General features: G+C 39.9%; 1 protein-coding gene across 2 annotated transcripts; it reads right to left on the minus strand.

Annotated features, from left to right (window-relative positions):
- Positions 1-11186: 11186 nt before the first annotated feature.
- On the minus strand, positions 11187-51878 carry LOC128542784 (ephrin type-B receptor 3-like). 2 transcript variants are annotated; one of them, XM_053512817.1, is made up of 16 exons: positions 51124-51878; positions 29042-29106; positions 28135-28807; positions 24824-24979; positions 23737-24072; positions 21891-22015; positions 21548-21710; positions 21306-21414; positions 20113-20165; positions 19822-19944; positions 18277-18524; positions 17756-17971; positions 17517-17666; positions 17223-17416; positions 15107-15262; positions 11187-12343 (listed from the first exon to the last, which is right to left on the minus strand). In XM_053512817.1, exons 1-16 carry the CDS (start codon positions 51179-51181, stop codon positions 12235-12237), a joined length of 2934 nt encoding a protein of 977 aa, XP_053368792.1. In that variant the 5' UTR covers positions 51182-51878; the 3' UTR covers positions 11187-12234. The 2 variants fall into 2 exon arrangements, with proteins under 2 accessions (XP_053368792.1, XP_053368791.1); XM_053512816.1 differs by having other exon boundaries at positions 19822-19956.
- Positions 51879-62344: the final 10466 nt, after the last annotated feature.

Below are 62344 nucleotides of genomic sequence, written 5' to 3' on the forward strand. Positions count from 1 at the left end.
TCATTCATGAATGATTTGTTGTTTTTGGAACAAGTCACTCACGTGAAAGAATTAGTATCGGTCACTGCAATGCACTAAGTTATTTCTTTTTTTTTAACTAGCTTCCATCCTATTCATTAAATCAAATAGTGTCTGACTTTAGACTCAGCCTTAACATCTGATTATCATAATTAAATTTTATGTAGATTTTTAATTAATAAATTCTGTCATTTTCGCTACTGCATGTATCTCTAAAATAATTCTGTGTCCTTTGAGCCAGTGAATGTGAGTGATTATTTATTTATTTATTTATTTATTTATTTATGGAAGTCTTTGTGCAATAATGACAATCAGTAAATAGATTTGTGACTCAGACTTTTCTCTTGTTCAGTTAATCATTTGTGTATGGAGACACAATTTTTAGCTGATATTGTCTCTCTTGTTCAGAGAGTTGGTTCATTTATTTCTAATCATTCATCTACTACACCTATCCCGGGAAACTTCAGGCACTACGTGGGGTCCACCCAGAACAGGGTGCCAGTCCATCACAGGGCACACATGCACACACCACACACTCATTCACACATTACATGCAATTTGGAAACACCGGTTAGCCTAATCTGAATGTCTTTGGACTGTGGTGGAAACTGGAGAACCTGGAGGAAACCCACCAAACACAGAACTGAGGCAGGAATCAAACTCTAAGTCCTGGAGGTGCAAGACCACGATGCTTACCATTAAGCCACCATGCCACCATAAGTTGTTAAGTACAAAGATTATATCTGCTATTCAGCAAATCAGTGTGTTATACTCGGTGAACTGTCTGATCATAGCCAAGATTCAATAATTCAGTGATTTAGTGTTTGAATCAGTGAATAATTTTTCATGGTCTAGATTTCATCTCTTAAACAGTAAATCTGTGAAACCTTTGGTCATGACACAGATTCCCTCAGTTATTCAGCAAATTCAGCAAACTGATTAGTTTGAATCAGGGAATTGCTTTGTTGTGATTGGATTCTGTCTTGTTCAGTCTATCAGTGTTATTCAGTTTCTGAATTAATGAATCTTTAGGTCATGACCAACATGATGCGCTTAGAAGCAATTAATCTTTTTTTGCTATGTCTGAGATTCTCTCTCTCTCTCTCTCTCTCTCTATCTATCTATCTATCTATCTATCTATCTATCTATCTCTCTTTCTCATTCAGTGAATCTTTATCTCAGTAATTTCCTGAAATGACGGAGGGAAGCCTTTACTTCCCTGAGGGTTTGGTATAGTTTCCGCTCACTCTGTCTTTACACAGCTGTGTGCTAGCTAAATTATTAACATTACTTCCAGTAAAAAAAAAAAAAAAAAAAGATTTCAGCGTCCATTTTCACAGTTGCCTAGCAACGGAATCCCCTCCCCTTTGCCATTAACTATGATATCCAGGCGTGTCTTTGAGGTTTTTTTATGTTTCCGCTTAGGTTAATTATGTGCAAATTCAACACTTACATAAACCCGGTGGAAAGAGCCGCACACACACACACACACACACACACACACACACACACACACACACACACACACACACTGTGTGTAGACAGTGGGGCGTGTCCAGGTATTTTCCCTGTGCACTTCAAAGACAAACTTTACCCTTTGAAGTCAGGATTGTAAAAAAAAAAAAAAGGCTTTTAAGTAATTGTTAAACACTCTGCTCAGTGATAGAGGGGAGCAAGAAAGCTACAACTCAGCTTAAAATGTATTGACAAGATTACAGTTTTACACACCAAACATTTAGTCATCCTTCAAACACAAAATTTTTTAAATGAACTAGTAAATATGGAAATAGATGTGTAAAAGCAGAATAAATGAATAACGATAGAACAAGTGTGTAATAACATTTGTGTTTAATCATTAAGTTTCTATGATGAACACTGAATGCTACAGTATAACCTAACCCTGCCATGTCATGAACTGTCTGCTGTGTTTCTTGGGCTTCATGATGATGTTTGTTTGCTAATGTTCTCTATCAAACCTTTACGTGCTTCACAGAACAGATGTTTTTATACTGAGATTAATTTACACACAGGTGACTCTATTTTCTAATTAGGTGACTTCTGAAGGCAATAGATTCCACTGGATTTTACTCCTGGTATCAGAGTATATGAGTCTGAATATAAAATACTTTCTTAGATTTTTATTTATAAAAAAAATTAAAAAACATTTATTATTTTCTTTTCACTTCACATTATGTGCCACTTTATGGTTTGCCTATTACATATCCTAATAAAATATTTTTACTTTCGTGGTTGCAACATGACAAAAGTTCAATTGGTATAAATAATTTTACAAAGCACTGTGTGTGTGTGTGTATATAAATTTATATATTGTGGTAGTCCCTCCGTTCGAGTGTAGTTCATATGCTTAGTGTAATTTTGTAATAAGTTTGCTGTAATTACATTTAATATGATTAGTAACATTTTATTTATAACCTAACATCTAACTAACTGATTTTATATTGTTTAGCATTATAGCTAATATTCCAAATGTGTGTGCTGTAAAATGGTGTACCTTTGTAGGTGTGGATGTGGGCATGGCCTAGGCAAAACTCAAGCAAAAATTTGCAACAGGGGAAAAAAGTTGACCCACGTCGAAAAGACATTATTGGTTAACTCCGCAAATGAGAAAGGTTATATTTTCTATTAAAATGGAACAATTCTAAAATGAAGCTCAGCTTGTTTTTCTCTAATGAAGAGTCCTGTTTAATTATCACATTTCTGTGATAGAGCTGATGTTCATGTGAGAGGAACAAAGCCAAGTAAGTGTTTGTTTAATGCCTGGTATTTAGATGGAATAAATTGTAGGGTTGTAATATGATGTTGAACATTACAGCCTGTGTGTTTGGTAATTTACCTTTTTTGTTCTTTTTAAGTGCCTAAAAAAGTGAGCGAGTGAGTGAAAGATGGCAGCTTGCCTTTGGTCCTGTCTTTAATCTCGTTCTTGCTGAGGAAGGAATGCTCTAGTGGACCGTCGACATCTCATTAACTGTGTGTCGATATTTATCAGTCTTAATCAGAGCTGTGACAGCACACGCTGATTATTTTCAGGCTGAGAAAGCAAATCACGGCATCGGCGTCCTCCTCGCTGTCCTTGGCGGAGATTAAAAACCTGCCTACAGCACACGCCATCGAGACGAGCGTCGACTTTCACTCAGGAGAAACTCAAGAAAGATCAGTGCAAGGTGAAGTACAGGTGCTGCTACAGGACATAATTCTTAACTTTACATTTATTGCTTCACTCATACTGGATTTTTTTTTTATTTTTTAGAATGTATACAGATGAGCATGTTCTAGCAGTTTATTTTCTGATATTCTGATATACATAAAAACTGAGGCTGTACACCAAACGTCATTATAATGTTCAGTGTAATTTGTGTAAGATTATATTTAATCTATTTTTTTTCTTTCTAAAATGTTTACAGGCTAGCCAAGTCATGAACAAAATTATGTGACCTGAAACGACACGAGGCATGCACAGACCCAAATGCAAATGTATGGTTTTATTTAAATCTACAGAGCAAATATGACTAAAAGCAAATCCACAGTCCAAGTCAGAAAAATGAACAAAGGTTAGAGGATCTGCATTAGAGCAATGTATGCAAAATAAGAAAACGATTGAGCATGAGATCATAAAATCATAACACAATGAATATGTTCAAACAAACAGCAGACTTAGAATGAGTCGCTACAATAACAAGGAGAGAGTGTCTGAAGGTTTATGCTGATGTTTGTGTACAAGGTATGTGTTCTTGGTTCTCGCAAACAAGTATATAAGTCATGTGACGGATCATGTTGCAAAGTTTGTAGTGTTGGATGGTGGGAAATTGAACACTGCACTTGAGATACTGCACATTATGTCAAAGATTCTCCATGTCCTGTGATCTCTCCAGACAACTCTTATATCTCTTCTTCTGCCAGTGCACACAGCTTCATGTGCTTTTGTACTTTCCTTCTCTTCTCACATCACTAACCTGACTTACTCATGCAGTGTTTTCTGCAACATCCTCTCTATTGAGGCTACTCTGGTGCTTGTTCAGTCCTCCTTCATCCCGATACTGAACTGTTGCACCATTCTTCAGTGAGCAAGCAATCTATAGCATGATGCTACCATCAAAAAAAGAATTGAAGGCGTAATATCATATGTGCCTGATGAGTGTATGTGAGCTTCTAATCATTTATTCACAAAGAATCTCTTTAGAAGTCTTCAAGTTTGGCTTTAAAATTACAATACTACATCAAAAAATTGAGTGCCAGATCACTATCTGGCAATACAGGCAATACAGATGAGGACGAATCGTTTGATGTGCCGGATCCATCCACAGCATGTTTCTGTTGTAATGCTGTCACGTGCAGCATTCATGACATCAAGCAATGTCAATTGTTCCAGTGGCCTACGATCATGGACTTTCCACTTTCATGCTGACAAATATTTCTTAACTGGATTAGAAGAAAATAGAGAATATGGTGGTAGGAACTTGTTCAACATCCATGGGTAAGCACCAAACCGCGGCCTGATGACACTGGAGTGGGGAAATCTGACATTGTCGCACACAATTATATAGCTCGGCAAGCCATCTGTCACCACTTCTCTCTCACCCCTGATAATGGTGCCAAAAAAGTTAGCACATATTGGGCGTTGTATGGCCCAGCTTTTGAAATGTGTCTATGCATGCCGTTCACTGAAATTGCAGCACACATGGTAATGTTACAACCATGCTGGCCTGGCACATCCATTGCAGCTTGATGGCTTAGAATGTTTATTCCACATCTCCTCGTTTTTGTCAGATTGAACTCATTCATTAGTGTGAAGTCATTAATTCTACCAGGTGAAATATTCTCAGTAATGAACAGTTAAAAAGAAAACAGCTACAGCTGTGCCATCTACAATTACTATACATTTTAATTACGCATTAAAATGAAAAAAAAAAAAAAACATTAAACCACAAAATATATTCCCATATTATAACTATGCATATAGAGAAAATATATACTGTATACATGTAAATTACATACTGGTAATACAGCTTCTTCCCTCTTCTTCATATTAGTACCTTGTACCATGCTTTGTTGCTTTGTTACTTGATGCTTCTTCAGTAGTCTGGCTTTTATGCTGAGGCTGACAAGAGTTGATGTTATTGAAAATGCAGTTGTCCTCTAAATCTGCACTCTGAATCTCTCAGTGTCGGAAAGCATTTGCTATCACCATGTTGCACATTTATTGCTCTACTACAAATTTCACTAAAATATGTTTTCCTGCACTATATGTTACTGGCATGTGCAGTTCATATTGTAAATTCCTTACCGTATTAATTTCAAACATTTATTACTCCTCCTGACATTTATTGTATTATTGAATTTGGAACAGAATGAAGGATTGCACTGGCATATTGTATTTCATCCAGGTTGGTTCGATGTATTTGATTTGCACTGCCTCTTGCTATATTCTGCTATCTTCCTCTTCCTCATGCAGGCTGTTGCCCTCGTGTAATGTTTTCATGAGCAGGTTGCTCCATATTTACAAATGCAAGTAATTCTTCTGTGCTTAAGTTTTAGAAATGCGCTGGTAAAACTAATTATGAATGGCATTTATAATTCAACTTCACACCACATCATTGGTAAAGGTGAGACGCTACCCCTAAGGGAAGTTTCACCTGACAATCAATTTGTCAATTTAACAGATTTTTCGGTATATAGTCACTTTTTACTATCACTATTTTTACTTATAGTTACTGTTAAAATCTACATTGACATGGATTTTAAAAATGCAATTAACATAATGGGGTCTGAATATTTTCTGACATACCTGCACAAGTGGCATTTATATCAGTTAAGGACTTGACATGTTGACAATATGAACTAACGTGGTATTCTGAACAGTGGCGTAATTTATAAATGTTTTATTATCTATGAGTTTAACTGAGAGAAATCTAATCCATTTGGAGTGGTCGCTAAAACAGTTAAGCTCTGGGTTACTTGTCAAAGGGTCAGCGGTTCAAGTCCCAGAACTGCAAAGCTGCCACTGTTGAGCATTTGAGCAAGGCCCTTAACCTTGTCTGCTCCAGGGGCGCTGTAGCCTGGCTGACCCTCTTGTCTGACCCCAGCTTTCTACCTGGGATATGAAAAAAAGTACATGTGACAAGTATTAATTTTAATAATAAAATTAAGGACAAATACAGTTATAGCTCTGCAGACATTCACTATGCTTTGTATAATGACTGAATGATTTGTAAATCACCCTGGGTGTATGCAGACAACATAAAAAAACGTACTATTATATTATATTATATTATATTATATTATATTATATTATATTATATTATATTATATTATATTATATTATATTATATTATATTATATTATAAGAAAAACGTTGTAAGGTTAAGTATCTTACGCCTTGTTTACACTAGGTTGTAATTCTTTTGTCTTTAGCCAAATGCACTCCCTGTTCGGTAAACAAAGAGTGAATGACAGCAGAGAAATTAAAAAAGTAGATTGTGTGTAGGTGCATTACACACATTTCTAAGTCTTCAACAAACATAACTGCTCATAACATCACCTCTACTCAACATTTTGATTTCATTTATGGTGCAGGTTTAACTTTAGGCAAATACCTAACTGCCAAAGTGTCATTACATTCTGTCCAGCCAGTTTTACATGGAGGTGTGACAAATTCTGGCTGGACATACATACAGACAACAATTTCTGAGACTGGTTTCGAGTCGTTCAATGTATGAAAGAGATATAATTGAATAAGCGAGGTTTTACCAATGTACAGACAAAACTTTTATATAATACAATATGATATAATATAATATAATTATACAAATATAAATATTTTATATAATACAATTATATAAAAGTTTTGTCTGTACATTGGTCAGAACTCGCTCTTTCAATTATATCTTCTTCATACATTGAAAATTATATTATATAACTAGTATCTTTTAACTCATGGATTCATTTTCTGGTTTGTTAGAATTGTAACCAAGTATACATTGAGTTTGACCTCATCACACAGGGCCTCGGTACAGAGTAGCAAATAGCCAGCTAGTTTAAATAATGTTAGCTATCAAATGCTAATGAACCAATGATGTGTAAACTCATCTTAAAAGTATTTTACAACTATAAAACCTTCCCTATGGACAATTTAAAAATCACTTTTTCAAACAGCACAGTGAGCAAAACTGCTATTATTATCACTGCTATCATAGGCAGAAGTACACACTACCCTGGGATAAAGTGTGTTTTGTCTTTTTATTTTTTTGATGACTGCCATGGTGCTGAACCAGATACAACTGGACTGATGAAGAGAGATAGAGAGAGAGAGAGAGAGAGAGAGTGTGTGTGTGTACTGGCCACTAAGGGAAGTAAGAGGTTCACTTACTGTAGCACAAAGAGGGGCCAATCGGAATCATGAGCTCTCTTAAAAAGTCAATATCCAGGGTATTGTATGTGAATTGGCGGATTTAGGAAGCTTCAGTTAATTTGTGGGAGATGTCTGGAACTTCCAGTAGCAGTGGGATGTCTTTATATACTTATAAACATAAACAAGCATAGTTGTTTGGTACATGGTAAAACATGACTAACAAAACTCTTCAGCTTGCTGGATAGTGTGTTTCAGCTAGCATAACTGTCTAATACATTCCCTGGCAATATATACCGAACATTTTATTCATTTATGTTGTCTTGCAATGTATTTCTTTGCATGTGTATACTAGCAAACATGTTTGCTAAGCTAATTGGTGAAACTAATTATAACCTTTGGCATCTTTAGACCATTTTGACTAGCATTTCTACTCAAATATGACTAAAATTTGGCAAACACACTTTTAAGCTTCCGTTGCTATTGTTAGCATGCTAACATTTGATTAAAGTAGATTTAAGGGGGAAAATAAACGCATGTGTTACTGTACAGTCATTAGCATTAAAATCCATGCTGGTCAGTGTTCAGTCGCTTCACTGGGTCTCTGTCTGTGTGTGTGTGTATGTGTGTGTGTGTGTGTGTATATGTGTGTAAGCACTAATCCAGCAGCAGTTATGCAGCTGCACTCCAAATCCCAACAAAGGCTGGTTTGTTCTGAAGAGGACGTTTGGGACGGAGACGGTGAGGCAGAATATTCCAGGGGGTTTGGAATGAGATAATCCGCCTTTATGTAGGGGCAAAGCGGGGTGCACATTTACTCCCGGGGGATGGTATGTGTGTGTGTGTGTGTGTGTGTGTGTGTGTAAGTGTGAGTGACATCACATTTACAACCAGAAAGCAAATAGTACTGAAATCTTTATAAAACAATTTACACATACACTTCATGAAAAAGTATTCAGAAATTTAGAAAGACAGAAAGATGCAAAGATAAGTACAGAGAGACACATAGGAAGACATAACTAGAGGCAGACAGGCGGCATACTAAAGAGAGAGAGAGAGAGAGAGAGAGAGAGGGACAGAGACGGTAAGAGAGACAAGGAAACTTGCACCTAGGAAGAAATACAGACAGACGGAGACATGTACAAATGGAGGATAGACAAAAGAGAAACAAGGAGATATATAGCCAAAGAGAGAGAAAGAGAGAGAGAGAGAGAGAGAGAGAAAGAGAGAGAGAAAGATACTTAAGGACAGGTTGAAAGATATTTAGAGAGTGAGGCAGGCAGACAGACATGGTATTAGCCAGTGGAAAAGTAATTAGTTTTATGGCTATTTAAGTTTCCTGTTGGATCAAAGCACAAAACTGTAACACACACACACACACACACACACACACACACACACACACACACACACACACACACACACACACAGACAGCATTAGCATTAGCATTTTGGGCAGTGTGGAGGCTACACTGTGTCTGATGGCAGCTCCTGTCTTGCTGCACAGACGCACAGACCAATTAGCCAACTGCCAGGAGTGAGACAGGACAGGGTTAGAGCTAAAGATGAGGGGAACGGAGGAAAGAGAGAGAGAACAAGGGAGGAAGCAATGAGGGGATGAGGAGGGGTATCAGGGAGCAAGAGGAATAAGGGTCTTTTGGGAATGAAAGACAATGGAACAAATAGAAAGAGACAGCAAACAGGCTCAATTTCTTCTTTATCTCTTTCTGTGTCTCTCACGCTCTCAGTCTCACTTCCTATTTCTGAGTCTCGCACTGTCTCTCTTTTTTTCAACAACGTGTAAGAATTTCATACTCCTGGGACAAAAAATCTGCACTACGCTTAAATAAAGTAACAAAAGGAAAGAATCAGATCACTCCTTATAATCAATAGATGATGCGAATGTGGAAAACTATTTGCTGGATAGAATTATCAATAAATCATCAGTGTTTGTACATCCGTCATTCAATTATTTTTTCTGTATAGTACAGTATGAGTAAAACTGAAAATGATGCAGAATGAGATGTTTAATTTGTTGAATGTCCCCTTTAATATTTCCAGCAATCGTGTTCCATGTTAGCCAGGCCACTATTGAATATGGATCAGCCAATATTAATAATAATAATAATAATAATAATAATAATAATAAAACAGGGTAAAAGGCTGCTTTTACACTATGGCCTAAGGGATGGATCAGAGTACATTTGACCCAAGAGTGCCCCCACTGATTAGGGTCAGCTTGTTAAGGCGCTCTCCAGCATGGTACAGTGTACTTAGGCACTTAGATCAGGTTTTAAGCTTAACATAGCAGAATAAGGTAGTGGCCTGCTGTTCAGTGTGATGTCATACTCTGAATTGCATGGCTTTAGCTGATGAAGGAGAAGGGAAGGTGAGTTGCCTCCAAAACATACTCTCCTTCTTCTTTGAGTTTATCGGTTAAACACAAACCAATAAGGTCTACACTGACACCTGCTGTATTGGAGAGTGTTAATGTGAAATCTGGCCAGCCGCGGGTGGTTAGGGAGGGCCGATAATGCTCAGGCAGGGTAAGATGTAATTGCACCTAATGTGAAAACAGCTTAAACCATATGAAAAAAGTTAATAGCTTACAAAATCCGAAAATCAAACACATAAACACCATAATCACCAATGTGGACATGTCCCAAACCACCCACTGTTCACTACACCCAAGAAATGAGTGCAGATTCAGCTTCTCCTTAATCTCTGTCTTTTCATCACACACACACACACACACACACACACACACACACACACACACACACACACACACACAAGCCACACACACACCTAATCTTCTGAAGCTTCACCAAATACAGAGAAAACAGTGCATGAACACACACACACACACACACACACACACACACACACACACAGAGAGAGAGAGAGAGAGAGAGAGAGAAAAATCCTTTTTAATTGGATGAAACAGACAGAGAGAGCGAGAGCAAGAGGGGAAAGACAGAATAAGATGCATAAACAAACAGAAAGGCAGACAGAAAGAGATGCAGTAAGACAGAGGAAGAAACAGAACCAGAAAGACAGACAGAAAAAGAGACTGAGATGGAGACTTTGAAAAAATATTTTTTTTCTCTCAAAGTCTCCATCTCTGTCTCTTTTTTTGTCTGTAAAGGGAGGATGAAAAACAGAGAAGAGAGGAAGAAAATCAAAAAGTGAGCAAGAGAGAGAGAGAGAGAGAGAGAGCGAGAGAGAGAGAGAGAGGATGAAAACCAGCGAGAGAGATGTGGGATTTTCAATACATTAAATTTAAAATGAAGCCATTATTTTATATATATTTTTAGATATACTTTATCTTAAAACCAAAACACACAGACACTTTCCTTTAATTTCATGTACTTTTTACCTTATTTTTTTGTTACAAAACATGGACAGGCTGTTTAGAACAACAACATTACAGGGTTTTTTCTAAATTAATATGAGATGAGAGCGTTATGGGGCTCGATGTCTCCTTTTTTTTCATATTTTCTTTTTGGTGATCTATCCTCGGTCGGTGCGTCCGATGATTCGGCAAATGAAGGAAATAAATAGTGTAAGGTGGAAACATATTAAACAGGATGAAAAGTCCATGAAAGATGAAACAGAAATGAAATTCAACTTCTCTATCAGTCTCTAAATGATGTGTAAAATATTATAATAATCTAATATGCATATCTCATCATATCCGTAATGCATATGCATGGATCGTATTTATAACACATATGCATATATTCATATTCATCATAAAAAAATTGCAATTCCTTTTCGAAAAAAAAGTAAGTCATTATTACAGTTGATTGAAATATAATTGCTTTTCATCACATGCGGGTTTTATTCGCCAACTGTGGAGCTAAAGCAGTAATGTACAGTAATCATGTGCATATTCAGTTACTAACTCACTTATTCACACGCTCTTTCTCTCTCTTTCTCACACACACACACACGGGTTACAGACAAGGCCACACTTCAGAGTGTGTTTTCATTATCCTGATCATACAGGTCATTTTGAAAAATAAAATACTGAAGAATACTAATCAGTGTTTCAAATCTCTTCCTAGTTTTGTATCTAAACACAGAAATGCATTCTGGGTAACTTAGTAAATAATGGTCTGATCCTAAAAGGGAAGCACCCGAGAGACAACAGGAAGTGAAATTAAAAAGTAGAATGGGTTATTCCAAATAAAGTTTTGTGGCCTCCGGGCCGTGTGTTGTCTCTCCCGATAAAGCACCTTCAATATGAAGATGAAAACACACGCACACATAATAAAACATATTCTAGCACTAGATGGATGGAGGAATCTTTCTCCTCGTCAGTTTTCTTTCAGACTTTAGAACAACTGAAGATCATCAAACTTTTCACCTCCTCCATCTTTAGTGTTCAAGAAGAAGTGACAGGGCTCAGGAAAAAGGGGGCGTGTCCCACGTGAATGCATCTCCAAACTAATTAAAATCACACATGCAGCCTGGAGTGTCCTTAAAAATAAAAACAAACAAACTATAAAATAACTGTAAAAGTTGAGAAAGTGTACGTCCGAAATGACACCCTATTCGCTACACAGGGCGCTATTTGGGCTGTGAGCCACTCCGTAATCCATTTCTGAGATCGTCTTGTGCACTTAGAAAATCCCGCAATGCACTGCGAGTGTCCAAAGGAAGGAAGGCAGATTACCCATAATGCACTGTGGCGTGTCGAGGGAATAGGGAGTAGGGCGGGGTATCGGACACAGGAACAGTCATGAGGCACCGTGAGCTTTTTTTTTCTTCTGATTGGTGAGGCAGCCAGGGGTTTCTATGCTGTCATTGGTAAGCTCTGGATTTGGCCCCGCCCCCTTTTTCCTGTCTCACACCTGCACGGGCAGCGTTTGGTTCATCTGCAGTCTCATGTCCTGAATGCTGCTGAGAATTTTCTTCTGGTGTCCGGCGAGTGTCACACCTATCCTCAAAAGATCCCTGTACAAACAGACACACACACACACACTTATTATATTGAATAGGTTCACATGTGTGAAATGTTTTCCATTGACAAAAAAAACAAAAAAAAACTGGTGAAACTGATGATGTCATAGTGGGAGTTAAAATAATAAACCAGTTTTGCATCTACTCCCACTCACCATTATAATGTATCGAACTCTTTTTTTCTTTCTTTCTTTCTTTCTTTCTTTTTCTTTCTATTTTTGTCCTCTTTTTCTTTCTTTTACACTATAGTCAAAATTTTATTTTTTTGCAGTTAAATACAACCTCAGGCATAATTGTGTGTGTGTGTGTGTGTGTGTGCGTGTGTGTGTGTGTGTGTGTGTGAACAATGACAGGTGAAATACAGTTTTAAGGTTAAGCAAACAGCACACAGTGTGAAAGGTGTGTGTGTTGGGGAGACTTGCGGTGGGTATAAAGGCCAAGTTCAGACAGTTTTGGTTAATAATTACTCACTTCATTCAGGTCTGTTAACCACCTGCTATTTTACACACACACACACACACACACACACACACACACACACACACACACACACACAAAATAAGATTTGTAGTATGAGACTGGGGTGAGAGAGGGCATTTGCACAAAAGTACTGAGTATGGAGAGTCTGTGAATGTGTGTGCGCGCGCACGTGTGTGTGTGTGGATGTGAGTTTGTAACCGGTGATGAATCGACTATTAAATTATCCAAAGAAAAAAAAAAAACCTTCACCTGCTTCCTGTGTAATCTAATCTGTGTTTGTTTAACCCCACAAACAGGTAAAACCACACACACACACACACACACACACACACACACACACACACACACACACACACACACACACACTTCCATATACTCTATCCTTGTCTCTGCTTAGTTTATTTATCTGGCAGACAGGAAGTGAGAGCTTTGTGTGTGTACTCACTGCTGAGAAGGTGATTGCGATACCATACACACATCAACATCAGGCATATACACACGTTGTGTGTGTGTGTGTGTGTGTATGTGTGTGGAGGTCAAAAAAACAGCTTTGCCATTATACTGATATAAGATTTAACCAATATAAACTATATACAAGTGCAGCGTAAGTGGAACACTAAATGATTGATTAGATTTCAACAACATCACATTGTTTAACCTCGCTCGACCTCCAAGGATTAATAATGGAACTATTAAAATAGTGATGTGACGGGGCTTCTGAGGGTCACATCAGAGAAATTAATGCACCCACACAACTGTCAATCAATCCGGACTCACATGGTGATTGGCTTGTCTGTGCATTCACTAAGGGGAATAAAGCAGACTTTAAAGCAGAGGTGGTTTTTTGGGCAATAACTCGTAGAAGTGTAAAGCAAAGTTAAAATACAGAGCTTCCACACGAAACCTTATGTCAGCAGGTCTGCAGCATAATGACATCATCGAGTTTAATACGTTGTTAATGATAGAAGTAATTACAGAAATTTAAAATGACACTGATTATCATTAACACTCTCACCTGTTAGGCTCTCTAAGATGCATTTAATAATCGTAATGATTTCATCAATTAATAATAATGAATCAGTTGATAATCAATAATAATGAAATGGATAACAGTAATTAATTAATAATTAATAAGAATTATCAGGATGGTAACCTATAATAATATATTTTATTTATATTGATAATTTGTAGTTATTGTTACTATTATTATTATTTAATGCATCTTACAAAGTTTGACGATTACGGGAGATTATATAGTGTGTGTGTGTGTGTGTGTGTGTGTGTATGCCCCGCCACCAGCAGTGAAGAAAAGGATAATAAATGACGATCATTAGCAGAATTAACAGCAGGTCTCCACCTGTCTGGTTGCCAGATTGATATAAATGAGTGTTTTAGAAAAATTTGATTGTGATTAATGTGTGATTAATGTCCGTTATCATCGTCAGTAATCGTTTGTTGATCTTAAACGACCTTGTTCATTTCCGTCGGTTACGGTCGCGACCTCTAATCGCTCTTTATTAGTTCGCTGTGTTTCTGAGGTTAGATAAGATACTGTATAATTGTTTCATTTGGGACTTTGCACTTAACCTATAATGATTTACAGTAGCTTATACAAAAAATGGCTGACCGGATACAGGATGTGGCGTTTGGACTGAAGCTGTAGCGCCTTGTAGAGTTTTACACCCTGTTCGAGTATCAGAAGTGTGATGGACGTGTGGTGTAACCAGCCGATCTGTGTGTTGTATTATTATTATTTCAGGGTATCCTCAGCTGTGTCTCATTCGAAAGTGTTTAGTGCATTCGCGATCTTTCTCTCTGTGCCTGTTTGTTCCTGATGTTTAATTACGGCTTAGAGACAAGTCTGTCCTGTTTGTCTTGTCTTCTGTTTCGTCCCTCCGGAGCTGACTGAGTTTTTCTTTTTGGTTGCCTTAATGTTCTACTGTTCCCTCATTCCCTCTTTATCCTCACTATGTCTGGTTATTCTTCCAGTAAGTGCACTTTATCCTGCACTCTGACTTCATGTTTACAAATCACCTGTCTGCCTGTCTTTTTGTCACTCCATACTTATCTGTCTGTCTCTCTGCCTGTCTACATCTGTCTCTTTATCAGTTTATCTGTCTGACTCGAACAGTGTCTACATAACTGTCTGTCTGTTCCTTTTCTTAAAGAAGTGCTTTATTTTTCCATTCCCTTATTTTATCGCCTATATTTTTTTATTGTTTATCATCTGTGCTTTTTTAATCATTTATCGTGTGTATATTTTTATCCTTCACTCACTCTGATGTCATCTGAGCGACAAGGTCGAAGGAGGCAAAGCCGGCGTTCAGGAAGTTCTCTCTGTAGCGGCTCATTTTGATGGCGTCCAGCCAATCACTCACTGTGGTGAAGGTGGAGTAATCAGGAACGCTGCGGTCCAACAGGGGCTGTGACGCTCTACACCACAGAGAGAGAGAGAGAGAGAGAGGGAGAGAGAAAGAGAAAGAGAGAGGGAGAGAGTTAGTTATACCTTATTATAGTCACTCAGATATTATGTCCATGTCAGACGTTCTTTTTGGTTCTGTTTTGTCTTGCCCTGGTTCTGTTCTGATTTAACTTCTGCTTGTGCTCTTTTTTTTGGCTGTATTCTGTCCATCATTCAGTCATGGTACTGTTCTTCTGTCTTGTTCTGATTTTCATCTGTTTCTGTTGGTTTTTTGGTTCAATTCTTGTGTGAGGTACTGATGCGTACTGATGTCGTTTTTAAAGCTAAACCATTACTGTGTGATATGAGACATCTGTGTTGATTCTTTTCGAGCCGGGTGAAACTGAGTTTAAGCTCAGCTCTCACATCATCACTCTGAGGTTCTAACAGCTCCCGAGGCCTCGATGGGATATTTAATAACGCAGCGTGATGAAGACGAGGGCAGTGAGGTCACGCCGAGAGCAAAGAGCTCCCTGTGTTCCTTCTCTACGCTCCGCTGAGGGCCGTCTGCTCCTGACGGCATTCGATTAATTAACAATTAAGAACTGAGGAGGAAAAACGCTATGAGCAGCGACACAGAGGTTCTATTCAGCAGGAATACAGCAGATGGATGTAGGAATGACTTTAATAAGCTCTTGATGTTCCTCAGTTAAAATCTTCAGGTTATTATATTCAGACTCTGTTTTCCTCTATTCCTCAATCCACTGTTCTCCTGTAAAGCTCATACTGATGTGCTCCTGTAATTCCACACGCTCACATGTTCTCCTGTAATGGTCACTCTGATGTTCTCCTGTAACACTCACACTGGCATGCTCCTGTAACGCTCACTCTGATGTTCTCCTTTAATATTCACTCTGATGTTCTCCTCCAACACTAACTCTAATGTAACAGTTTGATGACACTCTCTTCTGACCCCCATCCCGAGCTTCTCCTGACTCTCTCACTGATGTTCTTCTGATACCTTCACACTCATGTTCTCATCTAACCTTCATGCTGATGTTGTGCCTCTCCTTGTCCTTCTTCTCTCTTTCAGCAGGACATCTTCTCTATTCTAGACTGTTTCAATCTCATTAGCAGCTAACTAAAAACCATTCTCATCATGACACTGCCTAAATTTTATTTATCTACGTACTTATCATTAATCTTCTCATAACACTTCTCATAACAGATCATACAATGTATTAAGATATTTAATTTATTGTGGAGCTGTTAAAACATTGCTAGTCCTATATTGCAGTAGTTAACATTAACTAGCACTAGTTAGCTTGCTGCCAGCGACTCTTCTTAGATGAGAACTGCTAGTTAACACAAATACAAACATTCATAAAATTTAACATTATATCTTTGAACATTAAAAATACCTATATTATTATTATTATAAACAAAAAAAATATCTAAAAGTGTTGAGCTATTTATTTTTTAACAAGTTAGATTATTTAAAGATAGTGGCTAACTACCTAGCTGTTCATCTACCGTAGCTACCTGGTTATTTATTTTATTTATGCTAACATACTACATGATCAAGTGTTTTTAAGCAATGCTACATTTTTAATGTAATCTAATATCACCAAAGTAAACTTAGACAACATCGAGTCAATTGTACTTAGTGAAACAAACACAACAGCAGCTAACGCTGAGTTAGCGTTAATCGGCACAGTGACACAGCAGGAAATCATATAACGATTTGTTCCTATTGATTTCCTCAATCATGTCACAAGACATAGATCGATGCAGTGCCTGAGTCACACTTGCTTTATAAGACCTCAGTATTTCATATCACTTTGTCACAGAGACTAATTTCATCCTAACAATTTAATGCTAATCACATTTAGCTTGAATCGATGCAGGAACTTCCTAGTTTGTCATCTATACACTGCTCTGTAACCGACTCTTAGCCAATCAGAATGCAGGAGTGTTTGATGCCTTTCTTACCCGCACGGCGTGTTGGCCACCACTTTGAGACTGGCAGCGTTACGGATTAATTTGTCAAGAGTGTTGACGATCTGGGAGAATTTGGGTCGGAGGTTCCTTTCTTTAACCCAGCAGTCCAGCATTAATTGGTGCAGAGCTGTGGGACAGTCCATGGGCGGGGGCAGGCGATAATCTTGTTCCACTGCATTAATTACCTGTAGTAGGGTAAGAGGCATCAAAATAACACTGAATTGACTCTAAAGCTCAAAAGCATTCTCCCAAATGTGAATCTAAATGAACGCAGGACAAACTCACATCCTGGTTGCTCATGTCCCAATAAGGCCGCTCGCCATATGACATCACTTCCCACATGACGATTCCGTAGCTCCAAACGTCGCTTGCTGACGTGAACTTCCTGTACGCGATCGCTTCTGGAGCCGTCCAGCGGATCGGAATTTTTCCTCCCTACGAAAATATAAACGTAGTGATTAGAACTGGGACAGTTTATTAGTGTATGTGTGCATGTGTGTGTGTGTGTGTGTGTGTGTATATACCAAAGAGCTGGTGTACGTAGGATCATTGGGGTCATCCTCCAGGAAGCGGGACAGACCGAAGTCAGACACCTTACACACAAGGTTGCTATTGACCAGGATGTTACGGGCTGCAAGGTCCCGGTGTACATAGTTCATATCACACAGGTACTTCATCCCACTCGCTATTCCACGCAGCATTCCGACCAGCTGGATCACTGTAAACTGTCCGTCATTCAGCTATACAGAAAGGGAAAAAGGGATGAACAGATCCATAAAGACAATTAAAAAAAAAAAAACAGACAGATACTCGCTTATGATACCCAGGTGTACAGAGAGAGAAATAAAAATATGAGAGACAAAGATATATGGATGTGAAGAGGGAAAAGCTGGGAAACAGATATACACATTGAATCTAAATAAAAGGGGAGACAAACAGAGGAGAAGAAAGACAGAAATAAAAATACATAATCAAATACAGTACATACTGTAAATAGTGTACACAATATGTCATGTGTGTACATAGTGTGTATAGAGTGTTTTACCCGTAGAAATGAGTCGAGTGCGCCGTTCTCCATGAACTCAGTGAGGATCATGACGGGCCGACTCTTGGTCACGACGCCCTCCAGCCGGATAATGTTTGGATGGTCGAACTGTCCCATGATGCTTGCTTCACTCAGGAAGTCCCGCCTCTGCCGGTCTGTGTAGCCCACCTTCAGCGTCTTAATGGCCACAATGATCTCCCTCCGCCCAGGGAGCTTCAAACGACCCCTACACACTTCACCAAACTCCCCTAGAGAGACAGCAATAGAGGGAACAAATGGGGGAGAGACAGGACAGGGAGAGTCACTATTAGATACGAGGAACCAGGGAGCAGGAAGTGGACATGCAGAGAGCATGGAGTGGAGGAAAGAGGTGTACAACAAGGAAGCAAGGAGTGCACAAATGGGAAGCTGAAGAGAATAAACCATGAGTGGATACATAGTGAGGATTAGAAAGTTTGTGAGGAGTGACCAGGAAGGGCACAAGTAGGGAGCAGAAAGTAAGCAGAAAGTAAAGATGCACCAATTGGAATTGGCTTTTCCGGCTTGATCGGCCGGGCAGTAGTCATGTCTCAAATATAACCGACTTTGTGCCAGTCAAACTGACACCCAAAGGCTTCTGGATGGAGCAAACGGAAGTAGTTTGAAAAAGTTCCCAGATGTCTAGAGACTGGTCGTGCTCTCAGGAGGGAGGCATGGCAGACAACCCTATGAGCTTAGGTGGATAACGCTATTGTGCAATGCTATCCCCTAACAATGTGTGGGCAGCAGTTTGAAAAAATTTGAAGTCAGCTAGAGTCACATGTCTCTGTGGATTGCCTTCATCCTCCTTGGTTGTCAGCTGTCACCTCATTTTGAGTTGGATTTTATTTGTACAGAAAATATCTGTCCTGCAACCTGAAGCACTTTTTTTAAATTAAGATTTGTTTGAGTGAGAAAAACCCTGTGACTTTGTGCAGTTTTGGAGAATTTAATTTAATAGTCCTTATTTTTATTATGAACATACTATTTATATTTATGTTAAGACAAGTGTTTATATACACTGTTAATTATAGTTCTTAAAAAGGAAAAAAAAAAACGAGTCAGCAGGTCAGACTTCTGATCAGAATTCTGCCATCAATGCATCTGTACGAGGGAAGCATGTGAAGGGCAGTGCAGCTTAACTAAAAGTGAAAGAAAAAAGTCCTGAGTACAGAGGTAAAACGAAGGGGATATGGGGACAGTAGTGCACTAAACTTTGAAGGCGGGATTGTGGGAGTTCTGACAGAGTGGAGGGGACAGGAGTTTGGGACGGCTGGAAAGTTTGCGTGTATAGTCTAGCGAGAAAGTGTGACATTTAGGTGGGTTAGGGAAAGCATGGACTAAAGTCATTGCAAGCTGAAATGACACTCAGTACTGTATTACCAGAGTAAGTAAGTGAAAAGTAGAAGAGAGGAGTTGAGCTAAACACTAAAAGCTGAAGTGTAACACTGCAGGTATAAAGAGTGCACTACATCTTAAAGGTGTGAGGATTAGCTTTGCACGTGGTGGTCGGCTCTTATGACGTACCTGCACCGATGACCTCTTCGATCTTCACACAGGAAACGTCGATCTCTTTAGCGAACTCACGGATGGCCTCATTGGGGTCCTCGTAGGTGAAGGGGTCAATGTACACCTTCGCTCCGGCGCTTACTATTGGGGATTCAATAGTGACAAATAACCGCATAAACTACACGCCCATCACTCAGAGACTTAAAATATTACAAAACTTAAAAACAAGACATAAAAAAAGATAACTTTCTGCTTGAGAAATAAATTACAACAAACATCAGATTCCTTTTATTATCAGTAGAAACTTACTGTATTGCTGAAGTTTCTCAGTGTACTCAGACTCAGAGCCGTTCCTTTGTTTCCTGGGTGAAGGGCAGAGATTTTGTGAGTGTATATGTGTGAGGGTGTGTGTGTGTGTGTGTGTGTTTATGATAAAATCTTACACTGTGATGATGGGTTCTTTATGAAGCATATAAATTCACTGCACTGGATCAACACAATGTCAACAGGATCACGGATCCTGACTGTCTGCTTCTCTGTCTGTGTTCCTGTCTGTCTGCCTTTTTGTCTATCTGTCTCTTTATCCACTGAAGCGACTGACATTCCAGCAGACAAAATAGACTTGAGCTGTAGCAATTGGGATGGAACCCAGCGGGGGGGTAGGGGGTGTGTGTTGAAGTTATATGTTAATGTGTTTCCTTTGTTGTCAAACCAGGGCAGGAATACCCACTGCTAATTTGCATATCATTTGCAATTCAAATAATTTCAGGCAATCGTGCAAAGACTTTCAGATACTATTTAGACACGGAAGTGTTCGGCTGTGTCCCGATCTACAAGCCATCAAGTGAGCAACTTTTTAAAATCCAAGAATAAGTTCTTAATAGTGCGTGCAGTGGTGTACATCTGGGGAATAGGGAATGTGAATATCAGTTACTCTCACTATTGCATATCTTGCCATTACAAACATTCTCAATTTCATTGATGCTGCTCGTTGCACAATTACTTAAGTGTCTGAACAATTAATATTATTTGCACTGTCACTTTGTCGCATGTAAAGTCACATATTAAAAGCTGCACTGCAATTAACCTCGTTTCTCTTATTGTTTTTTTTTTTCACTTGTATATTTATTTAGATTTAGATTCATATTCTTTATTTATATGCTTCTTATATATCTTGTAGTTTTTTTATTCTTAGCATTGCACCAGAAACAGCTTGGTTCTCACATTATCCTGTGTATGCTGAATATATTTAAGAAATACAGTGTTTAATTCACAACCTTTAGTATCAATAAAGTATCAATCAATCAATCAATCTATCTATCCATCCATTCAACCATCCATCCATCGACCTATCTAAGTGTGAATGTGCAACATGATTTGGGATGACAAGCTGACCAGCCGAAACACACACACACACACACACGCACACAAACACAAGCATTCGGTGTGTTCTAAATACACATGAGGACAAGGGTGCTAGGAATGAAGAGTGGAGTTCTTACTTGAGGCAGACGATGGAGACTGCAACCACCGCAATGATGAAGACTAGACCGGCCGTCACAGAGCCCACAATCAGAGGGAGCTGTTCCTGCAGAGACTTCTCTGGGTCCACTGAGAGACAGACACATGAAGAGACAGAGAGACAGACGGAGTGAGAAAGAATAAAACGTTTTTGTTCCTGCTATTTAGTGTGTTTGTTTGTAGGACATGTGGATTTAAAGCTGATGTATCACTGTATGTGCACCTTGATGGTTGGTGCTGAAGTGTGTTGGGTTGCTATAGCGACCATATCCAGCCACCGTTCTGGCTCGGACCTGCACCACATATGCTGTCGCTGCCTTTAGCCCCTCGATCCGTGCCGAGCTGCGCTGAGCCGTCATGGTGTGTGAGATTGCCTCACCCTGATCCTTTACACGCGCGCACACACACACACACACACACACGATTATCATCATTAACAGTTACTGTCCATCATCATCATCATCACAATCTTTTAACTGTATAGTTACAGTAAAAAAATATATATCTCAGTTTGCGATTACTGAATCGCAAATGATTACATTTTATTCCAAATGTAATTCACTCACCTTCTCATGATACTTAATTTCATAATCCAAAATTATTCCATTTGGTTTTTCTGGTGGAAGCCATGAGAGGCTCATGGTGCTTGCAGACGCCCCCATTAGGTGCACTGTAGGAACTGCAGATGGAGCTGAACAAACAAACAAACAAACAAACAAAATAATAAATAAATAATCAATTTAGCATTTATATAACACTTCACCAACTATGAACATGAACAAAAAATGATTCTGCTTAATGTTTTAAATTGTTCAGTACAATTCAGTGATTCAATCGAGGATGATTTGTACAGGATCTAACACGACAGTGCAGGAATTCAGTATGAACAAAATGACAGATTCAACCACAAACAAATAGGAATCACCTGGAACAAAAACAACTCATTTTAAACACAAACACACGTCCTGTTCACCACACACACACACACACACACACACACACACACACACAGTGTTCAGATTTGGGATTAGGAGAAAGGATTAGTGTGTGTGTGTGTGTGTGTGTGTGTGTGTGTGTGTGCGTGTGTGTGCGCGTTTCTTTGGAGAATATGGGTTCTGAAATCCCTAGTGTGAGACACAAATGACAAACTGGTAAGCTCAGTTCACCCCAGACACACACACACACACACACACACACACGCCCACGCACACACACAGTTCCTATCTTGTCACTCGTCTACCTTTCATTCTGCATTTTTTATTTCTATCTCCATTCCTTACTCTACCCTTTTCTGACTTCTTTCTTTTTTCTTTTCCTTTGCTTTCTTTTCCTCCATATCATATCTTCCCTTCTCTTCTCCTGCATGTATTTATCCGTTGTCCAAATCTGTAAACCTATCTCTATCTCTCTCTCTCAAGATTCAAAGGTGCTTTACTGCCATGACAAATATGGACATTTGTTGTGACAAAGCTCAGAAATAAGTCATAAAAAACAGGATTTGATAGATTTTTAAAGATTAAAAATGCAATAAAAAGTACTAATAAAAAGTCTCTCTCTATCTAATCCTCAGATCTTTGATCACGTGTCTCTTCTGTCTTTTCCTTTGTTAAGCCCCCGCCCCAATGTTACTCCTCCCCCGTTGGAGGACAAAGCTGAGTGCGGGTGACTCTTCCCTCACCCCGGGATGCTCCTGGGGGGTAAAGATGGCTGCCGCGGCTTAGCGCTGCTCTGTTTGCTGTTCTGCTTACAGGCTCGGTTCAGCCATGTGAATATTCAGCGGCGGCCGTGTGAGAATAACAATCAGAAATGATCTCAAACGCAAACGCCCTAAAGTCTCAGTAACTCTACAGAACTAAACTCAAACCCCCGACCTTCAGCACACATTACTGTGGTCTAATGCATTGTGTGTGTGTGTATGTTTTTGCACTGTCCTAAACTTGGTTTACTCATTTAGTGAGAACACTTCTATAGCTTATGAACTCGCATTTTGGACACAGCCCATAACTCTGTGTGTGGTTTCCTTGAACTATTTTCATGACATCATCAGATAAACAATTAACAAAGGGACAGAGACAGAGAAAGAGAAAGAGCGAGAAAGACAAAGACACAGATAAAGACAAAGAGAATGACAGCAGACAAAGAACAGGACTGGGAGAAAAAGCACCGAGAAAGAGAGAGAAAGAGGTAGATTGTGAGATGGAGAAACAGAGAGAAAGATGGAATGGCAGAGAGAGAGAGAGAGAGACAGGAAGAGATAAACAAAAAGAAAGACCATCAGACAAAGAGGAAAAAACAAATGACATCAACAACTCGATAAAAAAAAAACAAATGACATAAACAACCAGATAGACGGACAGGTCTCACACACAAACACACTCATGCTCTCTCTCTCTTTCTCTCTCTCTTTCTCACCAGCTTGGTTGGTGGTGATGTTGACGGAGGTGTAGTGTGGTGAATGTGGGCTCTTATTGGACACTCCGTTGACGGCCTGGATCTCGAAGCTGTACTGTGTGTGCGCCTGCAGGTTCCTGATGGCCACGCGCCGCTCCGTCAGTCCCAGGTGTCGCGGAGACACGTCCACGTTATCGTCGCAGCGTGTACACGCTCCGCGCTCCGCCACACACTTCTTACAGATGACATTGTAGAGGAGGTCATCGCGACCACCCAGTTCCTTCGGCTCGCTCCACTCCAGCACCAGAGACGTCTCGTTCACATTCGAGATGACGTTGCGGGGGGCAGACGGCACCGCTGTGTGAGAGATGTTGTTATTATTATCGTTTATTCATTCATGTTCTATATGATTATATGACCGTGCAGTGTCATGGGGGCCTGAAGCACTGTCACTGTCAGGTGGGTACACACTGGACAGGGTGCCAATCCACATACACACATATTAACAAGCCCATCCACCCTGCACTCACTTATCAACTGTGTTGGACTGCCCCACAGAGCAAAAACACTAATAAAGAGAAAGCAACAGACAGACAGACAAACAGACACACACAGAGGGAGGTGGAGAAGGAAGAATGTGACAGACAGACTGAAAAACAGACAGGAAGGTCAGAGAGAGGAACAGACATATGGAGATAGACCGACAGATAGAGGGACAAAACAAGACAGAAAAAGAAATGGAGGGAAAGAGCGAGTGTGTGTGAGACAGACAGACAGACAGAGCAACATATGTTCGGAGAATAGAAAGTGTCAGTGTGTGTGCTGTGCTGCAGTGGGGTACGCTCGTCCTCTGATTGTGTTACTGAGGTTTATAGCTGCATTTATACTGCTTAAGTGTTGCTTTATGGCTGCATTTATACTACTTAAGTGTGTGTGTGTGTGTGAATGTGAGTGTGTGTGTGTGTGTGTATGTGTGCAAATAACCACACGGCTAATTAAGTTTTAGTAGAGGAGCCTTATAAATCTTCCACAGTGAGAATCCACTGCGTGGCTTTGCATATGTGTGTGTGTGTGTGTGTGTGGTGTGTGTGTGTGTGTGTGTACTTACCGGTGCATGCTGTTTCAGGCGTGTCACTGTCGGCTCGGTAGAATCCATTCCTGCAGCTGCAGATGGATGAAGCTGCAGAAATGGAGCGACTGTTTGGAGGACACGGGGTACACGGCCCTTCGCCCTGCTTCCACTTAAACAGACCAGGACTGCATGCTACACACACACACACACACAAACGAAAGAGTTAACAAACATGCACATGACCTAGCTACAACTTAACTGCTTTATTTGTGCATTGTGTGTGTGTGTGGGAGAAATTTCTAATCAGAACACTCTGTCAAAGAAACCTAAACGTTAATGATTTTCTGCTTTATAAAGGCGGTGCTTTTATTAGCAGCAGCGTTTATGAGTTTCTGATAAAACCCCTTTCATCTTTATCTTCATGTCTGCTTCTGAAAAAACACCACTACACACTCAGAGTCCAAAGGTCTGCTCTGAAACACAAGAATCACTGTACATGAATAATAACACACACGTCTTTATTAACCTGACTGCGTATAAATCGGGCATTTTTTCGCCGCTGACAGTAAACGCTAGCCTGATTAGCCGTGTTTGTTATCATGATTCCGAGCTCCCAGCTTTTATAGAGGCTTTGAGGCAGGAATATTTAAGGCGTTACTGTGAGAAAAAAACTGTAAACTGTTTAAACACGCTTTTAGACCTGGCTGTGTGTCATATTAGCAAAATGCTCCATTAGCATCGAAGCCTAATAACATTACTGGTGTGTGAGGTTTTTAAACCCCCCGTCTGTGATTCCTGACTTTCGGAGTCGACAGAATAACGCATTAGCACAAGCTCCTACACCCCATTAGCGCCTAAAGCTAACAGTGTTAGCAGTGCTCCTGTTTGTTCATCCATTAATCAGAGGTTCAAGCAGCTTCAAGGCTGAGAGTTAACACACTTTCTACTGAGTCTACTGAGTTCCTCCTGCTTTCATTTCTCAGCTCAGAACGATCGATAAAAACCCTGAAGAGGATAAAAATGGAGGGTTTTTTTCACTCTGGAAGTAAGCTAGGTGTTTTCCACAAGTTCTTTTTCATTTCTTTAAGCTGCACTGATATGACACCTTGGAGAGAGAGAGAGAGAGAGAGGTTTGCACGAGTGTCACTTTATCTTTGACTGAAGAGCTAAAAAGGTGTGGTCTTTTTATTTATTATTATTATTGTCTTATATTATATTATTCCCTTTTTTTTCTATCACTTTAATTACTACTTTTTAGTTGTTTTATTGGTCAATTTTAATATGATTAATACACATGTACATATTTGTCAAGCCAGTGAAGCACCTTTGAATTTTAAATCTTGAGAGAGAGAGAGAGAGAGAGAGAGAGAAGATACACAGTCAGAGAGACTGTGAGACTGATAGAAAGACACAGACAGATAGTCAGAGACACATAAAGACATACACAGGATAGAAGTGTGAGAGAGAAGGACAGACAGACTGAAAAACAGATGAGACACAGTCAGAGAAACAGATAGATAGATAAACAGAGAGGGGGCAGATAGAGGCAAGGACAGATAAAAACAGACAGACAGAGAGACGCAAAGACAGATGGAGACACAGATAGTCAGAAAGACAGACAAATATACAGACGGAATTAGGATAAAAGTGACAGCAACAGAGATAGATAGATAGACAGACAGAAAGACAGACAGTCTGACAGAGATGAATGGAGAGACAGACAGTCAAACAGAGAGAAAGACAGTAACTAATAGACAGCCTGAGAGAGGAAGGGTGAGAGAATTTTCCTGTTCCTTTTTAACAAACAGATGTTTGAAAGCAGAAGTAAATAAAGTAAAAGCTGAATAAAGAATCACGTAGATTTAATATTCATGGCAGCGTCTCGCTGTTGCTCAGTCGAGTGTTAACATGACTAAAGATTAATGTGGGAATGAGAGAGCAACAGTGAGATAAGGAGAGATGGAGAGAGAGCGCGTGAGAAGGACAGATTTATTCCTCTTTTCCTCTCTGCTTGTTTGATTAGTGAGAGTTTATCAGCTTCGGTCTCCGGCCGGTTTCACCTTCAGCTGTTCCGAGAGAATAAATGAGGTTTTAAACTCGGAGCCGCAGTCCCCGCTAATGTTCCCTCATTGCATTAACCCTAATGTAGTGTATGCAGCTTACTTAACATCACCTTAAATTTCCTTGCAATTCATTTTCCCACTATGTCAAAGGCAGTTTTTTTTTCACTGCATTTGTACAAACAGGATCCAGAAGAACCAAACGTTTAAAAAGATGAACCACAGGAACCAAAGGTTTTTTTTCCCCCGCTCACTTTTATGGCATCCGAAGCGGTTTCCATGACAACAGTCAAAACAAACGCATCAGTATTAAGCGGGAGAAGAGTTCATAATGAAAAGATGAGAAAAAACATGACCAAGAAAGTACACCGATATAAAATTAGAAAGTTTCCGAAGTCAAAAAAATTTAGTCAAAAAAATGATGAAGAACCAGAAATAAAAGCAGCACTGTAATGTTGTTTACAAAGTGGGAAAATTCAACCTGAAAAGAACAACTGTTGCAGCTGAGTGTGCATTTAAGGATGATGATTTGCAACTGGACATGATTTAAGGTTTAACATTTAACTGTTTAAAATGAATCAGAACCAACCCGACGGTTTTGATATTTTTTAAATCAGTGTTCGTCTGGATAACCAATCAGCACTGAGCAGCACTTCTAGTTCAACCCCTAAACACCAGCACGAAATACTTAAAGATTAGTTGTGTTCTTATCCACATTGTACATAAACAGTACTCCTAATCCCTGCCCCCTATTTAAGGAACGTCGGGTAAGTGGACATCCCTCGTCAAAATTCCTGCAACCGATGTGAGAATTCTTCGAAACACTTAATAAAGTCATTTTGACCAGAACGGAGGAATAAGGGTTAACGCTTTCACCGGATCACTCCCTTTGACCTTTCGAGTAACCGTGGTTTTCACTTACATTCACCTCATTGTGATTTCCATCATTTTTTTAACCTTCATCTTTCTCACCTTCTCTTTCTCCCTCCCTGTCGCTTACTTATTCATTCCCTCGTTCCGCTCAGATTGAGCCTAACTACCTGAGTCTCCTGTGTAAAAAAAGCCTCACCCCTCTAACATAATATGCAGTTATAAAGACAGGACTGCACTGTTAGAAAATAATTTAGTATGTAAGGCATGTCTCACTGCCACACACTTACGGTTCTTCAGCAACCCGTTTTAACCCTGAAATCCATGTAAACACCCTTCTGCTGAACAAAACGAACCATTCAGAAAGCTTTAAGTCTTGATTATTTTTCTTTATCTGTCCGTATTGATATCACTCACCTTGGCACTGTCTTTCTTTAGTGGCAGGTTCAAATCCGGCCATGCAGGTGCAGGAACCAACAGGAACCATCCACTCCCCGTCTCCGTTGCAGTAAAGCTTCAGAGGCACGGACAGCTCTACAGCGTTAGGGACACACGTCCCAGGGGCAATCACCAGCGACGTGGCCTCAGCTCCCGTTGCCGTCTCAGGGAAGACAGCGAAGTTGGCAATGGTAGTGGAGCACTTTTTATAAAACACCCGTACGGAGATGAGCGACATGCAAGCTCCCAGGTCCTGAAACGCCAAATAGAATCCACTTTTGGAGAGTGGACCAAAACTGCGGATCTTAGTGTTGACCCGTCCTGACTCCAGTGCAGAGAAGCTCTCGTCTGGAGCGATGGTGTCCACTTTGACATACGGGTTCTCCATCCAGAACGGACTGGTGGAGGTGGCAGAGTCAGAGTCAGACTCATAGTAGAAAAGGTTAAAAGTCTCTTTGCAGGAGCCGGGAATGTTGGGTATGCTATTACAATCCCGCACAGTGAACTTCAACTCCACGTACACGCGCAGCACATCCTTTCGTGGAATAAAGTCAGTGCGCAGCCAGTTGTTCTGGTTTTGTTCACGGATGTTACACACCTGGTACGTTCTGATCGGGTTCATGGCATCATCATAGCCACTTACTTCCTCCCACTGAGGTGCAGACAGAAAGACAGAGAGAGAGAGAGAGAAAGAGAGAGAGAGAGAGAGAGAGTTAATATAAAAAAAAAACATTGCTTGTGTTTGAAACAGTGCCCTCTCCCTGTTCACTACAGACAGCAGTGCATTATGGGTAATACTGGATTCATCAGTTTGAGACAGATACATACGTCCAGATAAATATAGAGACAGACAGATATGTAGACAGACATAGAGATAGACACTTACCCCTGTTTCAGGATGTGAGGTCCATGCCAGCTCTGTTGTGGCCCATTTGCTGTCCATTAATGTTTCTGTAAACAAATAATAGATAAACTATTAATTACTTTGCATAGGTTAGTGATGACTCATTGGTGAAGGCCAAGGTTACTGATCTGAAGGTTCGAGATCACCACACCACCACCCTGCTTCTGAGCAGAGCACCTACACCCCCCCGCCCTCTTGTATATATATATATATATAATGTGTGTGTGTGTGTGTGTGTGTGTGTGTGTGTGTTCTGCATAAGTGGAAAAACAGGAGAATGTTCAGGAGAGAGAATGATGTGTGTGCGTTCTACATTGTTCTCTATTCTGCTATTGTGAACACTTACGCTAGTGAGGCCTAAAAACAGCAAAGTCATGCTAACTATATGTTAGACAAGGAGGCAAAACACATGCACACACACACACATGCACATACACACACCTAAGTGCAACTGACTATATAATATACCGAAACATTTCAATTAAATTCACACATTTTGTTGCCCTAAAAATGATTTTAATGCAATAAAGTCTAAAGTCAGTTACTGGCTAAATCTGGCTGTGTATATGCTGTGTGCTAGTCTATATTTTACTAGAATAAAGCTCAAAACTAATCGTCAGAGCAGCTAAACACTTAATAGTTAATAGTAGTCCAGCCTAAGGTTTTACAGACCTCAAACAAAATAACTTTGATGATGTCATCAAGTGTCAATCTGGATGTCCAAGCAGGATGTGCAGCTAGCGAATATAGGGTCACAGAAACTGCCTGAGCGTACAACTAGCATTTGTAAGGCAGCAAGTAAAAACATCAAACACTGAGTACAAGCGCACGGCTTTAAACTTCCGCTTCCCAGAATTCCTAACTCGGATTAACGTTCCAAATCCATGTGTTTGTGGCATGCAACTAAAACGAGTAGAGTACACGCTCATTATCAATCTGCTTCAGACATTAAAAAGAAAAAAACATGGTGACACGCACACACACACAAACACACACACTCCCACACACACACACACACATGCTCTCTAATCCGATAATGACAGAGCAGACCTAATAACAGAGAGTCATAGTGTCCGACACACACACACACACACACACACACACACACACACACACACATACACACTTTGCTTAAGGTTACAAACCTCTTAAAATATTTCTTTGTTCCAACAACCAACCCTTTTAAAGACACTGTCTGTGTGTGTGTGTGTGTGTGTGTGTGTGTGTAAAAACACCATTATTAAGACTAGAAGAATTTTTACGGACTTAATGACTCGCCTTTAATGGCTGCCTCGGAGGCAGGTGGGATTAGTTCAAGATTTTTATCCAAACGTTTTTACGAGCTTGGTTTTAGTTTCCGTGCCGAACAACAAACAAAAATACACCGAATACCAAAACCAAATGTCATGAGCTAAACATGCTACATCCCCCAACAATAGACAAGAAAGCAGCACAGACTAGAAACAACCGTTGTCAGAAGTCAAATGGCAGCACTGTAAATGCTAAACATTAGACATCCACTCAAACAGGAAACACACTGTATCTAGTCGAAAACCAAATAGTGGTAAAGTAAATACTAAGACGCAAACAGTCACAAAACTCACAATCACACTGAAACATAAAACGGTAAAACAAACCCCACAAACATTTGATTTCAACATCAAGCACTAGAAAGTGTAGGGATTGGATAAACTACCATGTTCACGTTAATACTTTTATGCTGTAAATTGTTAAACACTGAACATCAAACACCAGATTAAACTGCAACCAAACACGAAACACCAAATTGAGCACTAAACTGTAAACAACAACTCATCAAACACCACACATCGAAGACTAAACTGTAACGAAACATAAAACACCAAATCTAACATTAAACTGTAAACAACAACTTCTCAAACACCACACATGAAAGACTAAACTGTAACGAAACATAAAACTTGATCTATTTTAAACACTATTAAAAATCAAATATGAAACACTAAACATTTAACACTTCAAAATTCAAAACATCCACCTATCTGTCAAAAATGCCAAAACTTTCATATAGTTATGCTAAAAATCAAACCACAGTCTTGAATGAAAGCACAGTGTTTAACATCTGACAAAACCGTGACAGCCCATAATACTTTTTGATTGTTTAGCATTTAAAAAATGCATACAGCAGTTACAGCTTACAGTACCCATAATGCACTTTATTGTTTCTATGGAAACATAAAGCTTGCTCTGGGATCTAAACTCTGGAGTCTGTCTCCATGTCCTCACTGTGCTCCATGACAATTAAATTAATGCTCATCATCTTAACTGACATGTACGTGCACACACACATAAACACACACACAAACACGCCCGCTTTATTAAAAGCTGATAACTCCGGCGCTCACTATGACTTCGCCTTCTTATTCTTTGCTTAATTGATTTTTTTCCCCGTCTCTCTGTGCTTTGTTGGGACATTGCAAAGAGACAGAACAACGCCCCAGACACACACACACACACACACACACACACACGCTCAAGCAGTGTTTGGCCACACTACACAGAGATGTGTCAACAGCAGTGAGAGAAGAAAACACTCCATTAAATCTATTAAAGGCCATTAACCTGATTGGACCCTTAGAGCTTTTGTTACTGCTTTTATTGGCCCTGGGGAAAGGGGAGGGGGGAGGGTGGGGTGGGGTTGGCTGAGGGGGTAGTTAAGACAGACATGGGGGGCTTTTGAAATATTTCCTTTGAGAAAACCTGAAACAGAAACAATCCCTTGCTCAAAATCCCATCATCTCAAAAAGGCAGAGACAGGTGTCCATCAAGACTCTGTCTGTCTGTCTGTCTGTCTGTCTCTTATTCTCTTCCTCTCTTTCCCTCTCTTTCGGGTTTCACTCTCCATTTCTCAACATCATCAGTGAATCAACGTGATAAATGGGCAGTGTTTTAAAACTGTCATGTGACCTGCCCATCAAAGAGATGATGATGTAAGGTAAGGCTGTCATACAACCAGCAACTAGAATACACAGAACTGTTACCGTGGCAACCACAGTTACAACTTACACTGCTGTTGTGCCTGGAAAATACTGTTTCCCCCACACACAATTAGTGTGCGCTTGTGTGTTATTATTATTTTTTCCAAAAATAAGTTATTTGTGTGTTTGGTAGCAATTTCTTAATCAAAAAACACAATGTGTTTGTATGTGTGTGTGTGTGTGTGTGTGTGTGTGTGTGTGTGTGTATGCCTTGCATCGCTCTTATTTTCTTTCCTCTGTATTTCATTATTTCTTTTTCCTTTTCTCTCTCTCTCTCTCTCTCTCTCTACTCTAATTACAGAACTCACTGTGTGTGTGTGTGTGTGTGTGTGTGTGTGTGTGTGTGTGTGCATTACTACCAGGAGCCTTGCGGGGGAATGTCTGTGTACCAGGTGTGCTTAAGAATCAGAGTGTATATATGAGTGCGTGTGTTCCATCTTGTTATGGTGCCTGTGTACCATCCGTTTCGGTCACACACACACACACACACACACACACACACACACACACACACACACACACACACAAGAGGATAGGGCACATTGACACTGTGAAATTAGGATCTGGCAAGCTGAACTATTAATGGGCACTTAGGTTAACACACGCGTGCACACACGCATACACACACGCATACACACACACACACACACACGCATACACACACATAGTTAAGTAGTGACATGCAAACCTGACAGTAAGAGTATGATGTCATAAACATTGCTTTATAAAACTGCCTGAACACACAACTGATCACTTATTACAAATTCTCTGTTTTGTATGTGTGTGTGTGTATGCACAAATTTGTTTATTCATTAGTTAATCATCTCTAAAGAATAAAAATGTTCGACATTAAGTGCATTTCTGTTGCATACTTTCAAAGTTTCCCTTTGATTTTTTTTTCACAGTCAGTGAAATTGGACTCCTGCAGTGAGACTGTCTGGCAATCTAATCTGTGTGTGTGTGTGTGTGTGTGTGCGTGTGTGTGTGCGTGTGCGTATGTGTGTGTGATCTCACGTGTTAGCTTAAGTGCTCATTAATAGTTTAGCACCTTGGCTCCTGATTTCGCAGTATCAGTATGTTCTTTCCTCTCAGGGCATGAAGTGTGCGTGTGTGTGTGTGTGTGTGTGTGTGTGTGTGTGTGTTATCACAGTGTGCTAGTGTTAGCGTAACTGCTCATTAATAGTTCAGCACTATTAATGATGAGATGAAGGAATTCCTCACTGATGCAGAATCCTAAATGAAACGTGGCATCAAAGCTTCATTTCCTGTCTGAAATTCTCGCAGTAATTCGCCGTAATGATGAAATCAGAACTTGCTCGTTCACAGTCCGCGTGTGAAGCGGTTACACTGCGGCGCTGTTCTCTGGGGTCGCTCCTCTTCTCATCAGCTGTCATGAACTTAATGACACTAATGTAGCTGATAACCACAGCTTTATATTAATGCACTTATTTTCCTATGTTATGGTTTCTATAGTAACAGCTCATTCACAGGGAGCTGTACGGGAAACACTCCACATGTACAATATGCAGATATTATTATTATTATTATAGCACGAGAGGTATCTAAATCAATCTGGGACTCGTGATGAAAAGGTGTACGTACTGTGATGAGACTCTTAGCTACAGTAAAGCTATTGAATATTGCAAAGATTTTTGGACAATCCCGACCAACATGGCCGGGAACCTGTGCACATGTGCGCGTTCTGCCAGTGGAGCGACTGATACTTGGAAAATCGACTGATAAAATTGGACTTAAGGCGCATCTGTCTTTGGGAACTTAACACACAATCATGCACCAACACCACTTGCACATTACAGGAACCTGGCTAGGAGTTATTGCTACATCTCACATACAGCCTGACCTTAATCCAAGCAATTTCCACATGTTTTGTTCACATTAAAGGAGTTCTGGGAGGCCGGGGTTTTAGACATAAAGAAAGCAGCCCAATCATGGCTCCGCCATACTGAGCAAACTCTCCACCTTGCCAACCCTTAGTGAAACTCTGTGATCATGCATTAGTGTAGTTAGGCAACATACAGAGAAATACAGGTAGTTTTTACTCTTGTAACTGTGTTCTGTTATTCTGCACATTCAGAAGTCCCGGTTTGACTTGAACACCCCCGGTATGATATATACAGCATTTATTTACTTATTATACAAATCATTAATATAGTGAAGATTTTGGTAAGGAGAAATCTATTTCACCTTTATGAAAGGAGTGTCCAGGGTCAGCGCTTGACCACGTTATGACCGAAAACGCAACTCTGGCCATCACACCTTAGCACTGTTGATTAGTTTCCATTATCAGCATTTCCTAAGTGTTTTATTCCTTATGTTTATCTTGATACAACTTCCAGATGTCCCATGACAGGTAACACTGCCATTTATATCTGCAGTATGATCTCAGAAACATATACGTGTGTGTGTGTGTGTGTGTGTATGAGAGAGAGAGAGAGAGAGATGATCTGATTCACAGTGGTTTCGTCACATGACTTTAATTACAGATTACAGACTTGCTGAGCTTCAGCCTCGTGTTTATGAATGGCTTTCACTAAATGACGTGATGTGGGTTTACACACACACACACACACACACACACACACACACACACACATTCTTACAAGCTGTAGTGTGTCATTTAGTGATCACACTCTTAACCCAGGCCTGCCACTGATCTGTGTCGGTATGATCAAGCTCGTAACCAGGATATGAATATTAATATCTTCATTCTAATCTCTCGCTCTCACCCGCTTTCATACGTTCTCTATTTCTTTCGTTCATTTCTCTTTTTTCTTTCTTTCCACATCTTTCCTACATCACTCTTCCTGTCCTCATTTCTCTCTCTCTCTATTGTGGTTCCCTCCAGCCTACCCAGTCTGGCAGGATAAAGAGAAGCCAACATGTATAAATAACTTAAATGCCCCAAAGCTCAGAAACAGTGAGTTAGTGCAGGAGAGCGAGAGCGAGACAGACAGACAGACAGACTGCATGAAGTATGCTGGGGTAAAAAAGGTCATAGTGATATGAATCTCACCATGATGCCAATGTATAATTCACACACACACGCAACACACACACACACACACATGCAAACCACGTGTGCACACACACACACACAGCAGTGGATCCGGTTCTTCACTTCGTAGGAAATATTTACTTATTTACTTTAATATTGAAGCTTACTTAGAATATTCCATTAATATCCTGTGACTCACTGCATGGCGTAAATCTGCCTCAGGTTGAAATTAATTTATCTGTACCTCGGTACATCCATCTAATTATCCACCCATCTATTCATCCATCCAAGCACCCACTCATCCAATCATCCATCCATCCAATCACTCATCCATCAAACCATCTGCCCATCCATCCACACTCCACACACCCACCGACCTGACCTCAACCCCCCCATCCATCCATCCATCCAGTCAAATTCCTATTCATCCTTTCACCTACTGCCCCATCTAATCCTTCATCTGGTCACAGATTTACAGTCAGGGGACGAGTGTATATCAGAGTAACTTGTTCAGCAGCTTCATTCTCACATTAAGGGGGAGGAAAGGAAGAAGGAGTAAAACTGCAGCGAACGCCAATGCATTCTGCTTTTTAAAATCTACATTTCTTCTACAGACTCAACTAAGGGTCGTAACATGAAATCTCCAATCTTAAACTAGGGGAAAAAACTTGGAGAAAGCTTGGAATTTCTCGTCAGGAACTCAGGAAGATCTCCTCAGCAGCTCTCTCTCAGCTTTCTCTCATCATACACACACACACACACACACACACACACACGTTCACCCCGACTTCACACTTCTGAGCCCTGTAACACATGGGGGTTGGGGGATGGATGGGGGGATGACATGAGGACAGGTGGTGTGTGTGCTTTTACAGGAAGTGTTCACACCTACACACCTGAAAGGGAACAAGGCAAAGTAGCAAATGTTGAAACGCTTCTCACCTCCATGTTCTCACTCCTGTGACCTGAGACACCGTCTGCTTGGCCAGACAGGAAGTGCTACGAGACGACATCTCGGCAATAACGCTTCATAACCCACCCAGGTCACACAGACGGTGGTGGAACAGTAGTTAGGAGGTGTGCGTGGTTTTGTGTGTGTGTGTGAACCGAGTCCGAGGTTACAACAAACCATCAGGAGCTCAAGGTGTGAATACAGGCTGATCAGGTAAGGAACCGATGTTTACCTGTCTGTAGATCTACCTCTCTCTCTTTCTCTCTCTCTCTCTCTCACACACACCCACACACACAATGCTTGAGGCCTCACCCTCAGCGACATTCCTCCTGCATGAACCAAACACAGTAATAAAAAATAAAAATAGGTGCATGTGCGTGCATGTGTGTGCGTGCGCGAGTGATGATAGACACATCCTTACTACAGTCCATTTTTTAAGTGTTCCGCTTCCACTTCCTGCATTATTAAAGGGCCGAGATTCAGCCTGCTGGCTTTGTATCACTCTCTCTCTCTCTCTCTCTCACACACACACACACACTATAGGCAGCTTACACAGACTGACTATATGGCGGTGCTATAACACCTCTGTGCTTCTTCACACGCTGCCAGGTGTTCATGTGTGTGTGTGTGTGTGTGTGTGTGTGAGAGAGAGAGAGGACACCTTGGTGAGGGTGTGAAAACTGAAGTGTTGAACATTTGTCAATGTTTCCCAACAATGTGTTTAAACACATACACACACACACACACACACACACACACCCAGCGCATGCACAATAAAGCACAGCTGTCACATATTTAATTATCTAGGCTTTACAAACCTCGGCTCCGTCCCAAACGCTACATTTACCATCTAATTAGAATTCTTATTAGAAAGTTGTCCGTTTTACGGCTTTGTCCCAAATGCTAGAAGACAAAGACCCGGGTCAGGACGCGCTTCCTGTCCCTGTCAGGTTTGATCCGAGAGCTGGTTCCCACACACTGCTGTTTCAATCACACTAATTAGTTAATTAGCTCTCAGTGCTACCGACTTTTTGTCACATGCAGTCTGTGTCCTGTCTCAAACCACATGTTCCTGCTGTCTCGTAAGATGATTTCAATCAAACAGTTGGATTTGTGACACAGCCGTAATCTCCGCCATCGCTGAGCTTCATTTCGAATAAAGCACTCGAGAGTCATTATCCCAGCCGTACTTCCCTTGTTAACGATCTCCAGCTGATTGGTTAGCTCACCTGCTGACTCTCATGACAGCTTGTTAAGGAAAACACACACACATACAGGGATGAATGAGACAAGCTGTGTTCTAATAAACAATCAAGATCAACATTATGACATCATCATAAAGCACCAGACAAACACATTCTTTGTCACGTCTTTGCCTCGTCCAGATCATATATCGTTGAGGGCTGCGTCTCAAACCACACACTGGTGCAGTAATCTGAATGTGTCCAAACAGTCTACGAGTGTCTGTGGTTCGTCTTATTTTGTTTTTCAATTTATATTCCAAGTGTTTGATTAACGCTACCAAGTGCTACACACTGCACAGCATCAACCCATCATGTGTTTACTCGGAGGAGGATAATCGTTATTATTATTCATGTCTGTGCGCGCGTCTATTTTCACTTGTGTCCTGAACGGCAGACGCTGATAAATCAGTGTTATTTAATCGACACACACTTCATTAACCTCACGCTGCGCTTACATGACGACTTGTTAGACGTCGCGCTAAATGACTTCCAGTGCCTCATCAAAAAAATAAAAAAATAAAGTGTGAATGACAGGAATGAGGATTACTTTTGTGTGAAGTGCACTGTGATGTGCCCTAGCTGACTTTCCCATGTTTATTGCCTTGCCTTTTTTTTTTAGCTCTCAGTTCTCTAAAAAAGAAAATAAATGTAGCTAATTTCTGATATTCTGATATAAGAATCGTTGATTCAACTGATAATGTCATAGTGTGACCAATCAGAAGCCCTGATTCACCTGATGATCTCACATTGCAAGTAATCGTCATCCTCAATTCATCATGCACTGTGATGTCATCAGTTAAGGATGCTGATTGGCCGCACTGTGAGATCACCATGTTGAATCGAGGATGCTGATTGGCCAGACTGTTGAATCAAGAATGCTGATTGGTCACACTGTGACATCATCAGTCGAATCAAGGATGCTGATTGGACATCTGTGAGATCATCAGTTGAATCACAGACGCCTATTGATCGGGTTGTGACATCATCAGTTGGAACATCGTCATTTGTTCTCGTCTCATACATATCGCCTTTTTTTCTCTTTCAGTCCCTTCTTTGTTTTAATTGAACCTTTTATTTTTGTAAGCTTTGTGTTTATTTATTAATTTCTATTCACTTAAGCTTTTATTAGACATTGACAGGAAGAGGGGCAGAGAGAGACAGACTGAGAGAGAGAGATAGACAGAAGGACAAACAGACACTGAGACTTACAGACAGCCAGACAGATAGAGAGGGGTGAGGAGGTGTAAGCGGTGTTACTATGTGATAAGCAGAAGGTCAAAGCAATGCAGTAAATCATTTACTGATAAACTAAATAGTGTGTGTGCGTGTGTGTGTGTTGACAGGGGCAACATATACGACTAGAATAGCACAAGTGTCAAAGGACAAAGAGATTCTTAGGTTCTCACAGGAAAGAGAGCCAGTGTGTGTGTGTAAGCGAAGAATAGAATCAGCAGGTAGAGAGATAATGACAGGTCACACTCACACTCACACTCAAGCCATGAAGCTGGTCTGGCAGCTACTGATGTAATTACAGAGGTTTGGGCTTCCACACCCTGACGGTCCACACACACACACACACACACACACACACACACACACACACACGCACACATCAGTTAACCACCATAAAACGTTTCGTGCATTCTAGCAACTTGATCGAGCTTTAATACGGTGAATAAGACATGACGTTGTGGATTTGGGACGGAGCCGAATGCAGTGCAGGCTTCTAACAGAGCGCAGGAAAACCTTCAGAGACTCTGAAGTGCGAAAAAACCACAGAAGGGTGTGAAAGCTGCCATATTGACATGAAAAGACAGCGCAGACAAACAGAGGAGTCGGATAACGCAGCACCAGATGGTGTGTGTGTGTGTGTGTGGGTAATATTCTGCATTATTTTACATGCGGAGTGTCAGATAGACAGCAGATCGTTCTCTCTCCTCTCTTCCCCTCTCTCCCTGTGGGATTAGCGGCTAAGCGCATGGCGATGATACCCGATTCGATTTAGTGCCCCGTCAATCGATGCTGGACGGCCGGGTGGCGTTCCTATCCACATAAACACACTCCGTAGGGGTGGGGGGCGAAGGCCACAAGGGAGCGGAATTCACTTCCGTGGTTAATTAAGCAGGCAGCCTGCCGCTCCCCTTACTTATTCATGAGACCTTGCTTCGATCGGACGCCACTTGGTCGGCTAATTAGTCTGGAGCTGTTGGTCGATCTATACGGCTCGATTTGGGACGGGGCCGCATGAGAACACTGGAGATTTAATCGCCATTTAAAAAATGAAAGTGTGTGTGAGTGTGTGAGTGTGTATATGTGTGTGTGATGGATTAATTTGAACATCTGATTTAAGTAAGGAAGCCCACAATCGACACACGGAGGTTCAATCAGACACAGAAAGTCGAACACGCAGTATTAATTAAAGCGCCAGAATAATTTCTGTTTGGTCTTCTGGTCTTGATCTAGTGTGTAAACCACAGTGATGTGTCCATGGTTACAATACTTAATTTAATAATGAATGACACACAGGTTAACAGTTTAAAAACGTGATTGTCTTCTCTCTCACTGTGATGGGGAAAGTGTCCGTCCCACTGGTTCATCTATCCCTGGGGAAGTAAAGGCTAGCCTGTGTTGTCCGATCTCAAAGAAAAACCAAATGCAATAGAAATCAATGAAAAAAAAGCTAATGCTGGCTATAAATGTTATCAGAACACAAGTGTTTCACAGCTTGTTGCGTAATGAGTAAAGCGTTTAAGGTTGTTGATCCGGCCTCCAAATTCCCCGGATCTAAATCTCAAAGCATGCATCCATTGGATGTGCCGGACCTGCTGCTAACTTCCTGATGCCAGACACTACGGCACACATTCAGAGGTCTGATGGAGTCCATGCCTCGAAGCGTCCTGGCAAAATGGGGCCCTACTGCAACATTAGAATGTGATGGCTGATCGGTATATATTTATATATATATATTTACAGTATATCAATATCCCGAGCGTTAGTTTCTGTTCTCACCGACATTAGAGCTGCAGTAAACAGCCACTAACTCAACAGCCTCTCTCTTTCGTATTGTAACACTAAAACAGCCAAAGCAGAACTGAGACTAAGAGCACTTACAACCTGTCGCTCTAATATTAACCTATTGTTCAGATTAGAGCTGGTGTTGTGTCCAAACATGCTTCCTATCAAAATGTCCTCCGAAGCGGTTCTGTACATGTCAAAACATGCTGGCCAAACCTGGAAGGATAGTGCTGAAGTATCAACTTTGTGTGGTCGGGAAAAAAGTCGCGAAGGGAGATCACCTAAACATTTGGTGAAGTTGCGTAGTACAAAAAAAAAAATCAGGAATAAAAACCATAGCTATGTTTAATAGTGAAATAATATAAATAATAGTGACTCATAGGACTGGAACCAAACAGCTGTGGAGTCATAAGAAAACCCCTTGTTAGTGAGGCTAATCAGAAAAAAAAGGGTTTAAAGGTTGGACTTTGAAGGGATGGAAAAGGGACATGTGGTCTGAAGAGGTCAGATTAATCCTTTTCCAGGGTGCATCAGGGTAAGAAGGGAAGCGCATGAGACGACCCATCATGCATAGTGCACAAGCCTCCAGAGGCAGTGGTATGATCTGGAGGTGCTTCAGTGGGTCAGGTCTAGACTCAACAATGTTATGTGGCAATAAAATAAAGTCATGAACGTACTGAATGACCAGGGTGTCAGATCATGTTTTCCTTCCCTGGCGGCACAGGTATATTCCAGGTCGCACATTGTGAGAAAGTGGTTATGGATGTGTGAGGAATAATTTTCACACAGGAACTGGCCACCTAAAGGGGACTGAATAAGATCGCGCAACTTTTTTTTTTGTTACCCAGTGTATAGTAGCATTTCTATAGGACCGGCTCGCTCACACGGACTCGTACAGCAGACGCTACACGTCCATTTATGCAAATAAATCATTTATTCATTTGTGCTTAAGATTTCTGTAAGGACGTGTTTATTTACAGAAGGCGTTTTCAGTTTCAGATGGGTTTTACTACTAATTTCCAGAGGCAGGGAAAAAAAAATATAAAAAATGCTGGTTAAGGAAATGGCTGCTACGAGCTGAATGAGAACAGGAAAGACCTGTTCTGTGAACAATAAATGTAACTATAACTGTATGACTGTGTAATTCCTACACACACACTCACACAAATAAATAAACAGGCGTAGTAATTTGCTATAATAGAAGTAGAATTAAATACAAAACTATGTGCTGTGCCAGAAAAAGAAAAACGCTTGGTGTGTGTAACAGTAACACTGCTTCAACCCGCATTCCAAACACGTGTTAGTTATCAGAGTGAGGTTTTTTTCACACACTGCGTTTGAGACACAGCCGGTGTGGGACAGAGAAACAGTGTACTGCTGCTAGAACTGGAACATCAGCATTGTTCTGCTAAGACTTGGTGACATGTCAGCTGTCTGAGTCAACCACACACACACACACACACACACACACTCGCTCGCTCACCCACCTATCATGTAGGTGTCAATAAAAAGGCAATAAAAAGTTACATCTTCCTCTCTCTCTCTCTCTCACACACTCGGTGACACACACACACACACACACACTGTCAAATCTTATCAGTAAGCAGCGACAACAAGCTGCTGGGACACAAAAATGAAGGAGAGACAGTGGGAGAGAGAGAGAAAGCGAGACAGAAAGATGAGCATGTGATTGATGAAACTCGTCTGACTGATGCCGATGCCTGTGTGGCTGAGTTCCAAATCGGAGATAGAGAATATGCCCTTCTCTCGGGGACTTCACTAAACTCATTGCAGCATGTCGGCTTCGTCCCAAATCACCAGTCTGTCCTATTGTCCTGCTCTCAGCACCTCACGCTCAGGCTGTCTGTCTCTCGTCTGAGCTGTTCAGCTCCACTGCCCCTTAATAACATACTCTCAGACTGTGTGTGTGTGTGTGTGTGTGTGTGTGAGAGAGAGACAGCGTGACCCTTATACTTTTCCAACAAGACTCCATCACTGTTCACTAATATAACTCCATATAGACTCTATCTCTAAAAGTATGAATTACATTGTGATAGTAATAGAGAGTGTGTGTGTGTGTGTGTGTGTTTATAGATAATACACTCTACTGTTTCACACCTTAAGCCCTTCTGTAATTACCCCTCCTGTGGTGTGCTGTACTTGGTAAAAAAACTGTCTCATTTCCCTGAGTCTCTCCTTAAATTAACACCAAACGATAAACACTGAGGAGGGACACTACAGAGGGAATGAGAGGTCCATACGCACTTAGAGACACACTACAGAGGGAACAAGATGCTCACTAACACCCTGAGACACTACAGAAGTGTCGAGGCGCTTACTAACGCTCAGAGACACTAGAGAGGGACTGAGATGCTCACTAATGCCCAGGGACACTACGGAGGGAACACGGCACGCTTGGAGGCACTACAGAGAGAACGAGACGCTTACTAACGCTCAGAGACACTACAGAGGGAACGAGACACTCTCTAATGCTTAGTGGGGAAAGAGATGCTCACTAACGCATGCGAACACTACAGAGGGAACGAGACATTTACTAACACTCAGAGACACTACAGAGGGAACGAGACACTCTCTAATGCTTAGTGGGGAAAGAGATGCTCACTAACGCACGCGAACACTACAGAGGGAACGAGACATTTACTAACGCCCAGAGACACTACAGAGGTAACAAGAGAGCTAGGAAACAGGGACATGCAGTATAGGAAAATGTGTGTGCGTGTATCTGTGTGGGCATGCACATGTCTGCGAACGTGTGTGTGTGTGTGTGTGTGTGTGTGTAAGAGAGAGAGAACAGCAGGTGATGTTTTATGGCCGTGTGGACGTCCAGTAGCTGTTCTAAGCACTTTTCACACGTGATCAGGTCACTAATCACAACCGACATTCACCCCTCCTCAGCCACAACACTTAATCATTTACTATAGCCTGGAGATATTTGTGTGTGTGTGTGTGTGTGTGTGTGAGAGAGAGAGTATAGGTCAGATTCGGACTTGATTTTATTTTATTTACTGATTTAAAGCTGTGCAATGACTGTATAGATGAGGACAGATGAAAGGGTTTGATTATTAATGAGACAGAGACGCGGGGGAGGTGTGTGTGCATGTGTGTGTGTTCATGGGGGGTCTTTGTTTGGTCTCTGAAACTCCACTGTGGTGTTGAATCTGTTAAGAGTGTGCTGGTCATATGGCAGAAACATGGCAGGACTTCACACATCAGTCTGAGTCTTGTTACAGCTCTGTGTGCGTGTGTGTGTGTGTGTGTGTGTGTGTGTGTGTGTGTGTGTGTGTGTGTGTGTGTGTGAGAGAGAGAGAAAGAGAGAGGGCACCCTTTGAATCTTGAGAGAGAGCAAGTCCACAGGGAGAAAGCCACATGTTCCTGTTCGAGTTCTGTTTCCTCTCAAACGTCACTTTATCGGCTGATCTTTACCCGAGTCAGAGTTAAAGTCTGGGACGATTTATCACTGCATCGCTCCACCGCGATTCCTCCACCTGAAAGAAGCTCAGCAGGAGGAAGTTGAAAGTCTTAACGCTATTTACTGAACTGTTACTTTTGTCTAGGACCCGTGTGTGGTGTCACACAGAGTATAGAAGACCATCCCCACTGTTACCAACACACACCGCTCCAAACCTCCCAGTCACGACCTGACAATACACTGAGACACAATCAGAGAGAGACTGAATGCTCTCCATTCGTCTCAGGTGCCAAGCCACAAGTCTCACTTCCTAAACTTTCCATCTCACGTCCACAAACAACCTATCTACCACTCTTAACTTCCTGGACTCACACCCCTAAACCTAACCTAACAAACTACCTGTCTGACTCCCTGAACCTAGGGTTAGGTTAACCTAACCCAAACCTCCCACCTAACAACCCCAAACCACCCGTCTCACACCCCCAAACCTCCCGTCTCACACCCCCAAGCCACCCGTCTTACACCCCTGAACCACCCATCTCACACTCCAAAACCACCCACCTCATACCACAAAACCAACTGTCTCACACCCCTAAACCACCCGTCTCACACCCCCAAACCTCCCGTCTTACACCGCCAAACCACCCGTCTCACACGCCCAAACCACCCGTCTCACATCGCCAAACCACCCGTCTCACACCCCTAAACCACCCGTCTCACACCCCCAAACCACCCGTCTCACACCCTCAAACCACCCGCCTCATACCACAAAACCACCCGCCTCATACCACAAAACCACCCATCTCACACTCCAAAACCACCCGCCTCATACCACAAAACCAACTGTCTCACACCCCTAAACCACCCGTCTCACACCCCCAAACCTCCCGTCTCACACCGCCAAACCACCCGTCTCACACCCCCAAACCACCCGTCTCACACCCCCAAACCACCCGTCTCACACCCCTAAACCACCCGTCTCACACCCCTAAACCACCCGTCTCACACCCTCAAACCACCCGCCTCATACCACAAAACCACCCGCCTCATACCACAAAACCAACTGTCTCACACCCCTAAACCACCCGTCTCACACCCCCAAACCTCCCGTCTCACACCGCCAAACCACCCGTCTCACACCCCCAAACCTCCCGTCTCACACCGCCAAACCACCCGTCTCACACCCCCAAACCACCCGTCTCACACCCCCAAACCACCCGTCTCACACCCCCAAATCACCCGTCTCACACCCTCAAACCACCCGCCTCATACCACAAAACCACCCGTCTTACACCCCTAAACCTCCCGTCTCACACCCTAATTCGACAAAACCAACAACAAAAAACACTGAAACTCTCCTTGTTGCTGCCTCTCTCTTTCTGTTTGTCTCTCTTGTCGTTATTTCCTATCTGTCGTTATTTCCTATCTGTCATTATTTCCTATCTGTCGTTCTTCCCGGGTGGTCTCCCTCTCTCTCTCTCTTCTCACCCCCCTCACTCCCACACATGGACACACACACACATACTTACAGACAGGGATTTTTGCCAGGTCAGAGTGTTAAAAGGCTGAAAAAGGCAAGTTGTATATTCAAATTAGCAACACACACACACACACACACAATTAGCTGAGTTGCTTATTTTTAACACACAGTTCTCACACATGAAGCGCTGAACTGAAGCAACACACAAATGTCATCAAAACAGGGCCAGCCAATCGCACGATGTCACACGGCTGTGTCCTAAACCGCCACATTACTTCTGTGCTCAGTCGTGTGTATCGTGACACACTAGCAGCGTCTTAATCAAGGTATGTTAACTAGCTCTCTCTGGGGCTGTGTCCCAAATAACCAGCTAATCTACTAAACAGAGACTCAGATCAGCACTTCAGCGCTGTAGCCTACCTTTCTAATACACTAGTATAGCCAGTTAGTATGCAGTCCATGCAAACGCTAAACCACTCACTGCTGCTCCCCTTAGCACTGGGCTGGAAAAGCAGCAGTCTAAAATTGTGTGTGTGTGTGTGTGTGTGTGTGTGTGTGGTCAGAGGTCACATGACTGGGTCTCGTAGCCCCTATATGGCTGACTGCACTCTGCGGACATCTGTTCAACATGCACACACTTGGGCACACACACACACACACAAAATTGCGTGATGTTATCAGTTTTATTCACAGTATGGGCCTGTGTTAAAATGAAGCGTAAACCTCTCTCTCTCTCTCAGTGCTGATGTTTAATTAGAGCAGTAAACTGCGAGTGATGTGTCTGCACTCGTTTATTATCCGGCAGTAAAAGTGAAGAGATCATATCATCTGTTTACAGAGAGTTTACAGAGAAAGTGTGTGTGTGTGTGTATTGTAAAACCTATAATAATAAATGTATCATAGTTAAGTTTAATATTTTAATAAGGAAAATGAATGCTTTCTGTTGAATGCTTTAATAAAGCAAATGAACTTCTTTATGTAAGCGTGCGTGCATTTACTCAAGCGAAACAAAACTGTTTTGTAGAAGTTTTACAAACATCGCTTATTTTTTATAGGTATCTTATGAATATCAGAGGTTTTTGCTTTTATCAGAACTTTTCCAGGATAAGGGAAGAAAAATCTGTGCTGGGATAAGAGGTAAAAACCTGTCCCAGGATAAGAAATAAAATCTGTCCCAGGATAAGGGATAAAATCTTTCCCAGAATAAAAAATAGAATATGTCCCGGGATAAGGAGCAAAATCTGTCCTGGAATAAGGGATAAAATATCTCTTGGAATAAAATATGTCCCAGGATAAAGGATAAAACAAGAAAAAGAGAAAGTAATAAAACCTTTCCAGATAAGGACTAAAACTGTCCCGAGACAAAGGCAGCTAAAAACAGCACTGCAACTTCTGTTATATGTATAAAGGCAATCATATTATTCTATCATTAAATGATTTCATCGCAGAAACATTGAGTCCCGTGATAAAATCCAAAAAAAAAAAAAAAAAGATAAAAGAATTATGGAAATGTGTTAAAATTTTAATAACGTAACCAAAAATATGGACTTTTATCAGATGGCTGACGTCACAACTGCTGTCTAAACCTGAAAGACCTGATCTCGCTGCTTGACATACAGCCTCGGCGCACGGTGTCTCTACAGACACTCAGTGGGGGTAAAGCAGGTTAATCAATAAACTGTAAAAGTTTAAAGAATAGGATGAAATAGACACTCGATAGTTCCTTTACAATAGAAATAAGTATACATTTCATACAAATTACATTCGAATTCATTCTAGTGCATATACACAGAGATTAGAAAAAAAACTATTAAAATATTACTGTATTAGTGTGACTTATAAATAATGAATAAATCTGCAGCCAGTCGCACTTTAAATGTGTGTGTAGCAGAGGCCAAGCTTTTAAAATCCAAACTGTGACATCAGCTAATCTTTATGTCTCTCTCTCCGGAATGCTGACTAAAGACAGGACTGTATCGAAAGTATTGAAGTATAGACAATAGACACGAGAAAACATTTTCATTTACTTGATTTTTTTTTGTCTTTAAAAGCTAAACCAATTTCTTAAATAAATAAGCGATCGATCTAATCAGCTAAAGTCTAATCAGATTGCACAAAATCAGGAAATGACCTTTAATAAGAAATTCAGTATTAAAACGCAGCAGATGGCTCCATGTGAAATGTGATAAGTAAATGGAGCGGCTCATAATTTCGACTCCAGCGTTACTGATAAAGACACAAAATACGTCTGGGCTGGTGTAAAAGGGCTGTAATGTTGTGCACATGCTTTTGTAAATGAGCCGTGTGATGTAAAAGAGTTTGCAGTTTCGGAGGTTAACATAACACGAGCTCAGAGAACGCTAAAAACCAACGCTCTTTTAACTTCAGCACAGACGCGTGAAATATATATACATATATATATATATAGTGTGTGTGTGTGTGTGTGTGTGTGTGTGTGTGAAAATAGCACCTTCTCCTGCGAGAGGCATTCCAAAAATGCTGTTTAAGTAAATAAATGCTGTGTATGATCATAAAATGATATCTCAAAATAGGAATATGTACAAACCTATTAATAAACTTACAGATTATACACCACTGATTAAATCGACATTAGAACTATTTCAACAGTTTTTTATTCTGTGTAACGTGGCTGTAGCGCACACACACACAAATCGATATGAAGATAAATATGAGTATAAATCATGACATTAATGATTTAACGTTTTTAATTGATTTGATACGAATAATAAAACTGAATTTAAACTTAATTTAAAACTTTATACTGTTACTATGTAATTAATTACAGAGTGCTAATCTAATTCAGAATTACTTTATTCCTTTTCATGTTTTGCATATATTTAAATCATAAAGGTACATTTAAAAAAAATTATATTATTGAAATGCTAATTCAATGGTTTTATAACCAGTATGTCTACACCCAGTGTAAAACTCTTCTGAATATGATACAGTATTAATAACATGCTATATGTACACCAGCACAACTTCAACACACACACACACACACACACATATATACAATATATTAGTTGTTCTAATTTCTTTATACTAAAACAATTAAAATATCAAAGTTATATTTATTAACCTGCATTATAAAGCCATTTATAAGTCGATTCACAGCCAAATATAATGATAAAGAAATAAAAATCAGGATCATACACACACACATACACAGAGGCCACCTGAGACGTCTTATCTAGTCTCAAATCTCATTTTAGTACGCATCATTAACTTTCCGATCCGTAAAACTATATAATTGAAACCTGAACTTGTTATTAACAAAGATTTACCTGGAATTATTTAAAACAATAATAATTAGTTCTAAACTTTCTACTCCAGATCGTCAATTATTTTTCACAGGCGTCAGACTGAATCGAAAAGTTTGTGTTCCTCCTCCCAAAATTATAAACTGGCCCTAAGTTTGAGAAACGCACTCGTGAGATAAACTCGACTTTAGAAAAAAATTTGATTCTAAATTAATATTATTATGCATGAAGAACGCATTATTGCGTAGAAAGAGAATCCCTGAAAGTGCATTAAATTGTGATGTGAGTGTGAAATGTGAAATAGGATGTCTGTAAACAGGTCCATGTGTGTGTGCGTGTGAGGAACGGCCTTGGAGTGACGCTCAGAACACGGCACCAAAACTGCACTGCTATCCGCTCTTTATACATACATTGGCTGATTTTAATATTCATAATGCAACCAAGGTCCATGGCGAGTAAATAAGCAAGTGATTAAGTAAGAAAACAGCTGACTTAGGGCTAAGCACTCCAGTGTTTAATCAGATGAAAATGCTCTGATTGGAAAATATGAAAGAAGGATGAATTAATAAATTAACATATTAATGACCGTAATGACAGAGCAGAATGTATGAGTCAGTGCAGAGTGGATCAGTCAGCAATAAACAGAAGCGAATGAGCAGAAAGTGTGTGTCACTGTGTCGAACAGGACGTCTTTAACAACATTAAATAATTAACGTCAATTACACAGGATAATAAATGATAACAACAAAAGCACACGGAGCTCAATCTAAAAGTGTGTGTGTGTGTATTGTAGATTGTGTGTTTGGGACCAAAACCTGTTTTTACCTTCATAGAATTTGAAATAAAAAACTCAGAAAAAGAAACAATTATGTATAAATCTACACTTTACATGATATACACACTATATATATATATATATATATATATATATATATATATTCTACATCTTTTTTATTCTATTCTATTCTATTCTATACGTATTATTCTACACGATATACACACTGTAGTTCTTAAAATAAAAAAAAAGAAATTTCAAGATTTCAAGGACTATTAAATTCCACACACAGGAGTTATTTATCTAATATAAGCTTATTAAACAGAAATCAATCACAAAAAAGAGACATATATCAGCTTGTGGCAGTCGGAAAAAAACAAAAAATGGTGGGAGTATTTTGGGACAGAACCCATAGTTCCCCTTAATCATCATGAAAAGATATGACAAAGTGCAATAAGTGGAATAAAACACATCACAGTGTACGTAACCCTGACTTGTACGGAATGCATTTATCAAATGACTAAATCTAATTCCTACGTTAAAAATACAGGAATAATGATAATCATGCATGATACTAGTTTAACTGTCGAGAAGACTCTGAGCTCGAGATTAAAGAGGAGAAAGTGCGACATATGGAGTGTGTTACCGTGCTCCTCTATCACACTTTACTTTGCCTTAAAAAATAATAAGAAAAAATGGGCTTCGTAAAAAAAAAAAAAAAAAAAATTAATTAATAATTAAATGACATTTGCTTTTATATAGATAAATATTTAAATGTATTTTACACAAGCCTGAAGGAACTGGGACATTTTTAAGAGACACACTGCACTGGAAATGAAAAGTGTGTGACAAGAAGGAGTCTTACACTGTTAGCATCTCGTACTCATGCCGAGAGAAGTATTTACCCAAAAGAAATCGTTTCAGCAGGAATAAATGATAAATAAAAAGAAAGAGTGATGGTGTAAAGGGTGATACACACACTCACACTTATACACTATGTATTTAAAGGTGGTGTATGTATATATATATATATAAAAAGAAAAAGGCCTGGGTGAGGTGGCGTTCAAGGAGGATGTGGGACGGAGAGAAGAAAAAGAAAAAATCTTTCACTTTGTGAGATTTTTCACCTTAAGGACCTTGAACAAGCGCTTCAGTAAAACTCTGGGGGAAAAATATTAAATAGAAATGCTTTGATTTCAAAATAAATCTTTCCACAAGGCTCTCCAAACATACACACACATATACACACACACACACACACACACACAAAATCAAATTGCAAAATGAACTGTCTAGAGTAAATTAGTTCCTTAGAAATTAATGGTAAATACACCCCCCTCCCCTTCTATCTATGTGTGTGTGTGTGTGTGTTTGGAAAGGAGACGCTCATTTCCCCTTCATTACAATTAAAAGATAAGATAAGATGAGGTATGCAAAAAAAAGAAATAGACCTTTGTGTGTGTGTGTGTGTGTGTTTGTGTGTGTGTGTGTGTGTTTGTGTATATGTGTTTGTGTGTGTGTGTGTGTGTGTGTGTGTGTCTGTGCGTGTTTGTGCATAGTTCTGTGTATTCGGTATGTGTTATTGAAACAAATCATTGTTTGTATAACAGTAATGCATAATTTTTAAGTCTTCTACATATAATCAATAAATAAAATAGGCGTGCTTCCAATTAATTCTCACAGATTATATCACACTCACACGCACGCACGCACGCACGCACGCGCACACACGCACTGGCACTAATAAAAAAAGAACAGCGGAATAATACACTAGACACAAAGGAATAATATATATTTATAATTCTATATGTAGTTTTATATATGAAAGTGAAATAGAGTGAGAGTTTTTACCTTCCACGGCGGAAGTCACGCGCAGCAAAAAGCAGCAAAAAATCAGCCAATAATCCATTTCTGAAGTGCGGAGACGCGCAGCGGGGGAACAGCCGAGCCTACAGTCCTGCAGCTTTAGTCCGGGACAAAACCTCCATACACCGGGACAAAAATTAATTAAGGCAAATTTGAAACGATCCTGTAATCCAGAAGTCGCGTGCAGTGGAGTTCTAATGAGTTAAAAAGAGTTCTAAATTTGTTATAACTTTGTTTATAGAGAAAGCAGCGCGAGCGCCCTTCTATTAAATCCCCAAAGTATAAAACCTCGGAACACCAGGCTATGACTCCTGTGCGCGCGCTCTGAAATCTTCCTCGAGCTCTCCTCATTCAATCCATAAGAATCCCGAAGCGCTCTGGCGCGCGAACCTCATCCCGGGAATGATTTCTCCAATGTCCCTGTCGCGTACCTCAGGAGAGACCGGTGAGTGTGTTCATATGTGTGAGAGAGTTATCTCCGTATCCTAGTGTACCGCTCCTGCGGTCCGGCGTGTGTGTGCGCGCGCGACTGGGTCAGGAACGGAATAAGTGCTCGCGCTTTTCACACACACGCTCTCTCTGTGTACAGACGCACGCACGCGCATGCACACACATCATTGCAGAAGTCTCACATACATACACACACAGTCAGTCACACATACAAAAAAATCCCCCGGGCGCGTGAGTAGTGCAGTGCGGTGTGATGCGGGGATCTCTGTGCGCTGCGCGAGCTCATCTGACTGAACTGAACCTCGCGCGAGCCTGACTGAATGAGAGAGAGTGAGAGAGAGAGAGAGAGCTGGCAGTGCCGCTTAAATAGTTGCCAGATCTGTTTCTTTCCCCCCTTTCCTGGTTTCTTCACGCGCTTCAAGAGACTGATCTGTTTTTTGGGGGAAATAAATATTTAGGAAAAAAAGTTTCTTACTGAATGTTTACTTGGTTAATAGGTGTATTTTAAAAATTGTGCTCTGTTTTCAATTTTTCAACTGTTTTCAACGTTTTCAAGCAATCATTCTTACAAGAGAAAACCTCCTCTGAGCAAACGCTTCAGGGAAATCCCGTACAGTATATTAAACCCTCTCACTTTGAGAAAATTTAAGTTTATTTTAGTCCTGATGCAATCTGGCAACCCATCATCTTTGCCTGTCTGTAGTGTCACAGCGCCCCCTAGCGGAAACTACGCTATCGGGTTGCCAGATCATAACACACATAGAAGAGATGTGATTTACGCAATTTTATTTTGCTCTTGCTTTTAAACCTTTATTACAAAACTCTCCTTATTATGCACACAGCATACATTATATAGAACCATTTATATAATTAACATGTAATGCATTCTTTCTTTTGCATTTGTTTTATTTAAATGCGTTTAGGTAACTTTAACTGATATTAAAAAAATCATAATAACTCTGGCAACCCGGATTTTGTGAAGTGCCTCTTTGTTTTCGTGTTTGTGGATTAAAGTGAACTTTTTCCCCTCACGTTGAGGACAGATGTGTTCATACAGAGACAGGGACAGAGCTGCAGGAAAAGTAAACTCCGGATTAAAGGAACGGAAAAAGAAACCGGATTTAAACTTAATTTTATTTATGTCATGTAAGTAAATTTACACAGCACGAGAAAACTGGGTGTAGAAATTAATAAAGCGATATTTTATATTATTATTATTATTATTATTATCTAGGTATTATCTAGTTACTAATTTGTTTTATTTATGTATTTATAATGTCTGAACATTTCAGGGGTCAAAATGTAATCTTTCATAGATTAATTTTTCATTTGTCAAATATTATTTGTTTATTTATTACTATATTTTCTATAATATATGCTTAATTGTATCATGTGCCTCTTTAGTTTCAGTTGTTACATTGTTCATCATTTCCAGTTAGCTTCAATACATATTTGTAAGATAATAAATGTGTGTGTGTGTGTGTGTGTATGTGTGTGTGTGTGTGTGTGTGTGTGTGTGTTGTACCTAATTTCATTTCCACCCAGAAGTCTACCTGTGGATGAATTGAACTATATTTAAGTGACAGGACAAGCGCCACTATCTCATCTCTTACAGGGTTTCACTTTAAAGTACTCTTAGACCCTGAGGTTAAATTAGGATGTTTTTGATACTATACATAGCATGTCTGTATCACTTTGCTAAACATAAAAAAAAACACATTTACAGAAACACATTTACAAATAATCAATTTGCTAATAATGTTTGATGTGTTTTCCACTTCTGTGACAAAATACAGTCACAGACCCATCATACATAAAATATTACCAACAACTACTGTTGCAACAGAGGATTAGGGGCTAGATCTGGAGACACAAGGCAAGAGTGAATTTTCTTTTGGATTTAAAAATTTTACAACACGTACTGTATTTAGGATTTAAAATGACGTTTTATAAATAAAAAAAATGAAGTGTGGAATTAACAATGGGGTGGAGTTTCATGTTTAACTTATTCCTGCCGCTGAGAATGGACTTCCGTCCACATTAGAACCTTGCCAATGTGGACTTTTCCCCCTAATGACACAGGGGTGCCAAAACTTCTAAATAAGAATACGTTTGCTCTCTCCTGCTTTTCCCGAGGTGAGGACGGAAGCGGCACAGCCACCGACCTTTCTTTCTTTGTGTGTTTTGGTTGACACTCTGTTTTACTTCCTTGCACACACACACACACACACACACACATACACACATAGACACCATTAATAGTGACAAATCACATAATACATAGAACAGAATTCCAATGCACAGGATAAAGTGGTATAGAAGACGAGTGAGTGATTGAGAATTCTAATGCATTGATAAAAAATGGCATTAGTTTTATTGTTGCTGTAAGTGTAAGATTAATTTCAACTATTTCTGCTCAACAAACAGAAACATTTTTGGGATAAATAATACATTGTCTTGTGCTCATGGGAGAAAAAGATTTCAGGAATGTATTCTATTTTTCAAATAATTTGTTGTATCATTTCATTCAAAATCATTTTTTAAGCTTTTAATAAATGCATCATACTGTATATTTCATCAAAAGTCATTAAATTGAGTAGATAAATACATTTTCCAGGTGAGTTAGAAAAAAATGTGCCTACTTTTGATTCATTTTTAAAATTTAACTCTGTATTTGACATTACCGTTCTTTTCATACACCATCATCACTCACATAATTCAAATAAATAACAAAGTAACTTCAGGAATAATCCAGTGAAGTGCAATACTCAACAAAAGCTTTTCTTCTTCTTTCCAGGGGATTTATTTAGTTATTGAGATTAGATTTGAGTCAGTTTGTGTGATTATTATTGGATTTTATGAAACGGAAACTGAGACGGCTGTTGTGTCCTTGTGGTTCTGGTTTCTGTAACGCGGTCAGATTGTTTCACTAAAACGCCCACTGAAAAAAAATCAGGCTATGCAGAGTTTTATGGAAGCATGCACACACACACACACACACACACACACACACACACACACACACACACACACACCTGGCATGCATTAGAAACTCAATAACTAAAGTGGCAGACGTTTTATTGCCATATGGAAATTTCACAAACTTACACACGTGCACACACACACACACACACACACACACACACCAACATGTACATGCACATACACACACACACTACTTGCCCCTAATTTTAAGTTCAACTTGTTCTTTATTGGAATGTTTGTTCAGTGATGATGTTGCCAAATACTATTAATAATAAATATACTAATTAAAAGAAAAAGATATATAAAAGAACAACTGCAAAAATTTCAAACATATAATATAATATAATATAATATAATATAATATAATATAATATAATATAATATAATATAAAAAATATAAATGTTTATCATTTTAAAGATAAAACACCAGTTTATTGTAGGCTAAACAAACAAAACAAGCAAACAAAAAAACAAACAAACACAGATTTCTCTTTATATTCAGATTATACATTTTCTATTAATAAAAACCCATACGAATTTTCACTACTTTATAAACCTGTCTTGTTTTCTAGACAATATTTAAAGTATCATTCAAAGAGACAAAGGTTTATTGGAAATATCTGCAAAGCAATTAACTAAGTCGGGTTTGATTTATTTTAATGTATAGATTATTTTAAAATTTTACTTGATTATAACTTATGATTGATAACTTGTCTTTCCTGTATTTTTGTTTCTTTTGCTTTTCTTATAATATGACCATATAGAATACTGTTTTCTGATTGGTCTACAGGTATGTTGTTATTTTAATATAAAGAGATGTCTGAAAAGTTTAATCCTAATTCTTATTCTAAACAGAATTATGTTTCTGCAATGGCCAAATGCATAAAGACAACACATGTCATGTATTTTAGTTTCTCCTGTGCACAAAACAGGTGATGTCACTAATTAGTACTGGTTGGTGCTCACAAGAATCAGCTGGTTTGTTTAATGGATGGAACAAATATGCGAAAGGATTTTTACGTTATGAAGCTGTGGTGTCCACCTCTGCACAAAAAAAAAATAGCTAAAACTTGGTCATTCTCACATGAATTGCGAACATCAGTGGCAAATTTTCTCCGGAAAGTGATCTCCAGGAAAGTCCAGGATCTCCAGGAAGCAATCCAGCAGTATGGATTGAACAAGTGACACCAGGGTCTTATTGACACTATGCCCAGCCAGATTTAGCAGGTTTTGAAAAATAAAGGACTAAATATTGATTGTTGTATACATTTATTTCATTGCATAATAAATTATTCTTATGTTGATTGCCATTATTTAAAAAAGAATGCCATTAAAACATAAAATTTCACTTTTGTCTCAATAATTTTGGCCACCTTTTATAATTGGAATGTAACCATGACAACAGAGATAAATAGCCAACTAACCACCAATAATTACCCTCATTTGCATTTACACAAAAGTGAATACCTCTGATAAGTAACCATGGCAATGACCATTTAACAAATAGTTAATGGTCCATAGGGGCGGGGTTTAACATAGCTAAGAATGACTTTTTTATTGTAGAATCAAAAAGGATCATGGGGAAAATGTCAGACAGTGGATTATGAGACAGATGTCTAGATGCAGGGGTTTGTAGGCTTAAACATAGAGATGCAGGGGATTGCTAGAAGTATGCAGAGATGCGGGGGGTTGTGGGAATGATGTGAAGATGCAGAGGATTGTGGGAATGTTTTGTGGATTGAGGGGATTCGGGGAATGATGTGCAGACACAGGGGATTGTCGGAAGGATGTGCAGATGCAGGGGATTGTGGGAATGATGTGGAGATGCAGGGGATTGTGGGATTGTGGGAACAGCGTGCGGACACGGAGGACTGTGGGCGGAATGTCGAGATGTGAGGATTGTGGGAAGCCCATGTTGAATGTGAGATGGATGGAGAAGTGGTGAGAGTCTGATCATCGGGAATTCCCCCTGCAGTCAAGCACTTGACAAAAACACAATGACAACTTTCTTTATATTAATATTTAATTTAAATATTGATTAACAACAACAACAACAATAATAATAATAATAATAATAATACTATAATATTAATGATCTTTTCAATAAAATGCAAAACAAATCTAAACTATAACATATAAATAAAATAAAAAAACATTTCTATCCAACTGTTTCTTTAAAAAGGCACACTTACAAAAACAAACCTTGAGACATCAGAGACATCTATACAGTGTAAACACAAAGTGTGTGTGTGTGTGTGTGTGTGTACAGATCTTTACCAAGGTAGATGTGAGCATTTAGGGTGGTGTTGTGTCTCTGAGGTGTCAGATCATACTATGATATAAAAGTGTCTTGTGTGTGTGTGTGTGTGTGTGTGTGTGTGTTTAAGTTACACAATGAAAGAAGAGCTGAGTCTGCATGTCTTCCTGTCTCTCTGTCTATCTGTCTATCTGTCTCTCTTTTCTATCGTTTTCTTTCATTCACTGTGCATTTTTTTTCAACTCAGCATTTCTGTTCTTCACACCACTTTCCCTCTCTCACTCATCTCCTTTATCTTCTGCCTAAACATGTCTGATTTATATAATAGGCATGTTTATCATTTTATTTATTCCTGTTTCCTTTTTGCAAACACAGCAGCCAAAAGTGTTTAAATGCCAGAGGTTTTTTTTTTTTTATTCCAAGGATAAAAGGAAGGAAACCTTCTGAAAAAAAAAAAAAAATCTAAACTGTGTATATTAATTGACTGCTCTGAGATACACTGTCTGACCAAAAAAAGAAGTCACACACTCTTCTATTAGATTGGACTGACTTCACCTTTGATCAAGGTTTACATTTGTTTCCATCCACAATAGCATAAGTTTTGGCTGAGATCTTGATGACAGAAGAGGCTTACCACTTCATAAAATCTTCACCAGCACATCCTAAAGACTTTCAATGGGGTTACGCCAAAATAAACCATTCTGTGGTAGACAATTCATGTGTGAAAATGATTCCTCATGCTTCCAGAACCGCTTTGAGTCATAGCGCTATTGTCCTGGAAAATGCCTCTCCATCGTGGAAGAAATTTCCATGAATAAACTGGTCATTCAGTGGATTCAGGTCGTCCGCTGACTTCGTTTTATTGCCACATAACCTTGCTGAGTCTGGACCTGACCAACTGAAAGAACCCCACATCATTACACTCCAGAGGCTTTTACAATGGGCACTATGCATGATGGGTGCATCATTTCATCCGCTTCACTTCTTACCATGATGTGACCATCACTCTGGAATAGGACATTCTGGACTCATCAGATCAGACATTTTTCCATTCCTCGAAAAAATCCAATCTTGATGCTCCCTAGCAAATTAAAGGCTTTTTTTCTGATTACCTTTACTAATGACTACACAACTGTTTTATCACATTCCTGCGACAATCCAACTGTATGTATAGAAATGCTCTTTCTACTAAACATACACTATAATGCCAAATGTACTTGCTCTCCTGCCTTCACATGCATATAAGTAACATCCAATTCTCAATCCATAGGTTTGAATATGATGTTGGACCCTTTGCAGCTTTAACAGCTTCAACTCTTCTGAGAAGGCTTTCCACAAGGTTTAGGAGTGTGTTTATGGGAATTTTTGACCATTCTTCCAGAAGCGCATTTGTGAAGTCAGACACTAATGTTGGACGAGAAGGTCTGGCTCACAGTCTCCGCTCTAATCCATCCCGAAGGTGTTCTATCGGGTTGAGGTCAGGACTCAACGGTGCAGGCCAGTCAAGTTCTTCCACACCTAACTCGCTTATCCATGTCTTTATGGACCTTGCTTTGTGCGCTGGTGTGTAAGTCATGTTAGAAGAATTGGATGTTACTAAAGTTCATATGCATGTGAAGGTAGGTGAGTGAATACTTCTGGCAAGATAGTGTAGCTAGCATATTTTTACTGTTGTCTTTAGGATGAAATTCACTAAGCGTTTAAGTGATCTCGGTCAATCATGATTATTTTTCCGACCACAATTCTTCCATAAGGTTAATGTTTCAGCCCTATTCTTCCAGATTTTAATAATGGATTTTAATTCGGTTCCAGCGATCTTTTAAGTTAGCTGTTTGCAGGCCAAATCTTTGATACTTCAGAAACAGTAATGTCTTTTCCACGACCACGGGACATGCCTTTAGAAGCTATTCACTGCATTAGTTAGGGTTAAAAGGAATTTTGCAGCTGAAACACATTAAACACTGCAGTAATTATCCAACCAAAGGCTCGTAAGTATTTGCTTATTTAAATCCAAACATCGCCTTTTACTTTGGCCAAACAGTGTATTTAACAAGTAAGTAATATACTTGTGTGTGTGTGTGTGTGTGTGTGTGTGTGTGTGTGAGAGAGAGAGAAGAAATGTTACCACCCTAAAGTTGATTATTTTCCTATAACAATATAGCCCAAAATATTTTATTCCTCCTATACCACCACAATTTACCAAATCACACTTACAGTATTGTCTGTTTATAATGTATATATTTAATATTGTGGAACGACAAAGTCGTTTCTTATTTATATTGCAGCAGCTTTAATCCGCCATTTCAACACCAGCCCATCTTTTTTCCCTTTTAAAGTTAATAAGTCCAGACCACAACACAAACACAAACACAACACAACCACTGAGGTAAAAAGCTTTAAGCTTGTACAACAAAACGATCTACAAAGAGCCCGAAGACACGACTCTGCCGTAAGGACGTTATAAGGAAATTCAAAATGCAAAGATATGAGTTTACCTTTCTACTCTCTGTCTCTTTCTCTCTCTCTTTTTCTCGCTCTCTCCCACACTCTCACACACACAGACACGGAAAATGTATGTAATGATAAATGGGTGCCGTCAGGATGATTAATAGTTCCTGGTATGAATCAATATTTGGATAAGAGACCAAACACAAAATAAACATGAATGTGTCGTCTTCTGTGTTTCATCTTGACCTTGCGCTCCTCCTGAGCTTCCAGCTGCAAACACACACTGTGTTCATTTGCCTCACAGAAACAGGATATTACTTTACATTTCATTTCTAACACTATCAAACACTGATCTGATCCAACATCTTCTTCAGCCAATTTGCATTATTGAGAAATTCTTTAACTCCAAGTGTGTGAGAAATAAAATCAGCAGAAAACCAAACTTTTTATTCACTTTTAGGTGTACAGTGGTAATCTCAGAGCTCACACACTCTTACCTTATACACTAACTATACCTTCCTGCTTATAGCCATGCCTATACCCTAACAACACACACTACCTCTTTTTACACTGTACACTATGTATACTCATACACGACATACTGTTCTGCTCTACACATTATCTACACTTTACACTGTACACTATCAGTACTCACACACCACACACAAGCAGTACTCTTAGACCAACTAACATCTTGCACTGTATTCCACACATATTACACTATACAGTTCCTGTAATTACAGTATACATTATCTATTCTCTACAAACCGGCTGTAGTTACACTAACTACAGTAAACTACAGTACACTCTTACACAGTGCACTATCTACACTTCTACACTGTACAGTAGCTATACTCATGTATACATGTATTCATGCTAGCTATACTCATCACCGCACATTATCTATATTCGTACAATACACACCTTAAATATACATATACACACATACATAAACACTACCCACTACACATACTCTTACACTACACAGTACCTATACTCTTACACTATACATTATCTACAGTTTACTCATAAACTACCTACTACCTGTACTCTTACACTACACTATCCATAAATTCTACAATACCTATACTATTACACTACACACTATTTATACACATCACTGCACATTACTCTTACTGTTACAATACACACTTATAATACATATACAGCATATATGTCAATTTGTTCTCTAACTCTTCACCTTCAGTAAACTTTTGCCTTATGCACATACACTGTATATTGTCACATTATCTATACTAATCAGCCATAACACTAACATCAACCCCTGGTTACCCAAATAACATTGATTATCAATTATATACCAGTAAACTGGCAACAGGATCATGGGAACCCATGGCCCATATACACCCGCAGGGAGCAAAGGTCTGCCCATCTGGCCCAATCCCACAGAAAAGCGAATGCCGCACAATCCACTGAAAAAGTTAGTACTGGCTATGACAGGAAGGTATCAGAACACCCAGCATATCTCGCGTCGCTGTGCAAAGGACTTGATAGGAAAAGAGTTAGGGTTAGGGTTAAACTCCAAATTCACCAAATTTCCTCGCATTGAGCCATGGGATGCTCAAGTCAAACAAGCCCGACCCCACCCACAAATCACAGAACCCCAAGGATCCATTGCTAACATCCTGGTACCAGGATGTTTTTTTTTTTTTTTTCATTTGCTCTGAACAGTGACGATGCATCTCCAGTAACACTGCCCCTCTGATGGCTCATTCCATTTATTATCTCTGTACTGGCTCCACCTTTGATGTTACTGCCCCTCAGATCTCTGCCAACACCACCCATGTGATGTGTCAACCTGATGTCACCACCTCCTGAAATCTTGACAGTTCCTTCCATGTTATGTTTCTAACTCAGCGACAACTCAGCCTCCCTGATGGCTCTGGTCCTCTAATAACTCCGCCCCTCTGATAACTCCAACCCAAAGGGCATCTGTTTAATGTTCAATCACCTCTGTTTTTTTATACTCTCTTTTTTACTGCTGACCATAAATGCACCTGGTTTAAATTTGTTTGAGCTACTTCTAACACAAACTCTAAGTGTGTGTGCATGCATGCGTGTGCTTGTGTGTGTGTTAGAGAGTGAGCAAGAGAGTGTGATCAAATCACCCACAATTCCCAAACCATGCAGGAGCATGGGAGCATGTAATAGGAACCAGAGTCTCCAGTAATGTCTGGTCATCCCAAATGTGTCTCCTGTTTCCTGTTTAGTGGTGTTTTGTCCATCACATGCTATGCCAGAACAATTTTGACATAAATCCCCAGTGTATCATCACTTCATTATCGAAGTGATCAATGTAAGTGATTCTGACAGGCACAATGCAACCTGTCAAATGTAATACAATGTAACATAAAACAAATAGCCATTTAAAAGTGAAAAATAAAAAGATTAATAAAGTGATATATGAATGAGACCATGGCAAGCACTGAAAAAATCTAACTGGAGTCTAGAACGCAGTGAAGATATTGCTGCATGTACATGAGTAATATCTTGTAATGTTGTAAATGCATGCATGTTGTTTTGGTCAAGACCTTTATAATTATTCTACCATCATCAGTCAGTGAAGTTTGGCCCATAATACGTTAACTACTAATACCCCTATCTCACCTACGCGGTAAGTACAGTTCAGCATGATTCACCGCGAGTTTTGGCGCTGTGATTAGGTTTCCATCTTTCTTTACATAGTCAAACCGCATAGGTGAGATAGAGGTATAACAGCAGGAATAACAAAGGTGGGGGAGGGGCTGTGGTATAAGGGCGGGGCTTGTAGGACAACTTTCACACACACACACACACACACACACACATTTACGGACTGGGAATGACTGCTGTCTGGCTCATGGATTACAAAAATTGCCAGAATAACGGATTACATTTTTGAAAAAAAAAAAAAAATAAAAAAAATAAATAACTGAGTACTTAAATGGTGGACCTAACATGTTAGATCAAAAAAGCAATCCAAGTACTCTAACGCATTACTTTTTATTGCGTTCCATCCAACACTGCACACAATACATTAGTAAAGAGCCACATGAAAAAGGGAAC

This window comes from Clarias gariepinus, chromosome 15, assembly GCF_024256425.1.
Source record: "Clarias gariepinus isolate MV-2021 ecotype Netherlands chromosome 15, CGAR_prim_01v2, whole genome shotgun sequence".
NCBI lineage: Eukaryota > Metazoa > Chordata > Actinopteri > Siluriformes > Clariidae > Clarias > Clarias gariepinus.

Excerpts from the sequence above, each read along its gene's own strand:
- LOC128542784 (XM_053512816.1), bottom strand. The coding sequence starts at position 51,181 with ATGGATTATTGGCTGATTTTTTGCTGCTTTTTGCTGCGCGTGACTTCC. Across the intron at positions 17,972-18,276 it reads CACTCGACTCATTTCTACGG|CTGAATGACGGACAGTTTAC; the intron begins GTAAAACACTCT and ends CTTTCTGTATAG. Across the intron at positions 15,263-17,222 it reads GTGGCCAACACGCCGTGCGG|AGCGTCACAGCCCCTGTTGG; the intron begins GTAAGAAAGGCA and ends TCTGTGGTGTAG.